General features: G+C 37.6%; 4 protein-coding genes and 1 long non-coding RNA gene across 9 annotated transcripts; 3 read left to right on the plus strand and 2 right to left on the minus strand.

Moving 5' to 3' along the window:
* The first annotated feature begins 4,508 nt into the window (after positions 1-4,508).
* Positions 4,509-6,797, plus strand: LOC105040442 (zinc transporter 4, chloroplastic). 3 transcript variants are annotated; one of them, XM_010916963.4, is made up of 5 exons: positions 4,509-4,709; positions 4,816-4,873; positions 5,028-5,728; positions 5,815-5,964; positions 6,122-6,797. In XM_010916963.4, exons 1-5 carry the CDS (start codon positions 4,695-4,697, stop codon positions 6,425-6,427), a joined length of 1,230 nt encoding a protein of 409 aa, XP_010915265.1. In that variant the 5' UTR covers positions 4,509-4,694; the 3' UTR covers positions 6,428-6,797. The 3 variants fall into 3 exon arrangements, with proteins under 3 accessions (XP_010915265.1, XP_073110833.1, XP_073110832.1); XM_073254731.1 differs by having other exon boundaries at positions 4,519-4,661; XM_073254732.1 differs by lacking the exon at positions 4,816-4,873 and having other exon boundaries at positions 4,515-4,661.
* Positions 6,798-15,674: 8,877 nt separating this feature from the next.
* On the plus strand, positions 15,675-17,840 carry LOC105040441 (zinc transporter 4, chloroplastic-like). Its single transcript, XM_010916962.3, has 3 exons — positions 15,675-16,288; positions 17,059-17,208; positions 17,333-17,840. Exons 1-3 carry the CDS (start codon positions 15,752-15,754, stop codon positions 17,636-17,638), a joined length of 993 nt encoding a protein of 330 aa, XP_010915264.1. The 5' UTR covers positions 15,675-15,751; the 3' UTR covers positions 17,639-17,840.
* A 213-nt stretch (positions 17,841-18,053) lies between these two features.
* Positions 18,054-21,839, minus strand: LOC105040440 (probable mitochondrial adenine nucleotide transporter BTL3). Of its 3 annotated transcripts, none has more exons than XM_010916960.4 (5): positions 20,894-21,839; positions 20,153-20,200; positions 19,764-20,067; positions 18,905-19,327; positions 18,054-18,254 (listed from the first exon to the last, which is right to left on the minus strand). In XM_010916960.4, the coding sequence occupies exons 1-5, from the start codon at positions 21,322-21,324 to the stop codon at positions 18,186-18,188; spliced, it is 1,275 nt and encodes a 424-aa protein (XP_010915262.1). In that variant the 5' UTR covers positions 21,325-21,839; the 3' UTR covers positions 18,054-18,185. The 3 variants fall into 3 exon arrangements, with proteins under 3 accessions (XP_010915262.1, XP_073110834.1, XP_010915263.1); XM_073254733.1 differs by having other exon boundaries at positions 20,153-20,216; positions 20,894-21,174; XM_010916961.4 differs by lacking the exon at positions 20,153-20,200 and having other exon boundaries at positions 20,894-21,831.
* A 17,572-nt stretch (positions 21,840-39,411) lies between these two features.
* Positions 39,412-44,814, plus strand: LOC105040439 (uncharacterized). Its single transcript, XR_831119.3, has 3 exons — positions 39,412-39,626; positions 44,274-44,336; positions 44,435-44,814. It is a non-coding gene; the product is annotated as an uncharacterized lncRNA (long non-coding RNA).
* A 512-nt stretch (positions 44,815-45,326) lies between these two features.
* LOC105040438 (probable sugar phosphate/phosphate translocator At3g17430) lies at positions 45,327-59,857 on the minus strand. Its single transcript, XM_010916956.4, has 11 exons — positions 59,625-59,857; positions 59,316-59,526; positions 57,730-58,053; positions 56,258-56,365; positions 52,036-52,067; positions 51,916-51,966; positions 51,206-51,267; positions 50,849-51,110; positions 48,235-48,500; positions 48,032-48,129; positions 45,327-45,849 (listed from the first exon to the last, which is right to left on the minus strand). The coding sequence occupies exons 3-11, from the start codon at positions 57,811-57,813 to the stop codon at positions 45,664-45,666; spliced, it is 1,149 nt and encodes a 382-aa protein (XP_010915258.1). The 5' UTR covers positions 57,814-58,053; positions 59,316-59,526; positions 59,625-59,857; the 3' UTR covers positions 45,327-45,663.
* Positions 59,858-60,948: the final 1,091 nt, after the last annotated feature.

Consider the following 60,948-nt stretch of genomic DNA (forward strand, 5'->3'; position numbering starts at 1 on the left):
GAGAGAGATTCGAGGGTTGGTCGGCAAGAGCTGACACAATAGTGCGAAGCTGATTATTAACCAAACCGAGTTCGGCGCCAGTTGCGCCGGACAAAGTCCGTAATAATCTAGAAGATTCTGAACAAACTCTGAAATCGGAAGTTGAAGACCAGCCCGGAGGTCCTCGACATACAGAGCCACCTGGCCAGCGGGCGGGTTGTTGACCCGTCCTCCGACCCCAGGGGCGAAGAGTCGGAACTGCTCTGGGATACAATACTGATCCCGAAGCCGATCGACATTCGGCCCCGAAAGTGAGAAAACCTCCACTTTCGGGGTCGACCGAAGATCATCGGTCGGGTTCTCCGACCGAGCCTCCCGAGGAGAAGTCCTGGCCATGATACAAGAACGAAGAAGAAGGAAAAGACAGAGAAGAAGAAGAAGAAAGGATTTCAAAAGAAGCAAGAACAAGGCAAAAGGAAACACAAGATTCGGAGGGACCTTCCAAAGAAGGAAGGCGAAAGCAGCTACCTGAGATGGAGAGGGGATCGTTTGGACAGAGTCTCCGCAGCAAAAATGTGAAAGGTGAGATTTGGGAAACAGGTAACCTCATATATATAGGGCCTTTCGACGGCCGGGATGTGGGCGCGCCGATGAGAACCTCTCGGATGATTGACACGTGGCGGCATCCGGGCCCTCCTCCGGCCCGATGGTTCGGCGCACCCATCCCAGATCGGGCCACATCGCCTTCATTTGCACGAATGACGTTGGCCCAACGACCTCCCGACACATGGCAGAAAGACCGCGCCTCGAAATTAATTCGCTGATGACGATCCGCGCCCCCGATGGGACGCCTGACAGCGGTCTGCTCTCCCAAGGGAGCGCCAGGCGGCGGTTTGCGTTCCCCAGAAGGCGCCTGACACCGGATCGTCTGACACCAGATCGTCCGACATTGAGTCGTCTGACATCAGATCGTCCGACACTGGATCGTCTGACACCAGATCGTTCGACATTGGATCGTCTGACATCGGATCATCTGACGTCGAATCATCAAACATCAGGATGCCTGACATCGATTTGTCCGGATCGTCCGCTGGTGAGATCAGCAGAATCAAGGCATGACGTAATGAAGAATCCACTCTTTTCACCCGACGCCCCACCTGTGTGGAAACACGGGACGATGTGACATCCGGCTCAGGAGTGGGGGGGCAACTGTTGGGATATACCGACCGACTCTGATGCCGACTCACCAACACCGACTCACCGACGGGTCACGATGCCGACCCATCCTCGACGCCGACTCACCGACGGGTCACGATGCTGACCCATCACCAACGCCGACTCACCGACGGATCCTGATGTCGACCCATCCACGAGGATGGACCGACCGACTTTGCCCGTCTGACGACGGGCAACACCAACGGTAACTACCGATCATGCCCGACCGGAACGTGTCGGCCTAACAGGCCGACACTGCCTCCGATCGCCTGAAAGTAGATCTCCCATCACCGACCCCATGTCGGGTGGGACATCACCGACTCACTGTCGGTTTGGACAATTGACGTCCGACCTCTACAGGCCCTTCTAGACGTCGAACAAGCAGCATGGGCTGCAGTCCTATCAAGGGCATGCCGTGCAACCACCAGGGGGCGTTGTCCTGCCAGGAGCCTGGGGCGCTGTCCTGCCAAGGATGCGAATTAATTCCTAGGACCTGTCAGCTCGTCAATGACGTGACAACCCCGGCAATTTGACAACTTTTCAGTTGTCTACATCACCGACGGCGGGACCATACCATCTTTTGCTATAAATCGGGGAAGGCAACAATGCTGAGGAGGTCTTTTCGAAACCTTTGAACCCTTCCTCTCTAGCTCTCATTCTCATCCTCTCTCGTTGAGCTCCTTGATTCTTGTCTACTGTTGCTTAGTCTCCTCTCTGACTTGACCGTCAGAGGGTCCCCGCCGGAGTCATCTTCGGTCAGTGCGGACTTCTTTTGCAGACACTCGTTCCCGACGACCAGGCGATGAGGGGATTGGCCGCAACATAGAGATACTTTGATTTACATATAAGCATGATTTTGCAAGTAAATAGTATGGAATATAATATTCTCTAGTGTTTTTAGTTGTCTAACAAACATGTTATAAGTTCCATTTTGCAAACATTGACACAAAAGATGAATTAGGACTTCCCCCAATCATCACATCCCTTTTCTAAGTGATGGGAGGTTCTAGATTTGAAACTTGGATGGTGCATTGCCCAATATTTATACCCGAACAATTAAAGTATAGGTGAGTTATCTTTTCCAAAAAAACCAAATATGTTATAAAAATGATGTAAAAGAATAAGTGTCGTTCCAATATTTCCTTTCAGGTAAGCTAGAACACAATAATGGTTGGTGAAGAGAAAAGGATAACTGGATTAATTTCTTAAATATATTTATATGCTTGATTAGAGAGTAGGATCCTGCTTGAGCATGTCACCTTGTCAAATTAAATCATAATGTTATGAAAAGCTCGTCCATAATTGACAGCAGCAAATTCTCAATCACATTTGCAATGCTTGAAAATTTATCATATTCAACACATAGGAAAGCCATCTTAAGGTAGTTTCACTTGTGGTCATTTTTAGATCTGTTCAGATACATGCGTTGTTGCATGGATGGCTAAGATAATATCCTTTCTAAGTAGTATAATACATGCACTAAAAGTTCATTGAGAGTATTTTTCCATATATCCCTGATGCAGATCAGCTCTCAATACTAAAATATATCGTACGGTGCTAGTGCGAAAGCGTAGGATACACTTTAGATCAAAGAGGGGCTAAAAAAAAAAAAAAAGTCAGGAACCATAGTGTAGCTAAATAGTTGTGCCCTTAGTTTTGACCATTTTACCCTTTATTTTCTAAAAGGATATGTGTGGCCCTAGCTCATTACATCCGTCGTTGCCATCTTTGCAACAACTAACGTCTTCAGCATACCACTATTGTCATTAATAACATCATCTTCACCATATCTTGAATACAACTACCACTACCATCATTATTATCTTTATCATTATTATCTATCATTATTTTATTATATTACCACTATCATCACTCCCTCCACTACACTATAATATCATTATCATCGTCTCTTGTCATATCGTTAATATTACCACTACTTTTACCATCAACACTACCATCACCATCCATATTATTGTTATTATTGTAGCCTTTGCTATGTCACTATTATCTATACTATTTTTATTTGTATAATTTTCTTGACTACTATTTCAATATTTATTTTTTTAAAAAATTTAATTATATTATTTTTATTTATATTTTTTAAAGTTAGAAATAAATATCTTAGTATTCCCACCAAACAAATTGGTTGTGGTTAACTCAATTTTGACTTATTCAGTTAAAAATCAAGCTGAGTTAGAATTGGACTGAGTTATATTGAGCTTAGCTCGAGCTAACCTAAATACCAACACATAAATAATTTATATAAAATATATTATTTTATTTATTATAAATAATAATATAATTATCCAATAATTATTTATTATGAATTAAAAAATAAATTTATATAAAATAGAATTATATCACATAAAATATAACCAAAAATATTACTTCAAAACTATATCCCTTAATTGATCTGTTCAACAAAGTGTCAGTAAATAGCACGAATTTGACTTTGACATTGAACAAGCTTCGCGTTTCGTTTGAATATAAAACCGGTCGAAAAGCCTAAAAGACATCATCGACATTCGTTCTCGACGGTCTTTGAGAGTTGTGTTCTGGCTCATTTTGGTGTGGGGGCCCATGAATCGCGGACGTTGTATCTTGATCCCAGGCTCCAAGAGCGGAGCGCCATCACAAGAGGGGAAAGATTATTTTTCCTTCTTTTTTTTTTTGGCAACATGATTATTTTTTTCAAAAAACTCTATACCATTCCGGTTATTCATTTATTTTTGAAAAACATGGTGTTTATTATCAACGAGTTAGGTTGCGTAAAGGCGTGTCACACTCTGGGGACACAGAAATTATTGTATAGGCTAAGTCTACAGTAAATACTGTAGACTAAGCCCGTAGAAATAATAAAAAAAAGAAAACCAGATACCAAACCAATGAATAAATGCTGTAGACTTACTCTGGGAGCGGGGTCCACCAGGGACCCAACCGGCATGAACGGGCCCGTTACCATTATGTCGACATCCTTACGACACCTCCCACCGCCCCACCACGATCCGACGATCCAAACGCACGGTTAACCTTGTGATGCCCAATTTCGGGCCTACTAATAGTAGTGGGGCCGTAGGTCGTGGGTCGCAGTGGATCCAACCCCTCGCTGACGTAAGCTGAGGAGGTATGTTTAGTGGTTTAAATCGCCCCGTACAACGAAGTTATAGAAAGCATGCGTTTGTGGTTGGCTTGGAGCCGTCCGACCCAATAACGGAAGCGTCCAGATATTTATCACGTGAGCCGCACCTGACATAGGCGATATCCTCACTCCCTCGGGGTTTCCTTCGCCCGTTTCCTCCCAGCTTATATTTTGGAGACTGGATGACGACATTCGCTTCGAATACGGTATCGTCCACCGGTCCCCGTCTCTCTCTCATCTGCGGCCCGGCATCGCGCCCTGCTTGGACGTCCAGGAGCAAGAAGTAGGGCAAAAGGGAGAACTTTCGGAATTCCCACGACTTCGATAGGTAGATTATAGATAGCCATCTAGAGATCTTGAGATGTCTTTAATCGAGGTAGGGTACCACAATTCCCCCAGACATGGAGCTCGTAGCATCCCTAATTCGAAGACAAAATCGAAGCTTGTCCAATTTTTAAATATCGCTTATTTTTAATTGTTAGGATCTCGAGCCCTGGTTCTACTTTACTCGCTTCCGCGACCAACTGAGCGTTTTCTCTAGTAAAGATCTCGACTTTTTCTTTTTGTTTCCCCGCCTTCCTTCTTTTTTTTTTTTTTTGGTGGGTCTTGATCTGGTTGGATCTTCTGTTCTCCCTCCCCCCCCTCTTTTTTTTTGGTGGGTCTTGATCTGGTTGGATCTTCTGTGGTGGGGAAGGAACGATGTTGGCATCGGTGGCAACGGCGAGCTGCACCAACGACGAGGCGGACGAGTGCCGGGACGACGCCGCGGCGCTGCGGCTGAAGATGGTGGCGATGGTGGTGATCCTGATGGCGGGGGTGAGCGGCGTGGCGATCCCCCTGGTGGGGCGCAAGCGGCGATTCCTGCGCACCGACGGCAGCTTCTTCGTCTTCGCCAAGGCCTTCGCGGCCGGCGTCATCCTCGCTACTGGGTTCGTCCACATGCTCCACGACGCCCAGTCGGCGCTGGCTGACCCCTGCCTCCCGGAGTCGCCGTGGCGGCGATTCCCCTTCTCGGGCTTCGTAGCGATGACGGCGGCTCTCGGGACTCTTGTGGTAGACTTCGTCGGCACCCAGTTTTACGAGCGGAAGCACCGCGAGGAGGCCATCGGGGTAAAGACAGCTGCGGCGGCAGCGGTGGCGGCGACGACGTCGACGTCGGCCGAGGAGGATATCACCGTCATCTCCATCGTGTCGGAGCCGGAGGAGAAGGCAGACAATGTCAAGAGCCCGATGCACATTGTCGGGATGCACGCCCACGCGGCGGCGCATCGGCACAGCCATCCACACGAGCACGGGTCGTGCGATCGCCCCGCACCGCGGGAGCGCGGCCCTGGCCACGCCCACGAGGAGGAGGGCGAGGTCTCTTCTCACGTGCGCCACGTGGTCGTCTCCCAGGTTCGATGGACTCCAATCTTAGATCGGTTGCTTCATCTAAATCTTAACTTTTTGGGGGGCCTTATTTGATTCTTGGATGTGGTCAGATACTGGAACTAGGAATCGTGTCCCACTCGGTGATCATTGGGTTGTCGCTTGGTGTATCGCAGAGTCCATGCACCATAAGGCCGCTCATTGCTGCTCTATGCTTCCACCAATTCTTTGAAGGCTTCGCACTGGGAGGATGCATCTCCCAGGTCGGTAATTATTAAGTAGTTGGTCTCGCACTTGCGACGAGGATCTCATTTGCGCTCTTCTTCGATTAGTTAGTATTACTGTGTGTAATTATTACGGTGCACTGATTTGGGGACGCTGAGGAGAGCTGTTGGTTTGGTGGTGTGGCAATGATTTCAGGCACAATTCAGGAACTTGTCGGCGGTGCTGATGGCATGCTTCTTTGCGATCACGGCGCCGTCCGGCATCGGCGTTGGAGCGGGTGCGGCGTCGTTCTACAATGCGAATAGCCGGAGGGCGCTGGTGGTGGAGGGGATACTGGACTCGATCTCGGCCGGCATTCTCATCTACATGGCATTGGTTGATCTAATTGCAGCGGATTTTCTGAGCAGGAGGATGAGCTGCGATATTAGGCTTCAGGTGGCGTCTTACATGGCGCTTTTTCTTGGCGCTGGCTCCATGTCGGCCCTTGCAATCTGGGCTTGACTCGTAGTGCTGGTGGCTGAAGGTTTGTTGACTGACGCACAAAGCTGGGACGACCAGGTCTCTGTACAAATGTAACCGTCTGCATCAGTTTGTTTTGATTTTGGAAGACGGCTCTGGTCGTCTCGGTATTTCGTTGGACAAGCCCCTGTTCTTCAAAGCGGAAATACATGCATGCATATTTTAGAGCTTGCTCTCAATCGACGGCTGTTTTTAAATCTTTGGTTGTTTTGTGGGAAGAAATAGGCTATACAGGCCCAATGACCCCAGTCCCGCAAAGCTGTCGTTGCGAATCATTATAATGGCTGCCGGTGGATTGTATAGATGGTTTTCTCTAGCAAAATTAAATTGCAGTGCTTTCGATGCATGGAAATGGAATGTTGTGGGATTATCTGTCCTGTCACCAATGAAATGGTCCCAAGTACTATGTCTTCTCTCAAAGTACTATGTGAATCTAAGGATGTAGTTAGCAAAGCATCGCAGTTGGGAGGCAGATCTGAAAAAGAGAGTTTTTTTATTTGAGTTTTCTTTTTGCTGGAGATTCTCTGAATTTCAAGTCAACCATAGTTTAAGAAACAATAGAGAAGAAAGAGTGACTGTTGTGAGGAGGGGAGTGGCTCAATCTCTCATCTTCTGTTTTTTTTTTTTTATTTATAGAAAAAATTTGATGATTATTATCGAGGTATTTGAGACGTGCATTAAATATATCCAAGGACTCTCAATATATTTTAATTATACAGTAACGATCTCCCATGCCAATTTTTTAAGTCACTGCTGCTTGAACCATGCAATCATTGTTGAGGGAGCGTAACTTTCACGCATGTTTACGCGTCCACGGGTCTTTCAGTTTGTCATTGTCCGAGACGGATGAGAGAATGGATTTTGTCGGAGCGTCACCACAGTCATTATCCAGTCCCATTGTTGTTTTTCTCCATCTTAAGACTGGTATGGCACGTTGATCCATCATCCGACCCGGCCCCTTGCGTTGCTTGAATCTGAACTAAAAATCAAAATTGCTCTGCTAATATGAGTTTGTAGATATTCTTTTCATGGTCGTCCCTTTTGATCCGTGGTGCTGCTCCTCCTCCTTTTTTTTCTTTTTGGATACAAACGAACGGTCACATCAATCTAATGTAAGTACAATCCAATAAATTAAGATACAAAAAATCTCATAAGACTAGTGGGCAATCCTTATCCTATATCTAGAGCCAGTCGTCAGAGTGGTCAACCACAAAAATTGCTATCCAGTTTGCTGCAGAGTTTGGCCTCCCGATAAATATGGTGAACTCTAATTACAACAACATGATAAAGAGAGATCTAGATATCCCGAATGAGAAGGTAGCCTTCGGACCACCTAGTATCATCCTGAAGCCAAGCGATGATGGTGGCAGAGTCCCCTTTAAGAAAGATCCTCTTCGCATGAAGCTGCTACCTGGCAAAAATGACCTCTGCATAGACAACATGAAACTCCACATCTAGAATAGAAGGCTCAAATAGGTGGAAGCCTCCAACTGTCAGAAGTCTATCATCAGAGCTGCGGATAACAAAGCCCCCTCCGCCTCTCCCTTCCCTGATGCTACCATCATAATTAACCTTGACAAATCCCAAGGGTGGGGGCTTCTAAGCAATGGAAAGAACCCTACGGATAGCTGTCGGGGCAGCTAGGGAGCTCCAGAGACCGGAGATGTTAAGGAACAGAGTGGCAGCATCAAATCGGTAATACTCCTGGATAAGATAGACAGCAATATCCAAAATGCGATGAGCACAAATCACCTCACCATCGAAGACAAGACTGTTCAAGATAGACAGCAATATCCAAAATGCGATGAGTATAAATCACCTCACCATCGAAGACGAGGCTGTTCTTGAACAGCCAAATCTGATATGCAATGTAAGCGATCCGCCCAGCAATAGTAGCCGACCCATCAGTCATACTCGAATGAATCAGGCCAAGGAAGGATTCTAATCAGGAACCAGTGCTTGTCTCCCAAAAGTGACTGCCAGCCTATCTCCAAATGATCCTCGCCCTTGGACAATGCAGAATAGCATGCTCCACAGACTCATCCTCCACCCCACAAATTGAACAGAAGGTCTGAATCTCCATGCCCCTATCCTTAAGAAGAGCTCAAGTAGGAAGTCGGTTCCAGGCCAGCTTCCAAAAAAAAATCCTCATCCGAGGATGGGTGGCAACCATTTAGATCCAGGCAACGTCAATCGTCTTAGTAGACGTCGGGCTATACAACCTGGATAGGTCCCTCAAAGGAACCATAAGGCAGTAGGAATGCTCCCAAACCCTCGTATCTTGAGTAGAGGATATAAGAACCGGGATGGCAAGGATCCGCTCCGCTAGGGGGCTTTTGAAAAGCCAAATGATCTTCTCTTGTCTCCAGTCGGAGCCATTAGCAGCAACGAGGTCTGAAATCCTCATGTGGTCGTCTATTTCAGTGTTAATAAGGGTCGGCCAGTAGGAGAGAGAAACATCCGAAATCCGAACATCCCAGATCACCTCCATCGATTGTCCATCACCAATCAAGCATCTGATATGATCCATGACATCGGATCCATGGATGCAAATCTCCTTCCAGATGAAAGAGCAACCCCGACAAGCGTGGATGGGGGATCCAAGACTCCAGTCACTGTAGCGGGCCCTCATCACCCTGCTCCATAAACAATTCAACTGTATCAAGAATCTGGTCGCATGCCTCGCAATCAAGGCCTCCCTTCTTCTTAATAATGAGTAGATCCCCAAACCACCATCCTGAACAAGCTAGCAAACAACCTCCCAGGAAAGAAGGTGAATGTGGTGACGATCACAATCGGACCCCCACAAAAAGTGGCAAAACTACTGCTCCAGCCCTTGAATACAAGCAATCGGAACAATAGTATGAGCCAAGAGGTAAGTCGGAATAGAGCTCAGCATCGATCTCATCAAAGTTATCCTATCCATGAAGGATAGGACATTAGCCTGCCAACCTTGAAGATGCTCTATGGCCCGCTGCTCCAGGGGTCTACACTCAGCCTGCCGAAGGCGATGACCCGTAATCGAAACTCCAAGATAGGACAGCATCCCAATTTGCTCCTGAATCCCTAGAATTTTTAGTATCACCGATTTGACCTAGGGCCTCATTCTTGGGCTGAAGAGGACCATAAATTTTTAAGTGTTGACCAATTGGCCTGACGAGCGACAATAGGCCCTGACAATGGAGGCAAAGCGCTCTGCATTTCGGGTCGAGGCACGTCCGATGAGGAGGCAGTCATCTGCAAAGAGAAGGTATGAGAGGGCTTGGGTATGAGGGGCAGGCCAATACGGCTCTAGGGCCTACTCTTGGACCGCCGCTCTCAAAGCCCTAAACAATGCATCAGCACATAAAATGAACAGGTATAGAGAGAGGAGGTAACCTTGATGGAGACCAATAGAGAAGAGAAAAAACTCCGTCACGTGGATAAGAATGATGAAACTGGGGCTCTTAGTGCAATCCATGATCCAGTCAATCGATCTGTCTCCAAACCCCAACTCTTGGAGCGTCTGTCGGAGGAAGGTCCAACACATCCGATCATAAGCCCGCTCCACATCCAACTTGATTGCTATGAGGCTGGGGCGACATGGCGCTGCTCTTTGGAGCTCATGCATAAACTCGTGGGCCAGCATAATATTGTCGGTAATAGACTGACCAGCAACAAAAACACCCTGCTCCGAGCTAATTAGATGAGGCATCAGCAGTTGCATCCATCCCACTAGAATCCTCGCACACACCTTGTAGAGGGTGGTATAGAGATTGATCGGTCTGAAATGCTCCGATAGTGAAGCATCGAGCTGCTTCGGAATGAGGGCGATCAAAGTCCGCTTCCACGTCGCAGGAATGCCTCTAGACTCGAAGGTCGCCTGCACTGCCTCCACCACCTCCTCCTGAATGATTGGTCAGTACCGATGAAAGAACAACGAAAAAAAACCATCAGACCCTAAGGCCTTATCCTCATCAAGAGACCAAAGGGCCTCACGCACCTTCTTAGGAAAGACCGAGTGGGTCAATAAAGTATTCTCCTGCACAGAGATAGAAAATACTTGCCAAGCACCTGGGATGGGACGGTCGTCACCAAATGTCATCGTCCATCGATCCCTGAAAAAAATGGAGAAGCTCAGCTCGGATCCCTTCACCATCATCCACAACACTGCCATCACTCCTCTGCAGTTGCCTGATCCAGTTGGCAAACCTCCAGATCATAGTGGTTTGATGAAAGATCTAGCATTTCAATTTTTCTCCTGAATTTACTGGACTCTAGACTTCTGCCTCTCGTGGTACTTTTTTCGCAGTACAAATTTTGGGCCCGTACCATTGAATTTTTAATCCTTTCAGGGAGCAACCTGTTTGCCTTATAGTAACCTTTTCTTTGTATTTAAGCCTTGCTTAATCTCGTTAAGGCTGCTTGGGTGTCGTAGCTAGCTAGCCTCCTCCCAGATATGACTCTCAGGGACCGGTCAGATCAGATTTTTCTAGAGGCTCTGAGTATAGAGTAAAAGATTATGAGATCTATTGGCATTAAAGCGGCATATATTGCTCATCATATCTGGTTGATCAGGAACATAAGTCTCTTCAAGGTGTGATAGCTATCGGTAAGGTTCATGCTCGAGAGGATTTGCTCATGGGCTAATGAGTTTCTGGAGGCATCATTATCTTGGTTGACATTGAGGAGATGGGACATATGGGATTCCTCTTTGACTCTTGGAGTGTCCTGCAAGATTTATATTTCTTAGGAGCCTCCATCTCTGATCTTCTTCAATATCAATTTTGATAGCAGTATGATGGGTGGTAGTGGTGGTGCTAGTTTTGCGATTAAGAGCCCTGACTCTTTGTTTATTGTGGCTGGCGGGGCCGTATTTTTGGGCCGATGGTCCCTGCTGCGAAGTTCCGAGTTGCGTGGAAGAATTTCCTATGCGAGGCACTGCCTTAGAGCTGACCGGCTGGTGGTGGAGGGTGACTCGACTTCAGTGATTAGTTGGCTTCGTAAACAAGGGGTATTTCCAACCCACTTGTTTGTAATATTAGGTTCTTGTTAGTAGGTTGCACCTTTGTGGACATCAGATATATCTATCGCGGTACTGGATGGCAAGTTATGTAGCCGATCACTTCAGTGGTGGTATGTAAACTGATGTGTCTATCTTGCTGATGTCCTTTCGAGATTTTTTTTTTTTTTGATGTTTTGGGTGGTGTTTATGTACACACTATATGAATCTTTCATCTTCCCAAAAAAGCCATTACGCTTGTTTATGATAGTATTTTCTTTATATTTAAGACGAGCTGTCTAAATATTGCTCCAATGATCGCCTAGCTAGACCCCTTCTATATGCTTCCTGACTTAATCTCAGGTTTATTCGTTTACGTATATTAAAGTTTGGGATATGAAATACGTATACGAGATACTAATTAGAAAAGCCGTGACCTGTCCATCAGGTTAAATGTTTTTTTATGGCAAACTCTGATTAAATGTTTTTCACGACATATAATTTGATAAATACTGTTCCAACTTTAGGAGATGCATTTTTTAAAAAATTTTTTTGGTTCATTTCCATTAAAGGACTGAAGTATGCGGGGTGCTGTACTCTGAGATAGTAGTTATATCAGTGTGAAGACAGACGAGCACACCATGCAAACTCATGGGTCAAACTAGTACTCTGGTGTTTTCTTACCAAAAAAAACTGGTACTCTGGTGTTTGGGTTATTACTAAAATAGATGATGCACGGAATGTATATGTGGCTTTGCCTTTCACGCATGATCCGTTCTCATCAGTGCTAAACAACGTTAGACCTTATATGGTTAGACACATATATCTAGGAGCACTAAAATAATATTAAGATCATAATATTTCTTATCGACCTAAATCGATTGATACATCTCATACCATAACATACTAATAAAAATTAAATCAGTCTGGCTCAAATTAAATTTTCAAAAAATAATTTGAATCTAATCAAATTGATTAGTTTGGTATGGTATTGATCTGAACCATCTGCAATCAGATGGTTTGATCCAATTCAAAAGGGTATGGTACCAGTTCAACCTAATTTGGTTTTTTTTTTTTTTTTCATTCACGAGAATCAGTGTTTTGTGAAATGGAGTAGAAAGTGCCTTTTGGAATAGGATAGAAATCCCAGCTTTGACTTATTCAAATGTTTTATATGACAATAAGTTTAAGAATCACATTCTTAACCCCCACCCCTCCGTCACAAAAGAAGAAGAAGAAGGAGGAGAAGAAGAAAGAATCACACACCTTTCAAAATCATAATACCTTCAATTGTAAAGATGGTAATCCCACTCTCACATGAAAATTTTTATGAGGATGAAAATCAGTATTATTTTTGAAAATAAATCAATTAGCAATATTTATTATATAAAAAGCAACAAATAATATAGTCTAATATAAGTTAATTATCAATAATTGTGTTATAAAATAAAAATTAAATAATATAATTAATATTCAAATAAAGTTGTTATTTTACTAAAAAGTATATGAGATATGTATATGTATGTATGTATATATATCTATCTATCTATCATAACATTATATCACTTATAATTTAAAGGTTTACTATGTAATATACTGATAAATGAGCAATATATAATGCATGTTAAATGCAGCATTCTATAAAAAAAAATAAATCATTAAATAGTAGTGATGAATATAAAAATAAAAATGTATTAGATAAATATTAGAAAAACAACCAAAATAATATATAAATTAATAAAATAAAAATAAAAAACAAAGAGTATAGTGCATCTAATTTTTAAAGTATATAAATAAAAATAATTTATGTTAATTAACAATACAAAAATATAAAATAGAAATGTGATATAGATAACAAACTTGTAATTAAATAAATATAATATTAATTACAAAGAAAAACAAAACATTAAGTATTAAAAATACAAAACTAAAAACAAATAGTGTAAGAAAAATATAAGTCATAATAACCAAAAAAATTTTAAATAAAAATTTTAAAAAATGCTAATTAATAACATAAATATAAATAAAATAATATTAGATGGTGTATTCTAATACTTAAGCAACTAAATTAAAAATCAGAATAGAATTGATATTTCTTTTTCTTTTCACCCCTCTCATTGGCATTCAAGCGATAAAATACGAATGGTGATCCTCTTTTTTTTTATCCTACTCCGACTCTCTTTTATTCTAAAAATAGAAAAGTATATTTGCACATTCTATGCGTGCGGAAGCTAAAATGATGGCAGAAGTGCAATTCAGAGAGTGATAGCTCATCAAGGCATAACTTGTGTCTCTCAGTTCTCGAATATCATAATTAAGTTTAAAATTTTCCCACATTTCTAGCAGGATAGAAAATAAAAAAAAAGATAAAATTTGATACCTAAAACGTCGTTTAGCAACCTTCTCTAAAAGACTTCAGTAGTACAAACTACTGAATTCTTTTAGATTGCATTTGGTAGCTGGCAATCTATCCAGATTACTGACAATTTAAAGTAGACCCATCAGATCACTCTGTTTGGTATACTTTTTGGATGGCAATCCAGATTGCCTCTCAGAAGATAATTTAGATTGTCTTGGAGAGAAGTGGCTATCTAGATTATCACTTATTTGATAATATTATAAAAAAAAATTTGGATAAAATTATCTCTTAAAACAAAAATCATACAAAACTCATCCCTTCACTCCCCTCCCCTGACGTCTCTCACCCACCCCTTATTATATATAATAATATGATATAATATATTATAATATAATATACTATTATTATATCATTATTATATTTTTATAGTAATTATATTATATTACAATAATATAGTATATGATATATAAATCCTATTATATATAATAATAAATTAAAAAATTATATTATATTATTATATTATTATTATAATATATTATAATAATATATCTTATATTATATTAAAATCTTATATTCATATAATATACTATATAATATAATATTATTATATATAATAATATAGTATATTATATTACATTATAATAATTTATTATTATATTATCATGTAATATTATATATTATATTAATATATTGTAATATATATTATATAAATATTATTCTATATAACAATATATTAATTATATTATTATAATATTATATTATAATATATTGTAATATATTAATATATGAATTTTATAATAATATATTTTATTAATATAACAAAATATATGATATAATATTATTATATATAATAATATTTTATAATATATTATATTAGTATATTATATTATATTACAATAATTTATTATAATATCATAATATAATGTTATAATATACTACATTAAAATATATTATATTATCTTAATTATATAAACAACATTAATATTATATTACTATATATTATTATATTATTATAATATATTATAATAATATATATTATATTATATTAATATCTTATATTAATATAATATAATATTATTATATATAATAATATATTATATTATATTGTATAATAATAATTTATTATCATATAATATTATATATCATATTAATATATTGTAATATATATATTATATAAATATTATTCTATATAGCAATATATTAATTATATTATTATACTATTATATTATAATATATTGTAATATATGAATATTATAATATATTATAATAACATCTTTTATTAATATGACATAATATATAATATAATATTATTATATATAATAATATAATATAATATAATATATTATAATAATTTATTATAATATTATAATATAATATTATAATATATTATATTAAAATATATTATATTATATTATTATTATTATAAAATTAATGAGATATTTTAAAATTTTGGTTTTATATTACTGATAATTTGATTGTCATATCAAATATATAAATTAAAATTTTTAATAATTTTATTATAATATTATAATATTATTGATAATATCAAATATGATAATCAATGTTATTAATAATTTAATGATGACAATCTAGAAGTTAATCAAAATTATCGGGAGATACATGAAGCGCCGGAGCTGCCAAATTAAAACGATCGTCCACGGCCCAGCAGTACACATAAAGGCGACCCAACTCAAAATAAGTGGGGTCCACCTGTGCTCCGCGAACCAGCGAGTTGAGTCACTTCTTCCACAAGAGTTCCTGGTGCCCGAAATAATTTGTTCGAGAAGTCACAGAGAGCGGCGGCGAGGTGTCGACATTCTCAGAGCTCACCTTGTTTCGGTGATCAAAATGACGACATCCTCTTCTTTTTATTTTGATAATTGACATCCTTTTCTTGCCTCTACCCCTTATTGTATTTCTCCATATTCTCCTCTCAAGGAGAAAGGAAGAAGCTCTGGAAGTCCCCATGGTGGCGGGAGATGGAGAATGCCGTGACGACGAGGCGGCGATGCCACTGAAACTGGCTGCGATCGCCGCGATCCTCGTCTCCAGCATCGCCGGCGTGGCGATCCCACTGGCCGGGAGACGGCGGCGGTTCCTCCGCCCCGACGGTGGCGGGTTCGCCTTCGTCAAGTCCTTTGGAGCGGGCGTGATCCTGGCGACGGGATTCGTCCACATGCTCCCCGAGGCGACAGAGTCGCTGGCGGACGCCGCCATGCCGGTGCGGGCGTTGCCTGAGTTCCCATTCGCGGGCTTTGCGGCGATGATCGCCACGCTCGGGACGCTCGTGCTGGACTTCGTCGGAACGACGTTCTACGAGCGGGAGCACGGGGCGGAGAAGGGGAAGCAGAAGGAGCCGAGGGTTGGGGTCTGGTCCCAGGGGAACGGCGAGGTCGACGGCAACGCAATGCGCACCATCGGGGTGCCCGCACGCGCCGCGGCGCATGGGGAGATGGGCTGGGGAGCGGTGCCTTCGCACGTGCGGCACGTCGTCGTATCACAGGTGCGGTGAATTTCTTTTCAGGCTTGATGATAAACGTACTCCTTTATACTCTGCGGACCACGCATCGCCTCTGTCTTATTGTCTCTGAATCTCAGCTATCTGCAGAGGTGTGCAGTGTGCTTATATCACAAAGGGCTCCAGACGATGTTCGCAGCATGGATGAATATTTCATTGATGAAGGGCTGTTTTGTTTCTCTATATATTTGTAAAATATTATATTGAAAATAGTATCTGCACAAAATTTCTACTATTCTTTATTCTTAATTTTTTTGGGTGCAATAAATCTTTGCATCAAATTTTCGATTTTTTTAAAAATAAAAACATTTCATCATAAATATTTGTAGTTCAATCTAGTCCACCTTTTCTTCTTGGGTTCTTGAAAACAACAACAGGAAATAAACGGAATAATAAATAGGCCATTGCTTATTACTTTGCTCGGCAGATATTATAAATTTATAATGTTAAGTGGATTCAACAGGTCACAGTAATCCCATTCCTTAAATTATTAACATTTTCAGTCTTCAAAGAATTAACAGTTCTTCTTAAGTGCTCTGTTTGTTTCTACTCTGTAAAGTTTGGAAGAAGTTATTATATAATTACACATCATTTTAAAATGATTGAAGCTGATTCAACTTTTGAGCATCACTAAGACCCCAATCTGCCTAAATTGTCCGAGCCAACAGTAATTATCATAAATGACGAACTAACATCCTCAATCTAAGTTAGTTGCCATTTTTATATTCACAATCCGAATTTTTAATGTTAGCCAGATCCTGGAGCTTGGGATTGTTTCACACTCAGTGATTATAGGCTTGTCCTTGGGGGTGTCACGAAACCCATGCACTATCAGACCCCTAATAGCTGCCTTGTCCTTCCACCAGTTCTTCGAGGGATTTGCGCTGGGAGGATACATCTCTCAGGTAAGACTTAAGTGTTATTGCCATGTTAAGATTCTGTATCATCTACTTGTATACAGTGTTATGTGGTCCTCTGTTTCTGGGAGGCATCTAACAAGAAATTATTTTCGTTGCGCTGTGACTGCAGGCTCAATTCAGCAGTCTCAAGGAAACGGTAATGGCGTGCTTCTTTGCCTTGACAACACCTGGAGGGATCGGCCTGGGCCTCTCAGTGGCATCATTTTATGATCCTGATAGCCCGGCAGCCATGGTGGCGGAGGGACTTCTGGACTCCATCTCTGCAGGCATCCTGATCTACATGGCGCTGGTGGATTTGATCGCTGCCGACGTCCTCGACCGCCTCAAGAACAGCAGCATATCTCTCCAGGTTGGCACCTGTGTCGCCCTTTTCTCTGGTGCTGGACTCATGTCTCTGCTGGCCTTATGGGCCTGAAGTATACGCGATGCTGCAGTCTTTGGAAGACCCAGGCTAGTTAATCGAGAGGCCATCTTTTGTGCTATGCATCCTCCCACTCTCGATCCCATGTAAAAGTTCCTACTGTACAAACTCTGTAAGTTCCTCTATTAATAAAAGCAGGGTGGTAGATCCTCATGTTCGGTAAAAAAATACTGCAGAATTTGGTGGGGAAAGTAAACACTGTTGTTATATGGCATGTTAGTTTGTGTACCAACCATCATTTTTGCTTAGTATGGGTCATTATTGAATATGGATTTTGCTGTATGATTGTAGTGTTAATCTATTTTTAAATATTGAGCTCAGTTACACAAGCATAAATGGAATAGAAATTCCGCCTGCAAGTATGCTACATTGGCGTCGAATAATTAAGCATACTTTTAACATCATCTAGTTTCACTGCAACGTGGGGCAGGTTACCGCCTCCCTTATTATCAGGGGGAAAAAATTCACTGCAATGTTTCGTAAACAATCAATCGATGGAACAAGGTAAACAGACAAATATTATACATGAAGTTGTTGGAAGTTAGTTGATTTTCAGAATTGACTTCATCGTCTCGTAGAAGAAATAGCTGAAAGCTGCTGATGGCAATACCTGATAATGCGTGCAAAAGATTACTAATTTGTAGAAACATGACTAAAATTTAAATGATTATCTAACGTTAAATGGCTAAAATATAAAGAGATCATGAGACAAGTCTCTAATCCATAGAATTCCTCCATGGATTGCGTTGTGTGAAGAATCCAGATCTAGAGATAGCAAAGCAAATAGAGAGAGAGAGTATAGAGATCTATGTGGCTTCTTCTAAAGCCTGCGTCCACTGGAATAGACTTTACTAATGGCGGAGAAAGTTGAAAGAGGGGAAAATCTGAATTAGTATAAGCCTCAATCTCACAAGCTCCTGAAAGCCTCAAAAATAAAGGTGTAATCCAAACAGCTCTAGGACAGGTGAAACCCAAACATGTATGCAAAAATAAAAAAATCAAAAAAAAAAAATCAAAAATTCGTTCCCTACAATTGGTTTCAGCCTTCAGGCCCGGGGCTCGAGCAGAGAGGCCCCTTTAGTAACTTATTATGTAAATAGATTAATACACAGGAACGGGTTGACATATCTAATTTGGCTAATGGGTAGCAACTTTCGTCCTACAGTACAAAATGTTTCATTGAAGAATCATGAGTCATCTAGCCAAAAAAAAAAAAAAAAAATAGAGAAAGAATTATGAGAGAGTTTGAAGGATCAGAACCTGAAGTGTGCTAGGAAACAGGCCTGAAAAAAGTGATCCAACTCCATCGCTTTCTATCTGCAGAATGAAGGCTGAAGCCAGACCAAAATTGGCAGCCTGTTGGAGCTGGAGCTTCCTCCTAATGACTTCCAAGGGGTATGTTACTGTCTCTGCACAGGCCCCAGCGATGGCACCGTATATTAAGGTCCTTATGGGTCCCAGTTCAGTCTCACCTCCACTCATCTTCTTCTTGTGAGAGAGAGAAGAACTCTTGAGCATGTCATAGGCTGCATAAAAGACGGCACTGGCCGGAGCCATGCTTATAAGTGCTGGAGTAAGTCCCTTGTAGAGGGAAAGGAAGCCCTCCTTCTGTACCATGTGACAGAAGCAACCTGCCACGCCTCCAAGAGCTTTGCCACCTGGAGCTACCAGTCTTGTTCGGATCTATCAAAGCCTAAGAATCTCAGTATGAATTCACAAGAAAAGCAAGAAAAACAAATAGCTATTCAGTTTTGGATAGTATGTTCATGACTAGACCAATTTGCTTGGAAGCTGTCATCGAGGTTAATTTTCCTGCCCAACCATCATTAAGTTTTTATTTGAACATAAAAACATCGGTCATCCATAAATTCCAATACATAAAATAACTGTAATTGCATGTCCAATATCATTCGAAGGGTATCTAACCATAGTTTACCGTTAGAAGTTGGAACAATAATTTATGAAGCAGTCTCATGGCAGTGGTACAACTCATAATCAATGCCGTCAGCCCCAAACGGTACTTGAAATGGAAGCCTTCTTGCATACCAGAAAATAAATGACATGGCAATAGATACGTACTGTCGTATTTTAATTTTTTTGGATAGTAATAGATACGTACTGTGTCAAGAGGAATGCAGAGCACGGTTGCAACAATACCCGATATGCCACCACCAATGAGTCTATCACGATTTGTGATCCCTTCTTTTCCAGGAACGCTGAGGAGATTAGCCAGGTACAGGTCATAGCATATGAAGTTGATTGATTTGAAGGGAACCATGCGGAAGAGATTTAGAGCATTGCCCTTCCAAAACCCTCTTAATCCTTCAGTAACCCAGATGCATCTAAGTATATTCACCCATGAATACTTTGATCCTTGGACAATGCACTCTAGCTTTAACCTCTCCAAGGGTGCAATGCATGTCCTGAATACATCAACGAGCTTGTAGATGTCAATATGGATCTGTTTAAAGCGTCGGCTAAGAAGAACATTATTTGATTAATTCTAACCAGAAAATCTTTCTGATTTTCTTGTGCTTCAGGTCTTTTTCCTGAATTCTGTGGATAAAAAGAGCTGAGGCAACAATAAGAGTCAAGGTACATTGGCCCCACCACATCCTCTTGATAATAATGGTGATAATGATAAGAGTAATAATAATAGCCGCAACAATAATGCCAGAAGAATCGTGTCTTCCAAAGGCCCCCCACCTACACTAATGCTGATGTTGCAAAGTCGAGTTCTATTATGTGCCCTTAAAATTGCATTTCAATATGGATGTGGGGTCCATGAAAAACCTATTAAACTGCAAACCTGATCCAAATCGATCTCTTCGATTCGATTTATATTTATTTTTTTTTTTTAAATTCAGTTTGATATCAATTTAAGAAAGTCTTGAATAAAAAAAAAAAAAAATTTAGTTTCGATTTGAGATTTTCACACATATATGTATTTCAATTTTTTTATTTTCTAAATATATTCAGACAATTCAGTCCATTTAGTCTAGCACATTAAACATTCATTCTATAAAAAATATAACTAGTTAGAAACCAGTTTAAGTGGATTCGGTTCCAAAAATACAACTCTAAAATGATCTGACGCAAATAGTGCACACCCCTAATATGATTGATTAGCAAGGATTTCAAACTTATCACTATAATTTACAATTGATGGATTCAAACATCCCTAAGGTTTCATTAACTTTTATAAATACTGACAACCTTAAAATATAGTGTAAGAACTAGAAGATGAACCTGGAAATGATGGTGGACACTGCACCTGCCAGGAGGAATTTGGGCAAATCATTCCAAGAATTCTTCCTTTTATCTTTCCCTTCCGCCGAAGCCAATTTTTCACTGCAACACTTCTCCTCTTCCTTCTCTTCACCAGCATCTGCAAAGTGAGTTCGTATGCTCCCAATTCTCGGGATACAAGCAAATTGCAGAGTCGTGGGAATTGATGCTCTACTAGCAAGGGTCCTAAAATAGACCAAACAATTCGTTTCCACCAAACAACTGGCGGTTTTGGAAACATCGGGTCGAAGAATCTCAGAAACCAAGAGGCAGATGGAGAAGTTCGGGGAGAAGAGGTCATGTGGGGGTTCTATCAGGAGCGGAGCATCTTTTCCCAGGCCAAGTCCTGGAAAATATTTGTCGAACGTGTTTGAGGATTGAAAACAATGCATGATATCCTCCAACGGGAAGAAAAGGAGAGTAGCAGATCTGCACAAAGCTAAGAAAAAGGAAAATGAAAGATTGGTACTTCCGCAATCGTTTAGCTCTTTCACTTGACGCAAAGGGATTCCAGATAAGAGTAAATGACAGAGGGAGCCCAGGAAAGAATGAGATGTCACCCGCTCTTCAACTTGTGTGAGGGAGTCCACAACTTAGACTCTGTCAATAGCTTAGTGGTAGCCAGGCAATATGACCGAGGGAAGCCTGGTTCTGTGGCTGAGGATGGTGGCTCGTTCAGAGGGAATAATGGCCTCGAATTCTCTTGCGGGAAAAAAAAAAATTAGGAAACGGAAGGAGGAGGAGTTCTCACGGGATGTTGATTGGGGCCGAACAGCTAGTAGTCGCTGCCGGAGGCACACCCCTATCGCCCTCCCGCCGGCTGCAGGGAGGGTGTGGACAGCAACAACCAGCGACACCCGATCAAGTTTGGAAAGCCACCTACGCTGACCGGAATTAATTCTTTGACTACAAAGCGAGAATCACGTACGTGCTTAGCTTTAAAAGATGTGGAGTGGCTGCAATGAAAGAAAGTTGGACGCGGACATGCATCCAAGTTCTCTCTTTCAAGTCACGAAGAAATTAATTAATTAGAAGCATCGAACTAGGTAAGCTCGGGAGAAGAATCGGATCGCCATGCATCAAAATGCAGTTTTATACTGTGTGAGTTAAAAATCTTGCATCTTTGTGACTTGCCTTTGTCCCATGTGATGGTGTGATTCCTGCAACCTTTTCTGTCCGTTTTATGGTCCATGTCACGCATCAACGTCTTTATATCCAACCTCTCGTTCGGATCTGTAATTGTGTATGCCACCGATTGGTACATTTTATTATTAAAATATAAATATTTTTAATAAATTTTGAGATGGGCTGGGGAAGTGAATGGATGGGAATTTCTTATTTTCATACTATTGCTCATGTGTATGGCAGTTTAATGTATCAATTTTATTATTTATGTGCTAATAAGATCAAATATTTCTATTGTTTTTGACATCGGGCCTTTACTTTACTCTCCCACTATTCTCTTCTCATGTGTTAAAGGTCTAATTGTTGACTCATTGTCGCGCGGTCTTGTGAAAGCGAAATTGACAGAAGAGTTCTCATGGAAGTGGATTAGAGCTAAACGAGTGGTAGTTGTGGCAATGTATGTTTCGACTGCTTTAGATTATTAAAAAAAACTTAGCATATATTAATAAGAACAGTCAGCTCCTCTCATAATATGACAGCAAGAAAATTTGTTGAGGATTTTTCTCTTTTTTGATTGATTCTGTCCTCTAGAATACTCAACTATAATTAGAATTCACTCCATTGATTTTAGGTATTAGTCTCTCCTTGTGTTGTATATATATTTGAACCAATATCAAATGCAATGTGTGTCCTTCATTGATATACGTGTTCTCTTCTTTATGGTATCAAAGCCATCTTGGTCTAACAACCAAATTTAATTCTCATTTTTTGTTTCCATGGCCGACGAAACCTTTAACATTGTAAACCATACACCTATTTCCTTAGATACTCCATCTCTCACCGTTGCTTCCAAACCCCTCATTTCAATCAACACAGATGCTCAATTTCCCTAGAAGCTCACCAAAACCAACTATCCATCATGGCGAGCACGAATCCAAGCTCTCTTTATTGGGTATGATCTTATGTCGTGATCGACCCTGCTATTTCTCCACCCTCTAAAACTATCACTACTGATGGTAACACCAACCAAACTAAATACTACTTGGGTTGATATCATCAAGATCAACTTTTACTTCATACTATTATTGCATCTGTTCATGAGCTTGCTGTCACCCTCATCTCATCCTCCAGCACTGCATGTGAGGTCTGGACAAAAGTTGCTCATCTTTTTGTTAATCGAACTAGGTGCGACCTTAAAAAGCATCTCACCACCACTATCAAAGGTGATCGAACTGTTGGTGATTACTTGCACACAATAAAATCCATCATTGATGAACTTGCACTAATCAACTATTCCATTGATGAAGATGACTTAGTGCTACATATCTTAAATGATTTGGGATCTGAGTCCAAAGAAATTTCAGCTGCTATCTGTGCTCGCGACTCTCCTATTTCTTTTAAAGAACTCCATGATAAGCTAATTGAGTTTGAAGTCTTTCTCAAGCACATGTCACCATCTTCTGATATTGTTGTGCCTATGGCAAACTACACCAAGCGAGGAAATAATAAAGGTTCATCCAATCGTCCATCTTAATGCAATCATCCTCTGCAGCAGCAACTTTCTCCTCAAAAAAATCAAGGTTCTATTAAAACTATTCCTCTTCATCCAAACCTAAAAACATCTGCCAAATCTGTGAAATTTTAGGCCATAGTGCAAAAATATACAGACGAGGGAAGAGGTATTTTGAAACTCAGCCTATGGTTAATTACACTACTGCCCAGCCTTCTTCTCCAACTTGGTACATGGACTCTTGTGCCTCTAACCATGTCACTTCTGATCTCAAAAACTTAAGCATTCATTCGGACTATGAAGGGCCTGATGAAATTATTATTAACGATGGTACAGGTTTGCCAATCACATACGCTGGCTCTGCCTCTCTCACTACACCCACCACCTCTTTCTCCCTTCAAAATATCTTGTGTGTTCCTACAATTCAAAAAATCTTATCTCTATTTCTCATCTCTGTAAAACTAATGTGGTCTTTGTTGAATTCTTTTCCTCTTATTTTATTGTGAAGGATCTTTGCACAGGGGGGATCTTTGCTCGTAAATAGAACAAAAATGACATATATGAACTCCCTACAAGTTTCAGCATGCCACCTTCTTCCCATGTTGCTTTTTCCAGTACTTGGGCTTCTCTTGTAAACTAGCACAAGCGATTAGGCTACCCTTCCCACCAGATACTCACTCATGCTCTTCATTCAGTCTCTTTACATTCTGGGTTCTTTTCTTCTAGTTTCTTTTATAATTCATGCTCATGCAATAAAAGTCACAAATAATCTTTTGGGACTTCTACTTATCCGGCCGCTATCCTTTGAATCTTATTTATAGTGATGTTTGGAGACCAACTCCCATTTCTTCTCTTGATGGTTTTCATTACTATGTTATTTTCATTGATCATTTTACTAAGTATGTTTGGTTCTATCTTATGAAAAAGAAATTTGATGTGTTTTTCATTTTCTTACAATTTGAATAGCTTGTGGAGAACTACTTTAACTGCAAAATCGCTTCTCTATACTATGATGGTGGCGGGGAGTATGAAAAAATGCATAATTTTTTAAGCCTTTATGGCATCTCACACCTAAAGACACCTCCGCATACACCCCAACACAATGGCATGTCTGAATGCCGTCATAGACACATCCATGAAACTGGATTCATACTTCTTCACCAAGCTTCCTTACCTCTAAATCTCTGGACCTATGCTTTTCAAACTGCTGTCTACCTCATCAACCGTCTTCCTACTCCTGCACTTAGCCTTCAATCTCCCTACCAAACCTTAGTTTCACCGATCCCCAAATTATGCCAAACTAAGGACCTTTGGCTGTGTGTGCTACCCATGGCTCCATCCTTATAACAAACACAAGCTTAGTTTTAAGTCTAAACTGTGCATTTTTGTAGGATATTCTATCAACCAAGGTGTGTACTTATGTTATAACCCCTCTACCAATAAACTATATATGTCACGTCATGTTGTCTTCCATGAACATATTTGTTCAGGTTCAAGTCTTGCTGTGCTACTTCCTAAGGAGATGAACCTCCGTGTGTTGCAGCCTTCACATAACTCATATACTCAACCATCCCACTTTCTTGTTCCTCCACCAGCAAGGTATATCTCTCATCCTTCTAGCTACTCCTTCTTGTCACCTACACCCACCACCACTTCAGTCTCTACCCCATCTCCACAAAATACCTTAAGCACTCCCCTTACGTACTCCCTCACAACTTGCTTCTTCACCAGTCCAACCTCCCTCAACTCACATCCCATGGTTACTCACTCAAAAAATAATATTTTTAAATCTAAACAGCTCCATCTTACCACCAAACACCCACCACCCTCTCCCATTGAGGCTATGTGTGTGACACAAGCCCTCAAAGATGAACATTGGCATGCTGCCATGGATGAGGAGTTCAATGCATTAGTCCAAAATGGCACTTGGATACTTGTTTCCCCTAGCCCTCAACAGAATGTGTTTGGTTGTCAATGTGTATTTCAGATTAAACGACATCCCGATGGTAGAATCTCTCACTACAAGATAAGACTTGTTACCAAAGGATATTACCAACGATCTGATCTTGATTATCATGACACTTTTTGCCCGCTTGTTAAGCCTATCACCATCCGAATTATGCTTTGTATTGCTTTAACTATGCAATGGTAGATTTATCAATTGGATGTGAATAATGCATTATCACATGGTGTCTTAGATATTTCTGTCTACATGCATCAACTTGCTGGTTATGTAGATGCAACCCGCCCCTCTCATGTATGTCAACTCAAGAAAGTACTTTATAGTCTCAAACAAGCTCCACGCGCTTGGTATTCAGCTCTCAGTAATTTCTACTTAGCTATGGGTTCTCATAGTCAAAATCTGATCCTTTTCTTTTTATTCTTCAACGCCAATTGATCATTATCTACTTTCTTGTATACGTTGATGATTACTTATTCACAGAAAATAACATTGCAGCATTACATGATTTGGTCAAAGCCCTTGGAGCCAAATTTTCTCTCAAAGATCCCTCACAACTTGACTACTTTTTAGGGATCGAAGTCCTTTCAATGTCAACAGGTTTATTTTTATCTCAGTAGAAACATGTTCAAGATCTCCTAGAGAAAACTAACATGATCGGTGCCAAGGGTGTCTCCGCTCCACTCTCTTCCTCTGAGTCTCTCATTTTATATGATGGTTCTGAGAACATAGACGTCATACCTTATAGACAATTGATTGACAGCCTCCAATATCTTCCTATCACTCATTTGGATATTGTTTATGCTGTCAACAAACTTGCTCAATTTATGCACAAGCCAATTGCACTTTATTAGAAAGCTACCAAACTAGGGTGCGGCTCAGCTGCTTCGCTCGGGCAGGCAAAACATCGGGCTGCCCTTGTACCTCTCACTTTTGGCAGTACTAACGATTAGATCATGCTGCGCACAGATCTCCAAGCATTCGAACCCCTTCGTTCATTTCGATCCAACAGTGGACTCGCATGAAGAAAGATGAATCCTTTCTTGGCTGGATTTAGGTTCAACACGATTTGCATGTTGTTTGGCACGCTCCATTTCAATCTACCCTGTTCCAACGTAGTTTAGCTAGCACTCGTTCATGCCAAGAATCTTGCCAAAACAAAATAGTTGCATGACCAGCCTATTTGACCCCCGCGGTGGTTGAAATGTGAAAGGATACAAGAGGCTAAACTCCAGGATCCCTTAGGAAAACAATTGGGTGAATGGCTTTAAATGATTGTTAGGCTGATATGACAACGTTAAAAAGTCTTTCTCATCATTGTTTATTAAATAGCACTTCATTAGAAAGCTACCAAATAGATACTCCGCTACCTCAAACACACCTTAACCTATAGTCTCCATCTCAAACGCACTTCTGATAGATGACTCCTTACCTTTTTTGATGTTATTGGGCTGATGATCATGATGATCGTTGTTCAACCACTGCTTACATTTTCTACTTTAGTGGCAATCTTATTTCTTGGCAATCTTGCAAATAAAAATCTATTGCTCAATCATTCACTGAGACTGAATACAGAGCTATTGCATCTACTATAACAGAAGTAACGTGGGTTTAATTCTTACTTGGCATACATCTGTCACATTCACCTACCATTTTCTGTGATAATGTTGGTGCAACATGTGTCTGTCAATCCAGCTTTCTATTCCAAGATGAAGCACGTTGCTATTGTTTATTATTTTTTGTGAAACAAAGTCACCTCCAATCTTCTTTATATGAAGCATATCTCCTCGAAAGATCAACTTACTGATCTCTTGACCAAATCTCCTTCACGTCATGGTTTCATCATCTTTTGTCCAAGATAGGTATCTCTGATAGAGATACCATCTTGCGGGGGCGTATTAAAGGAAACTTTAGCATCTATTAAGAACAGTAATCAACCCCTCTCATAATATGACAGTAAAAAATCTGCAGAGGATTTTTTTCTTTATTAAAGAAAATTTAGAATATATTGGGAAGAGCAATCACCCCCTTTCATAATATGGCAGCGAAAAATTTATAAATTTTTTTTTTATTAAAAAAAATTTAGCATATATTAAGAAGAGCAATCAACCACTCTCATAATATGGCAACAAAAAAATCTTTAGAAAATTATTCTCTCTTTTAATTAATTTTATTTTTTATAATAATTAACTATAATTAAAATTTAATTCATTAATTTTAGATATTAATTTTTTTTTTATATTGTATATATATTTAAATCAATATCAAACGCAATGTGTGCGCTGCTGTACGTATATTCTCTTCTTTATGGATAACAAAACGCGTGATGTGGACACGAACATTGCACCAGAGAGCAAAAAAAAAAAAGGACACAAACAAGATGTCATGTCAGATATTTTTTTTTTTTGGTTTTTGATAAGATGTCAGGTATCTCTTTCAAAGCAAGAAGAATTAGAAGCAACAAACTACGTAGCTCGTGCAAGGAATCATTTTTTACCTTGCAATAACTCGTGGCCCTGAGGTAGAACCTACTGGCCGAGAGGTGTGCGATTGTGGAAGCTTCTGTATCCATCTGCACCATTCTCCTTGCCCTTATAGCTATTTGTAGTTTTATTTTGCCCCAAAAGAATGAACAAGAAGCGTACTTTACTTTCTGGACATAAAAAAGAGAAAAAGGTTTTAATCAAATGAGAATGCATTTGCCCTTGCATGGTTTGCGTGTGTGTGACATTATTGGATCAATGTTAATTCAAGAAATGTTGATACCCCAATATAATTTAGGCTTTACAATTTATTATGTGCAATTATGATAGAGAAAATTGTTGCTATCAACTTATCTCATCCCTTGTTTAGGTGGGGTTCACCCCTATTATGATCCTCATATCAATGTGCCATGCTGGCGAGCATGGATCCACATCTATATTGATATAACACCTACCCGGCTGCTGCCGTGCTAGAATATCTATGCATTTGTAGGGAGGTTAAAGGTCTTCCATCCCAACAACAATTGACTTGTATTGTATCCAATTGTTCAATTATAAGGAACGGAAAGATAGCTACTACTACTGGTACAATTGCTGTTGGTACTACTAATGATGATAATAACTGTGATGCGACAAGTGAAGTCCTTCTCATATATAAATATCTGGACCGGACAGAGAATGGTATCTCAGAATTTCATTTGAGGGAATTATTGCTCTTATTTGAAGTGAATCTTGGATGATCATACCAATCAAGACTCGAACCTTAGATTACAAGAGAGATGTGGTAACCGAGCTAATATTCAGGTGAAAAATTATAGTTACAGTGAAAGAGTGATATAGCAATTCATCATTTTCACTTAAATAAAAATATTTTTAAGTTTATTATCGATAAATTTACTGTCAACAAGTTACATGGTAGGTTAAATATGATCATGATGGAATATGTTGATTGGGTTTTAGTAAAATTAAAAACAAAGATGAAGGTGGAATGAAAATTGAGAATCATGAAACTCTTGTAGACCTATTGGGATTATTGGGCTAAAAATTATATATGATTCATTGGTTGAGCCGGTGCAAACAGCAAAATTATCGGATTATTGATTGAGCTAAGTCTATATATATAATTATCCAAAAGTACTTTGGAAGTGGGCTTTGTACCGGTCAATTTTAAAGGTACTCTTGAGTAATTATGAATATAGGCTTAGCTTAGTCTGTAATTTAATAATTTTATTAGTTGTGCTGATCCAATCAAAAAATCATATATATTTTGAATCCAATCATTTAAATAGACTCTTGCAGTGAAACGAGGAGTGAAGCCTTCCTCATAAATATCTGGATTGGATAGAGACTCATATCTCATAATTTCATTTGAGGGAATTATTGCTCTTATTGGAAGTGAACCTTGGATGATAATACCAATCAAGACTTGAACTTTATATTGCAAGAGAGAGATGGTAATCGAGCTAATATTAAGGTGAAAAATTATAGTTATTGTGAAAGAGTGACACAACAATTCATCATTTTTCACTTAAATAAAAATATTTTTAAGTTTATTATCAATAAATTTACTATCAACAAGTTACATAGTAGGTTAAATATGATCATGATAGAATACGTTGACTGAGGTTTTAGTAAAATAAAAATATAGATGAAGGTGGAATAAAAATTGAGGATTATGAAACTCTTACGGACTTGTTGGGATGATTGCGCTAAAAATTATATGTAATTCATAGGTTGAGCCAGCGCAACCAGCAAATTGGATTATTGATTGGGCTAGATTTATTTTTATAATTACCCAAAAGTACTTTTAGAGTGGGCCTTGTATCAGTCAATATGAATATAAGCTTAGCTTAACCTATAATCCAATGATTTTGTTAGTTGTGCTGGTCCAATTAAAAAATCACATAATATTTTTTAATCCAATCATTCAAATAGACTCTTACAGTGATTATTTTCAATATTTAGAATCAATAATCATAAGAAAAGAAAAATTGAAAATTATATTTTTTATAGGATTAAAGCATGTCAGATAAAATAAAGAAATGCAACTGAGATGTTATATGATCGTACGGTACCTATCAAGTTGACAGGAGAATTTAAAAAAGACACATGACCGATGATACTTTATGGTATGAAATCTTTTGTAGTTGAAAAATAATATATACACAAGATGAGTACGGTCAAAATAAAAATGTTGAGATGAATATTATAATATAAGAAAAAATGGAATAGAGAATGAAATCACCCAAAGAAAGTTAGAGGTATACCAATTAAGGATAAACTGTGTGAAGAATTACTTAGATAATTTAGGCATAAACAGTATGAACAAGAGATGTACTGATATAAAGAAGTAATTTGATATATACGGAAGGAACATGATAATTACTTAGATAATTTGGACATAAACAGTATGATCAAGAGATGTATGGATATGAAGAAGTAATTTGATATATACGGAAGGAATTTGATATATACGGAAGGAACATGGTAGAGGCAAGCAAAAAATCATATAAAATGAATTGGTAAGAAAAAAACTTGATATTGCTACATATTTCAAAAAGTCCTAAATATAGTGAAATGGCAGAGAAAATTACTTATGGCCAACCATAATTAATTTAGGATTAAGATTTAGTTAAAAACATGGTATACTATAATAATGTATGTTAGGTATTGTATCACATCGTTCGAACCAGTGCATGGTTTGAAGGATGTATCAAGTATCGATACACCAATCTTCGTATTGGACGTAGCACTGTGGTTGCAAATCTTGTTTTTTTAGACATAACTATATGTAGATAAATAGTACAATTACAAAATAGTTTGTTATGTCTCTTAGATGTGTTTTGCATGTTTAAAGCAACACTGCTTAGATGACGGCCATCATTAAATTCATCAAAGTTATGTGGGCCGGTGATGTAATGGGAGGCCTCCGGAATCATTATAACGTTATTATTTAATAATTTAAATTTTTATTATTTTTTAAACGATAGCATGTTAGAATATAAGAGAATATTTGATTAAGAAGAATAGATGTCTGAAATCAAAATTGGAATAGATGATTTTCATTCTAATCATTTGGTTAGAAGAAATCCGTTCTGATTCCGATTTCGATTTCAAGATAAAATAGGAATTGCTCAATCTATATAGAACTCAATCCCTACTCTCTTTTATGGATTCAAATTTTCATTCCAATTTCGATTCTGATTCCGATTACAAACCAAATGCTTTGAAGGATTTGGCCATTTCGATTTTCATTTCCATTCTGATTTCGATTGCGAACCAAACATTCTCTAAATGTAAATGTAGTGCAGCGAATGAAGCAGTCTCAGATAAATAATAGGTGTAGCTATTTTTTACTACATCAAGGAGGTATTTGGTTCTCAATCGAAATCAGAATGAAAATGAAAATCAGAATGATTTGGAGTCGGAGTCGAAATGATCAAATTTTTCGAAATATTTGATTGATGACCGAAATCAGAATCAAAATCAGAATTGAAATAAAAATTTAAATTTATAAAAAAAATAAAAATTAAATTTTATATAAATTAAATTATTTTTATTTTATTTTAAAATTAAAATTAAAATATTTTTTTTTTAACTAAATGATTGAAATAAGGATCATCTATTCCTCCCAATCAAACACTCTCCAGAAACTTTACACGCTGATCCATTTTAATTTTAATTCTTGCTCGTATATGGCAATTCTACCCGCATTAAAGTTAGTGTCCCGTTTGACTTGTTTAAGGTGCATTAAACACTCTGCCCGCTGCATGCCTTTCGTTTCTCCGTTCCTTTTTTTTTAATAGATGATTTATTATTAATTTATCAAAAAAATATAATCATCATAACTAAGAGATCAAAAACTATGTAAGATAAGATTTCTTCAGTAAAAAAACTAAGATTACGAAAACATAAACAGAGATGTCAAAATGATTTCCATCACCACAAGAAAAACAAACTACAGTCATCGGTTAAAAAAAAACATAAACAAACCACACCCAAGGTACGTTCCGTATTGGAACTTAAAAGACTAATATATGGATCACGGGATAAAGAGCATTCTCTAAAAGGGTTTGGGGCATCTGGGGTTACGGGTGTGACCGTTGTGCTTTAAGAGTCGTGTTGCGGAGCTTTCCTGTGCGATTTTCCAGCTACTGGCGGGATGCAGCGGCCGTCGGCTCCGATGGGGAGGGCGGGCGCCTCTGCGAACAGCCAGGGGGCATCGCGTGGTGGAGATCAATTGGATCCAGCGCGGGGGAGGAGGGGGTTTGGATGCTCGGTGTGGGTCTCTCCGGTACCGTCGCCGGAGGAGGTGGCGGAGTTAATCCAGCGGTTACCGGAGATCGTCAAGCTCCCGGAGGAGGTGCAAGTGGAAACTGTGGAGTGGGCTGCCACAGCGGTGGTGGCCCGTCGCCTGGGCCGGCGCGTTTCGGCGGAGGCGGCGATCACGGAGCTCCGGCAACGGGCGGGAGTCAAGGGGGAGGTGGTCGGCTACAACTTGGAGCTGGGCCACCTCCTCTTCCGGTTTGCGGAGGCCGGAGACAGGGAGATGGCGCTCGGTAGGCCCTGGGTGGTCGCCGGCCAGGTTTTGGTGGCGGAGACCTAGCGGCCGATATTTAAACCGGCGGAGGGCACAATTCAGTTGGCCCTGGTGTGGGTCCGGGTGCCGCGTCTACCGGTGGAACTGTGGGGGGAGGCAGCGATGCAGAGCATCCTGCGGTTGGCTGGCGATCTTGTGGCCGTGGACGACTGCACGGCGGAGCGGAGACGCCTGAGGTTTGCGCGGGCTTGCATCAAGCTGGACCTCGGCCGGCCGTTGAGGCTGGGGGTGTTGATCGACGGACCGGTGGGCCCCCGGTGGCAGAGGTTCGTCTACGAAAATGTGGACGGCGTCTGCTTCCGGTGCGGCCGATTCCACGCGCCGGCGACGTGTCCGTCCGGCGGGGAAGGTGGTGGTTCTCCAGCGGGCCTTCGCGCGGAGAACGTGGTCCGGGATGGTGAGGAGGCGGCGCTCGGGCCGTGGCTGGTGATGGTGCGGCAGTGGCTGCCTGGGCCGGAGACGGGGGGCGGAACGGGGGAAAAGGGGCCGAGTCAACTCGGGCCCCTGCTGCGGAAACTAGGCCGGGTCAATCCGGAAAGGAATCAACTCGGGGTGGCCCGGACCGAGTCAACCCGGCGGAAGGAACCAACGGCTGGATCAAGCCGGTCAAGATCGCACGGCGGCGACCGCCTCTACGATCAACTGGTAGATCAGAGGCGGAGGCTGGCATTGCGATAGGTGCGGATCTGGGCCTAGGCGCAGAGGTTGGGGCCCCAGTTGAAATGGAGGGCCGGTCCATCAACTCCTTTGGGCAATGGGATGTCACATTAACCAACTCTACAACTCTGCAATTTACATTCTACTAATGACGGTCCAAGTTGATTCAATTCTAGATGTGTCTTTGAGAGCTTCAAATGCTTACTCCATGTGTTGCTTCACAGTTATAAAAATAATCCATCCCAAGAGAATCAGCATATCAAACTCCTAATACATGGACTCCAATCTTGTCTTCTTTCTATTTAAACACCTAGCCCTTGAATTGATGATTTAGGAAAATTAAATGTTGTTTCCTATAAATGTGAAGTAATTCGATTGGCTTGATCTCCCATTGTCTTCTAATTTTGTTGCTTGGGCTGTAGAAACCGGTGAACTATAAGATTCACATGATAATGCACTTCTTGACCATTTTTGAGTTTTGTTTACATACAAATATTTGACTACAATGCTCACAACCATGATGGCAAGGTTCTAATACTGCTTTTGGATTTTGTATTGATCACATACCAAGTTATATGTATTTATATGATGCCATAATAACATAATATGTTGCATCATACTTGTCAAAACCGGTACTCTGGCATTTTTTTTCTTTCAATGTTTCGTAGGTTTTAGTATATTTTTTTATTTTTATAATATTTTGGTTTTAGATCTTTAAACTTATAGACAACCCTAGAACTAAGGTTTGCCATGTTGGTATGGAGCCTCTTATCGGTGCCACCCTATTACTGTATCGATAGGCAGTCAGTTTGGCATATATCGAGTGTGAGGCCTGGCCTAAGAGGTCTTTTTCCCATCTATGCCATATGGAACGTGGGACCATAGACCCGTGGCTTCTCGCAGGGGCATCTGTGTGCACCCCACTTGAGAGGGAAAAAAAAATCGAGAAGGATGTGGAACTTCCCTGCTTCCGTGCCCCTCTCTCCCGCTTTCTCTCTCTTTCTATCTTCTCTCCCTCTCTCGCTCGCTCCTCTCATTTTTTTCTCCCGCAACCTCTCTCCCTCTCCCGCCCTCTCTTTCTCTCTCTATCTCCCAAGCTCGATTCCCCACTGTATGCATGTGTGGGTGTGTGTGTGTCTATGTGGGTGAGTGGGTGAGGAAATAAAGAGAAGGAAAGAAGAAGAAGAAAAAAAAGAAGAAATTTCGAAATCCTTTTCCTCTCTTTCTCTCTCCTTCTTTCCCCTTCTTTCTCTTCTTCCTCTTGTTGCTGTCGTGGGTTGTGTCGCTATCGATTATGAGTTAGCCCATTAGCAGATAAGATTAACCATCCTTTGTATTTGCTTGGACTGCTTCCAATTAAAAGTTAATGAGTAGATGTAATATGTAGTTGATTTTTATTATAAATTAGTTAGTAAATAATGGGATGAGTACTTGGATAAAACAAACAGAAATTAAAAAAAAAAAGAGTATTGTAACAAAAAAATCTTGGAAAAAATGATGCTTTGTTGTGTGGACGGTTTGGTTATGCCTTATTATAACCCATAAATTTTATTTTTTATGGGCTAAGTAATTTAAGCTGAAATTTTAATAGGAGCATGTTAACTTATGAATCAACTTGAGGATGAAATTTAAAAAATTTTAGATAAATCTAGGTAGGATAAATAATAAGTGGAAGGGACTGTTATGATGGAAAAAAATTGAAGAAGATGTTGTGGCATCCTCTTTTCATCTTCATTCTTTTTCTCAAAATAGTGAAATTCTGAGAATTAGAAGCTTTGAGAAGGTTGAGAATATTATTAAAAAGTAGTTTAAAATGTTATTATGGTTGGTTATCTTAGCCGTGGTTGATCGGTCGTGGATTATCAGGTTCCATGAAATCATGGTAAAGTGGTTAGTTGTTTGGCTGTTGGCATCTTGCAGTAAGTAACAATTATATTTTATAATCAATCAAAATTAAACAGATCTTTATATCATCTTTTGATATGATATCAATTATTATAAATATTGTTGATATGTTATCATGATCAACTTTAATCAAATGAAAATCATCATATTTAGTTAAAATAATATCAATTATTACAGAGACATTCAATCTCATTATGCATGATATTGTTATATATCATCTTTATGACAGGATGCAAATTATGATAATGACACTTATATTTTACCATGATCCATCTAAATCAAGTGATAATTATTTTATTTATCTGGAATGATACAGTCTGTTATAGATGCAATCAGATCCGATTATGTATGAATTTACTATATATCACCTTCTTGACATGATGTGAATCACTTTAATTGATTTTCGATTTAATTATGCTTCAAATATATATATATATATATATATATATATATACTATGAAATATTGATTAGTGAATTGAGATGTATGAGTTAAACGAAATGGTTTTATATGTTATGATCAGATCATACTTGATAAATTATAATTTTAGTTTGTTAGAATATATGTATCATAGCTGTATCAAGTTATATCAAGTTATATTGAAACTATATAAAAGATGTATCAAAAAAAGAAAAAATTTTGATTTATATGTAGTGATTGATATATGTATCATCTGAATCTCAACCTACTATGCATATTGTCCGAACTTTAGATACCCATCATGACATGTAAGCGTAGATTTGAGATGTCCATCATGGGATGTAAGAGTGGATTTGAGATTCCCACCATGGGAGAAGCGTGGACCTGAGATCCCCACCACAAAAAAAAAGCATGAATTTTTCTTGAGATCCCTTACTATAGGGGCAATCATGGTACCACAATAAAGATTGAGAGGAAACAAAAAAGGTATCCATGCTTAAGTATAGTATTATGGAAGTGGATATATATATATTTGACTTTTGTACTATTTACTGATTTTCATATTATAGCAAAGCTGACATGAGACTGTATCTTGGATATTTTTAATTTCATAATTTTGATCTTAATCAAATTGGTATTGCATCCTTATGATGTATTTGAATTATAGATCATTATGATTTAGATCTATTTTATAGATGTGTCTGTTACTTACCGAGCTGTGAAGCTCATAAACTTTCATTTGTGATTTTCAGATTCAGAAACTATTTTTTGATATCAAACCTTGGCATTTTGGGATTTATGTATAAAGGCAAGGTCGGGCAATAAAAGATGATTATTTTTGGGATAGTTAGACTTAATGATGTATAAAACTGATATAAGTTACTGTAAAGTTAAAATTAACATTGAGATAGAAAATGATTAGTTGTTCTATTATTATCACTGTCTGGAGTATACTATTTTGTATATTATATTAAAATTTTATCAGGTTGGAAGCCTTGCATGCCTATAGGGACAGTACTCTGTAGGTATGTGGTAACTATTCGCATCTTCAAATTTTATTTTAATTTATATTCTGGGTCGGAGGTATGACAGTTAAAGTGGTATCAGAATATAGGTTTAGTTTGTAGGAATGTATTAGAATTAAGGCATGCATTGAGCGTCAATGGGGTAGTTCCTAAACAATAAGATGTGCAAACTTATCTTTGTCATTTTAGGTATAGTTGTTGATCTTGTATTTCGATCTATTTAGAATTTTGAAATAAGTTCTTGATGATGTTTTAATAATGTATTGAAGATGGTATTAGCAGTGTTATGAATCTTGGTAGTATAATAGTAATACTTGCCGCATTGAAAAATTTTCTTATGATCAGAGTTTATCATTATACTAGAGGTGGTTTGTTGATTACCATTTAAGTAATTTTGATGATTATGAATTATGGACATTTTGCCAAGTAGCATAAGCTAGGAGTGTACATTTATATCGTTAATAATTCTCCTGAAGAATGAAATATGTGAGTATTGTTATTTCTTATTATGTAGAATGTTAAGGTTGATCGCTGGAATTTGGGTAATATTTATAAGAGAAAAAGAACTTATGTACTACAATCCTGGAGAATAGAGAACTAAAATTAAAGAGTACAATAGGATTTAGATATTTTAGAGTATGATTTAGGATTATAATAAAGAGAATCGGATGAATTCAAATATCCATAGTAATCCGAATAGGTGCAACTAAAGTATTCAAGAATTGGAATGGACTAGAATAAGATAGTAAGTGGTGGGTGGGTAGTAACTCATAGGTCGGGTGAACATTTTTTGTGTATGATTATATAAGAAACAATCTAAAAAAAAATAGTTAATTGTATGGTTATCCTTTAGTAGATTTTATTTTTGATAAGAATTATTTCATATAAGCAATTAATTTTGTGATATTATTTGCAGATCATGGAAATAATTGACATATCCCCAAAGATTATTTTGGCTGAGGTTATAAGAAAGTTGGGACTCCCAGTTCCGATTTATGATATCGAGATGAATGAGGAGCGGTATGTTAGATCTTTTGTTGAGGTGATAGTGAATAGGGGAGATCCACCCCATGAAGCAATAAGAACTATGGATCTTTCTAGGGTAAAGCAACTAAAGTCAAAAGAACAGACAGCAATCTATGCTTTTAATATTCTAAAGTATTGATTTTACTTCAAAGTGTGAGATATTAACTTTTCAGACAAAGAGTATTATAAATATTTTTTTTAAAAGATAAAAGCTAAATATATTGGTATTAGAGCAGAACTACAATAGTTGAGGTGGGACTATGATAGACTGAGGGATATAAATCAAAAACATATCGATGAATATTCTGCTCTTCAGCATCAGAGAAATGGACTGAGACAAGGGCTCCCTCCTGATTCTGAATCATCATCTGGAGAGAGGTGATATAGGGAGAAAAGAGGAAAGAGTAAAGAAAGGTATGATTTACTACTGTATAGGATGAGTTTATACTATACTTGATATTCCGATCTATATTTATTCAAATTTTGCTTTATATTGAAGGATTTTGTAGTCATTATATTATTAAAAAAAAATATAATTAGCTATATATCTTGATGTGTTTTAATTATATTATTGATAGATGATTAAAATTCTTAAGGGATTTAGAAAGGGATCTAAGATTTGGAATGAACATTGGCATAAGTCTTTGCATAAGTTATAGTATAAATATGCTGGTAGTTATAAAAGATTAAATATTTTGATAATTTTGGCAATTGTGATACGAGCAAGAGGACTGAAGGTCTACTGAGCATTAACATATATGGTGACAAAATTTAGAAGTTGATTAAATCAATATTATTACTTGTTTGGGAATTTGAAAATCAGTAGCTAGTGGATCATGAAAGAGGTATGTAGTGAGTAAGAACCAAGTCCTTATTTCTGGAAGGAGCTAAGTATATGTTGATTACACTGGTGTTGGAAAAATAAAAGATATGATTCTAGTCAAGGTTGCAAGCATGTCAATAGAGAGGTATTCTAATCTAGTGAAATAAATATTGATACAGATTATTAAAGAAAAGGAAAGAAAGAATCAGTAGGTTCTAGAAAATTTGATATTAGAATGGAGCATTATAATTGGAATTAAGATAGTAAAGGGAAGAATACTACGGTGGTATAAGTGCTAAAAGGATCCAGATGATCAAGGTTTATACATTAGAGTGATTGCTGTCTAGCACCCAAATTATAAGAAATTTGAAAAATACCTAAGGCTATGTAATAGCAAGACTCCATATAAATATTTAATGATTCTCGATATTAAGTCTCGAGTGTTTAATAATTCATATTCTTTAAGGATTAATGTGAAGTTTGGTAAAGCCAGTTATCTATATGTATATTTGAAAATTTGTAAGGATTATAATAAACTTAAAAATTAAAAATCTTAAAAATATCCTTACGATTAAGATTTTAGTTATAGACTAGTATGTGAACAATATTGATGAAATTTATCGATAAAGCATGTGATCAGTAATGTGAATTTAGCGATAATCAATTGAGGATGTGATTCAAGTTTGAACATACAAATTTTAAGGACAATTTATTTAAGAGGGGAGGAATGTGAGGCCCAGCCAAGAGGCCTTTTTTCCACCTGTGCCACATGAAATGCGGGGCCGCAGACCCGTGGCTTCTCACGGGGGCATCCGCATGCATCTTACTAGAAAGAAAAAAAATCGAGAAGGATGTGGAACCTTCCTTGCTCCTGCACCCCTCTCTCCTATTTTCTCTCTTTCTCTCTCTCTTCTCTTCCTCTCACGCTCACTCTCTCTCTCTTTTTTCTCCCTCCCGCAACCTCCCTCTCTCTATCTCCTAAGCTGTCCCCCACTATGTGCGTGTGTGGGTGAGGAAATACAGAGAAGGAAAGAAGAAGGAAAAAAAGAAAGAAATATCGGAACCCTTTTCCTCTTTCTCTCTCTCCTTTCCCCTTCTTTCTCTTCTTCCTCTTATCACTGCCATAGGTTGTGTTGATGCCATGGGTCGACCTATTTGCAGGTAAGATTAACCATCTTTTGTATTTGTTTAGGTGCTTCCAATTAGAAGTTAATGAGTAAATATAGTATGTAGTTGATTTCTATTATAAATTAGTTAGTAGATGATGAGATGACTAGTTGGATAATGAAAATAGAAATTTTGAAAAAAGGGATGCTTTGTTGTGTAGGCGGATTGGTTCTATCTTATTTTAATCTGTGAATTTTATCTTTTTATTGGCTAAGTAATTTAAGCTGAAATTTTAATAGGAGCATGTTAACTTATGATCAATTTGAGGATGAAATTTGAAAAATTTTGGATAAGTCTAGGTAGGAAAAATAATTAGTGGAAGGTGCTGTTGTGATGGAAAAAGATTGAAGGAAAGGTTGTAACATCCTCTTTTCATCTTTTTCTCAAAATAGTGAAATTCTAAGGATTAGAAGCTTTGAAAAGGTTGAGAATGTTGTTAGAAAATAGTTTAAAATATTGTTATAGTTGGTTATCTTAGTCGTTGTTGTGGATTATCAGGTTTCGAGAAATCGTGGTAGAGTGGTTAGTTGTTTGGCTGTTGGCATCTTATGATAAGTAACAGTTATATTTTATAATCAATCAAAATTAAATAGATTTTTATGTCATCTTTTAAGATACCCACCACAGGACGTAAGTATGAATTTGAGATGCCCACCACGAGATGTAAACGTAGATTTGAGATTCCCACCATAAGAGAAAGCGTGGATTTGAGATCCCATCATGGGGGAAAGCATAGATCTTTTCTGAGATCCCTTGCTACGGGAGCAATCGTGGCACCACAGTAAAGGTTGAGAGCTAAAAAAAATGAATATCCATGCTTAAGTATAGTATTATGAAGCTGGAGATATATATTTGACTTTTATCCTATTTATTGATTTTCATATTAAAGCAAAGCTGATATGAGACTATATCTCGAATACGTTTAATTTCATAACTTTGATCTTGATCAAATTGATATTGTATCCTTATGATGTATTTGAATTATATATTATTATGATTTAGATCTGTTTTATAGATATATCTGTTACTTACTGAGCCGTGAAGCTTATAAACTTTTACTCGTGGTTTTCAGATTCAGAGACTTTTTTAAGATCAAACCCTGACGCTTTGGGATTTATGTATAGTGGCAAGATCGGTCTATAAAAGATGGTTATTTTTAGGATAGTTGGGCTTAATGATATATAAAACTAATATAAATTATTGTAAAGTTAAAATAAAATTGAAATAGAAAATGGTTAGTTGTTCTGTTATGACCACTGCCTAGAGTATATCATTTTGCATATTATATTAAAATTTTGTTAGATTGAAAGCCTTGCATGCTTATAGAGATAGTACTCTGTAAGTATACGATGGCTGTTCACATCCCCAAATTTTATTTTAATTTATATTATGGGTCGGAGGCATGACATCGAGTGTCGATACAGGATCAGTTCAGCATATACTGAGTGTCGGTATGCCCTCATACCACATGCTAGTATCAAACTGATATGTTACGGTACATCCCATACCATCCGGTTTAAAATAATATGGCAAACCATACCTAGAATGTATGGTTGGTGAGATAAGACTCGATTGTAGCTTGTGCACATGCATATCTTCAACATCAATAAGCCACTTTTTTAGCAAATATTTTTATTTTTATGTTTAATTATTTTTAATCAAAAATTAATATATTTCAAAAGATAATGTTTTAAAAAGAATTATATGAACCTCCAGATGTATGCTAGATCTACAATGTGCTCAGAAATCATGCCCAAAAATGAGGAGTTTGGTATGATGTTTCCTTTTTTTTGTTTTGGTTTATTTTAAAAATAGATTGACAGGGTAAGGGATAGTGGAATACTTTAATAGACATGATTCGAGACTATTAATGCACAAATGGAAGTAGAGTTGGAGGAAATGGAGCTTTTCTACTTTTATCTCCCCCTATTCTGAACAAGAGTGGCGGAAGAATAAAAGAAGAGATCACTTTTTCTTTTAATGCTTATAGTACCAATGTAGAACTGGTAAGTGCCAGGCTATATTGTTCAACACTGGTCGATCAGGAACCTGGTAGCAAACCCAACTTTCCATGTCAGTTTTCCCATCTTGCTATGGTATGTCCTATATCATCTGGTTCAGACTGGTATTAAAACATTGCTGGATAATGGATTAACATTGCAAAATCTAGTTCCGAACAATTAAAATGTTGTTTTTCTTGTTTTTTTTGTTGGGGTGGGGGGGGGGTGTGTAGCTGATCCATCTTCTTAGAGATAGTTTTGGTTGTCCTTTACCTATTAAATTATATGTTTGAATTCCTGACTAAGAAACTGGACACCTCACATGTTGAACTGTATCTATGCTGGAGAGCCCTCACATTGAACCGGAAAGTTCTAAATATATAGTTTTTGGAAACTTATTATTCCATGTATGCTCTTAAGATCCTATATTTTTGCAGCCAAAGCAATTGATAGTCTATATCAGAACCATATTGCAAGATTTAATTCAAATAGCTCAATTTGAATGATATCTAATTGCAATGTCTTCCTCCACCTTATCATACCAACAAAATGGAAAATGTGAAAATGCAGCATGTGGTGATATTTGCTACGCACTGAACTGATTGGTTTGGGACTCGTTCTGTTTGTGCAAAATCAACCATGTGTTTTTAATTTAGAGATTCACATTGTTAATCAGCATCTATAATGTTTAAAATACCTAGAAGCCGAAAATTGTGCTTTCGAGCAAGTGGAGTCAAAATGAATGGTATTGTTGTGTAGAATGGACGATAGGGTATATAAATTTTTCATTAATTCCATTGATAATTGTCTATTTTGGGATCAACTTCATGGGTTTTTGTGCTTCTAATCGATATTTTGTGTAGAAAACTTATATTCACAAATTTTTCTTAGTTTCTTGGCCTTTGATGAGTCGTCGATCATGATTGGTGGTACAGACCTACATTCTATACAGCCACATCGGTTTTGCATTTTTTTGTGTTGATATTTAATTCCACATAATCCAGTGCCTCAAAAATGCATGTTCACATGTGCTTGTTTGGTATAAAACTAATGTTGCAGATCTAGTTTTCAAATTGATTTTGCTCTCTAGGTCAAGCTCTTAGTAATGCCTTTAAAGGAATCATCTTTCCTTTCCGTTGCTTCAATTAAATAACTGATGATATTTGATCAAGAATTCGAACAAGGTACAAGGACATCTTGATGCCTGGCTGGTATGTTACGTGCTGTATTATGTACTTGTACCAGAAAAGGTGCCATCCTTTAATTGAGACATCAATTTGGTATAGTTGAGACATCAATTTGCAATATAAACTTCTTTGGCCTCCATTTTGTTTTTGGTTCTTTGCTCTATAATTTCGATACTAATTTTTTGCATATTCATGCTGTGTTACTTAGAATTTCCCAGTCATCATCTTTGATCTGTACTTAAATTATTTTGTTGCCGGTTTAATGCTATGGTTCTTAGGATTTGCAACTAAAAATGCATTATAAAACTGGGTGCAAGCAAGCCCTATTTCATCGCACTTCACCAATACGGCCGCTCATCAAACTTGTTTAAACTGACCAGTTTGACCTCTACCAAGTTTTGTCAATGTGATCACTTTGGAGCTAATTGACTGATTAACCGCTCTGACCGCCCATACCAGCTTGCCTAGTCTGGCCAATTGTCGATGGATCAAACGTTAGATGTTGATTTTGATGGCAATTGGCATTTCATAAGATTTTTTTAGCTTGCAACGGTGCAGCTAGACCAAACAAAAAAAAAAAAAAAAAAGAATAAGCATGCAAATTTGTGATAATCAAAGAAGCCATAAATGGAATTCATAATGCTCGACCAATGGGATTCATAATGCCAATCCATATCGTTTGGACAAGTTTTATTATTCTGCTGATGATTTATCAACTGCATCAACATGTCTTTTTGGAAATTTTTAGTCACAGGCCAATTGGCTCTATGATTTTGATCCAACCCAAAAACATGGACCTTTTTGATTGAAAAGGTTGAATGTTCCTGCCCCCAACCTCCTCTTCTTTTTGTGTACCAGTGTTCTCCCAATTTTCTTCTCTCTTCACTTGTGCTTCCATGATGTAAATTTGTGGTCCATGAGGTCTTCTTGACAGGATGGCATCTTGCTCATCCACCACCACCCACACTCCCACCACGCCAACTCCTTTCCTGGGATAACTATGATAGTAAGAGCCATTGCACGAGAAGCTGGTTTTCATTTCTTCTCATGCAGTGGCAGAAAATTTTCAATTGCTCAACAAAATTATTTCTTTGTCCAAGAGAAATCATTATTCTCACAGACTGCTGAATGTTGTTTTTTATATGCTGTTCAGTTTTATTGCACTGTTATTATGGTGTGTTAAATTAAAACATTCTGCTCAACAAAATTATTTCTTTTGTCCAAGACAACTGTAATATTACATGGATGACCCACCGACCAAAGGTCCCACATTTACTACTACAATAACTATTTCTGCGCGACTAACCATTGTAAAGCTATGGACGCATCTCAGAAAGAACTAAGAAATGTCAATAATGAGGATTTTTTTTCTCAAGATTAAATCATTGAAGGCCCGTTTCATTTTCTAGTAGGCCAGCAACCCTAACGTATTCTGTAACATCGTTCAATTGCAGGTCTTAAGTACATGGCATGGCATGGATCTGACTCATTTCCAGGGCATGCCTCGGAATGAAAAGGTTCATAAAAAATGGAGATCCTTTGTTGAGATGAAAATACGTTCATTTTGATGTAGGCCAGCAGCTCTAATGTTTTCTGCAATATTGTTTAATTGCAGGTCTCCAAGTAGGTGGAATCGGTCTATCATGTCGAGAAGAACATAATGGTAACCCGTTGAACATTCTGTCCTTTCGGCTGCTATGGATTTAATCAAAAAATGGCTGCCAGACACGGTGTCAATCCTGCTGCAAGAACAGCTGATCTTCAAATATGCAAAGCACAAAGTTATCATGGGTAGCAATTGGAACATTGCTGCAACATCAACCCATAGTGAAGCCTTTTTAGCAATACAAAGGTTTCGTTATTCGTAAGATTCAATCATGTACGATACACCTGAGCTGCATAAATAGAATGAAACTAGGAATGCTGATGTCTGACATTACGGTTAAGTAAAACAGTTGTAATCATATTTAAAATTTATCCAAGAATACATGATAAGCTTAAGGAAGTTATTTCATAAAAGTGATTTTTCTGTCAATATTAGAGTTCTGGACAGGCCATGGTGGCTATACATGTATGAAGCTGCCGGCGTACATGATTGGTAAAGTAGTACTCATGTCTGATCAAACATTTATGCATCCATGGTTGCATTCTGATAATTGCAACGTATAATATCGTTGCAACTCTTAGCACCAGTAATTTATCAACATTCTGATTGTAAACCAATTTGCAAGGCAAGAATCGGCTTTGTGAATCTTTGATTTAAATTGAGAAAAAAATGGCAGTCAAATTATGATAAAATTAGAACATTCATTATAATACAAATGAGTTCAAAGAAAATCCAATTGGTTCTATCTTGACAAACTTCTCTGGTTGAGAATCAGACGAACCCGGCAAAGGAACATGACAAAGTAGAATCTTTTATTGAACCGCTTATTCTTGAAACAAAGTTGACATTTTTGAAAAAATTAGCTTATGGGCCTGTGCCTTCGTGATGGAAAAAAGAGAGATGAATCTGAAATGGTAAGTAAAATCATCTAGCGTTCTTATAAAAGGACAACTTTTATAGACGGACGGAAACTCCCTTGTGAACGTGACAAAGCCCGAACCCTCCCAAGCTGTGCACGATAAACTGTATGTTCTCCCACACTGTTTCTATTAATCATAGCCAATTTGGAAGGAAAAAAAAAACCTAAAACTGAAAAAGTGAAAAACTACCTTGAGTTTTTCAATGAATCATTTAGTATCAAGTTTCAGGATGCGATTCTGCTGCTCCAAGAATCAATTTATCTGCAAAAAAATAAATTGTAGGGGAGAGGGGTAACAAGCAAACGACCATGTGTTGGACTACGCAGTGTGGCTGCTCACTTGGCTTCTACTAATGTAGGACAATCTGGATGATGGAAGAAGGGGTGCTTCTTCATCCACCACAATTGACTCTGAAGCAGCAGCACCAGCTTTGTTTCCCACATTGTTGCTGTTGTTACCATCACCAGTATATATATCAGATGACTTCTTATCCAACTTCCACTCCTGCAGAACAGTTGGAAGCCATGAAGCCCAATGCAAGCATTAGAAGACACGCAATATTTTCTTAATCAACAAGACTTGTCCATACACTGTAGACACTAAGAAGTTGTAGTCAGGACCCATCATAGTTTGTGAATATTATGTCAAAAGCTCTCAATTTGCTAGTCCCTATGAATTGGTCCCAAAAATAAATTTAGATGATCAATTCATAACCAAACTTTATTGGTTACATTAGTTCAAGTGCATGCAACAAGAGGGTGTCCTGCCAAAAATCATTTGTTCTTGAAAGTGTATATATGAAGAAAGAAGCAGTTGAAGTTTGAAAGAGCAATATTTAACTCAATGGCACAATCATAAGCCAACTAGCTGATTGATAATTACCAATATGATATTCTGTTCTACACCCCCCCCCCCCAACAAAAAAAGGTTTTTGGTGTATTGTAACTCATCATTTCATGCAGGTATGAATATTTTCATTGATGTATCGAATTATGTTTTCACTCTTCATTTTATTTATGCTTTGAGATGAAGCCTACTCTCTATATCAAAACTTACCATCGTACCCTTCATCTGATGCAACACTAAAAACAATTGAATAGAATCAACTGCCATGTATAAGTTTCATGGTTGGCACAATTTTAGTACATTAACTAGGAATTAGAAGGCATTCAGCATAGATTTGATGACAGCAAGCAACACAGGCACCAAGATAATAACGAAATAATCTCTCTGATATCATATGGCTGGTAAGCTTTTTGACTGCTTGATGGTACACTTCTTTATAACATTTACACTAAAGAAGGCAAAAAGGCTACCAAGTATATGATCAAGATATCGGGCAATCAATGCAATGGGGACACAAAGAATGCGGCTTGCCTAAATAAGCAAGTTTAAGGTATAGATTTGACAAAAGGTAAAAGAACAACAGTGTACAAAGTAATGGATGACCTATTATTATAATGGTACACTTCCGTAACAAAAGATTTAGAGAAGGCCTTCACAGAAAGAAGGCCTTGGATTGTGTTGAATGATCAGGAAACAGTGCTTAGAATGATGTTTAGTTAGTTACTACTAGGACATGATTTTGAAAACAATGGAATCAGGACAAGGCTTTCCTTTCCTTGTTATCTTTCTAGGCAATCAATTAATGAGTTCCTCTAGTTCTTTTGTTTATACGTTGTTTGTGCTGCTTTCTAGTCAAACAACTACAAAAGAAGTAAATGGTAAGCAACCAAATTAAGCAAATAGGTGAACAGGATCAATAAAATTCTTATAAAATCTATGAAGGGAAAAAATGTGAAACTTGGTGATTTTACTAATGGATAATCTTGGCAGAAAACTATGATAATGATGCACATATAGGGACAGAAAATGTAATATATGAGGGGAAAATCTCTATGATCAACCATATCTGAGGATATAACAATTACAAGCATATTAAACTGGAGTATTACAATGGGATTTGGTGACCACACTAATTCAAAAGATGGTAGTCAGACAGAAATATGTGAAACTTTCACACAAAGTCAAAACAAAATGAATGTGAAGTAAAAGAGATTGGGTACACCCACAATACTGAAGATATGATCAAAAATCAAGCATACCCATCCAAGCCTTATTTTCAAGCAAGACTTAAATGTCCAAAGGAGTCCGTCAGCCTTTCTATTGATATTCTATAGTACTCCAAAAATATTCTTTGCATGCCCAACCATTTCCATGTTACCAGTTATTAATCTTTTTTATCAAAACAGAAAGTTTTTTCTTTGGAAAACTTACATTTAAAAAACTCACTTCTGCGAAAATCCACAGTTTCCATAGGACCTCCACTAAACCAAAATGTAAGGATCTAAAAGCCTCATGCTGATCAGTCAGCACTGCAGCACATATATCCCTAAGTAATGGTAACTCCAATTTGTGGTATCCTTGAAGATTTCAACTTTAACCAAGTGAAATTTGAAAACATTCTCCTTCTCGATAATACATCTGCTTAGCAATGAGATTAGATAATACACAGTTTTTTTCTTTGGGAAGGGGGGGCACATGATTATATCCTATTGGCAGAGTGTAGTATAGACAAATAAAATAAAGGAAAGTTTCCAGATAAAGTTGACACTTTTAGGCAAATTAATTTGTTCTTCTGAAAGCAATAGAAAGATTAAAATCAATGGGATTTAGTTATTTTCACCTTTGTAGCTCTTTCAGGGATGCTATCTGCAGGAAGTTGATTTGATGCTCGGACATCCTTAACCTTCAAATAGTTATACATGACGACACCACAAAGAGCTGAAGCAAAGCATACTCGTAAATGGACAATTAAAGCTTACGAGAATATTTTTATAAACAATGTGGTTGTAGACTAAGATTGCTCTAAAACATTGAAAAAATTACCAATTGCATAGCCAAGTATATTAAGACCAGTAATAGTAGATTCAGGAAATACAATTGTTGATAAAGCAATTAATATCCAGTCCTTGAGTACCCCAGCAACACGGATGGTGACTGCCCCAGTTCTACCAATTACCAAAAATATAGAGAAATTCAAGGCTAAAGCACATAGTGCATTTGAGAAAAATATCGAGATGTTTAACTGAATCTGCGAAATCTCCATCCCTGGTTTCTCCAATAAATACCAAGGTACAAATAGAAAGAGGAAGCTGCATAAGGCAAAATTCCAAGATAAGAATCTTACTGAAATAGAACCAGAATACTTGCAGAAAGAAAAAGACTAGTATCAGAAACAGGGGAACAAAAAAACAATGGTATAAAAAATGCCCAAGCATAAACACAGATCTGCAAGCAAAGGCATTGAAGATGAATGAAATCAGTCTTTGGAAAGATATGTATGACTCCTAGCTAGGATAGAGTAACGTGCGACTGCACCATATAAATATAGAGGTTCAGAGATGATGCACGAAGAGCATACAAAAATATTTTTCAAAAAAAGGAACATATATTAAACTGATTCTATGAGACCATTATAGTATTTCGACCTTGTATGGGAGCGGATCTACTATAAGGCCACTAACTATGAAATTGCTTGGATTCTCATCGAGTTTGAAGGTTTTCAAGTCATTTTCAGAAATTTGACTTCTACGATCAATGAATTGTGGAAGAGAAGCATCACCTTGAATCTTCCCTTGGCTTCTCATTTCCCTATTCCCTACACTTTACAATAGAGAGTAACATCTTAGAATAGTAAAGCAGGACCCCTCTCCTTGAATTCCCCTCCTCTGATTCCCCTATACAAGCAGGCATCAAACCACTTTGTCCCTCTTTGCTTTAAGAGACTCTCAACTAAAGCCTTTTCCACCATTGCATTCTAGGAATGACTATGAAAAACCCACCATGGCCTCTCCCACTCCAGATTGAATGTTCTGTACAAAACTTTGACCTGATCCCACTTGGACGTGTTCCAGTTTTATAGACATCCTTTCCACAAACTTGAGAGTACATTCAAACATTGGGCACTTCAACCTTCAGCTCTCAAAAGTAATGCAGATCCAATCCAAAAGGTCAAGTTTGCTATACGTGGAGATCTGACATAAATTTCGGATAAAAAAAATACGAAATCTGGAATATCTTTAAATTTTGTGCACAGAAAACCTGAACAAGGAACAATCATCTGCTCCCCAAGGCAATTGTTTGTGTGATCTGGGGCTCATGCAAAAAAGAAAACAGACGAGAAGAGAGGAAAAAATAGGGGAAGAAAGTTTGGTTCATTCATTCATTATCAAAACATAATCAGCTACTGTCTCCTTTCCTTCTATAGCTAAAGATGGTAACTAAATCCAACTCTAGACTTTCACCCTAATAAAGAAGAAGAAATTAAAGAAAGCAAATAAGATCCTTATAAACAATAGCAAAACTTCTGTCTTCCTAAAACTCAACCTAGAAAGCCATCAAATCAAGTTATATCACAACCCCAAAATCAAAACCTTATCATAACTTCACCTACGCCTAACATAATGCTAATTATTCCTAAAATAAGACCTCCAAAACCTGACAGATAAGTAGTCCTAAAATCAAAAATCACAATGAAATAGAAAATACTAACCCTTTCTCTCCTAAGTCTCATGTAAAAGACTCCCAAGACTCAATAAAACAGCAACTTATCTAAAAATAAAATCCAAAATATCACAAATAACCAAGACCAAATAACATTCAAACCTAAACCACTTCAAAATGCATCCAAATCCACACTCTAAATCCCATCCTCCCCTGCACAAAGATAACCTGGATTGCATAAAACTCCTCGATCTTTCTAGATTCCTTTCGACAAACTAGAGATTATCTACAAGTTGGATAATCTACAAATCCCAACCTCTCCTAAAATCAGGCCCTAATTGCCTAGCCAAAGCCCCCGCTTATTATCAGCAATGACTTTAATTTCCAAAGCTGATGTCCCCAGTAAAGCCAACTGAAATCTCAAAGTATCTTGAACCTTACCCTGCCTCTGTTTTTACTCAAAAAACCCCATTCCACTTGACAGAGCGGTAGCCTCTATTCAACTCCTTTACCGTTCCAATAAAAATCCCTCCACATCTTTTCTTACCAAAACTAAGCTAAATAGGTAAACAGAAAAAAAATGTAGCATGCAACTTATAAGTTTCTGCTGAGTAAAGTGGCTAGGAAAAGCTAAAACAATCATGTGAACAAAAATGTAGTTCTATAGAAAGTTAACAGTCACAAAGACTCAATCTTAGAGCCAAGAAATGCCAGCTGGTTGCGTTATAACTTTAAAAGAAAAAAACTTTAACCACTGTAACCACTGTTTTCACAATCAAATATATGGATGTTCCAATAATTAGTTGTGCAACGAAGAAGAACTTGAAACTGCATTGAGCTGCATCTTATGTCTTTTCGCTGCATTGAAGTGTGATAACTTTACAATATAAGATGAGCTGACAGTTTTTGTTATAAATTTAAGGAGAAATTAAAAAGAGAACTCAAGTTGATTTTTCTTACAAAGAAACATAGTGACAGAGTCTTCTATATAAAATACCTGCAAGGGGCTATGTAATAGAGACTGGTGACAGGATTTAGACTCAAGCCCTTTTTCTGAAGGAGGACTTGAGTTAAGACCAGCCTTAAAGCTTCTGCAAATATACCAGTTACCTGGTAAACTGTTCCAATAACATTAAAGTGAATCTCTCCATATGACGAAATTACAACTCCAACACTGACTAGCACCATGTTCAGGAAGAGATCACACCTTAATTTATCAGTGCCACATATAACAGCCATGAGGAACGTTGCCACAGGCACTGTTACAGATCATGAGCATAAAAATATAGAGAATTAGTAGCTTTTAAGCAGATTAGCAAAAAACTGGTGCAGGACCATGTACAAGATGACTCACTTAAGGCCTTGAGCATCTGAATAAAAGCAACTGATATATGCAAATAAGCTGTGTTGCCAAACCTGCAATAGTGAACCATACTTTATTAGCAACTCTAAAGATATAAAACCAAAGATTTACTTGCCTGCAATACAAATATGCTAAGTTTACATCATCGATCATCATAAAAGAAAGTCTGCACTTGAACTTTACAACAACTAAATAGGTGAATTGTAGATGTCAGCTCAATAAAAAAAAAAAAAAGCTAGACATTTCATTAGAAATCCAATGGCAAAGTGCTTTTCTAATTATAAGTACATGTATTGTAACCATAAAGTTTGTCAGAAAGGGTAGATTTTTCCAAAATTCCATTTTGCCATCCAGCTTTTGCATACTCTAGAAGCAAAAAAGGCATCTGGCAGGATAAAGTGGATTACACTGGAAAAAAGTGGATTGATCCAGTTTATTCAACTTCATCCCTCAACCAAGCAGGACCTTGAGAAATAGAAGATACTTAAGCATTAACTTCTGCCTAATCAACAATGCAAATAAAACAACCTCTAAGAAAGATTTTAAGCGAGGGAAATCATATTGTCAATGAATTCTATTGCATACTTATTGTGTTGAAATATAATTGAGTATACCTAAGAGCAAAGCAACATTATTAGGGATTTAAAACGAACTTATCAATTGACATGAAAATGGTAGATCAATGATGCCAAGGTGCTTACCAAAGACTTGATGCAAAGAACGCACTAATGGGAATCACACATGTTGCATATCTGCAAAAGATACAAATTATACACTGAAGAATAGATGAGAAAAAAAAAACATCAGAATAGACCCCTTACATCTGAAAAGTCATCTTGACAGGTGCAACAACCTGTATGGCCACATCATGTCACCATCAAACAAAAGTCAATTTTATAGTTCTTAGAGGCAGAATGCATTCTATAAGAGTATAAGTGCAGATTTTTTTTCCATGATTCTAGTTACCAGTACAGCAATTGATATCTGGAAAAAGCAACCAGAAAACAACATCGAATCTATGTAGTAAATAAAGAGATATTTATTATCTTAAAAATAAATATTCTACACTGGATGAAAACAATATTTATTTTCTTATTAATGCTAAAATATATGGAACTCCTCTTTTACTATTATAACATCTATATTATATTAGCGGGTGGGGGGGGGATGAATATTAAAGAGAAAACAAAAAAAAAATGGCACTGTTAGTAAAGAAAATGATGCTATTAAAGCTCATATATGTCAAGAATAAATAGTGTAGCATTTGCAATAATACTTGTAAAGCAAATAGCAAAACAAGAAAATCTATCCATGAGAAAGTCTTGACTCATCTTTCATGGATAAATATGCTATACATTATGTGTGGTCTTATAATAATATTGCCTGTAGTTTCATTAAATGGTTCAGTTGGCATCTGCCCTGGGCAACTTTTTCTTATGACTGCATAGTTGCATAGACTTCTTAACTCAACTAGCTGCTTTCATCTATTTAACAAATCATGTTATAATATCCAAAGTTAGATTTCTTAAAACACGGCCAATAAATCCATGTTGGAGACCTAATTAAAGTTGAATTTGAAGCCTTTCTTCCCTTTTCTTGGGTATAATAAGTTGTTGATTTAAGAAAAAAAATATACAGAAGTATTTTTGAGTCTCAATGGAACTGATCCCATAATTCTGAAAAAGAAAGGAGAAAAAAGAAGATATGGATATCAATGATAAGATGATATGATGACAACGATGATGATAGAAGTAAAAGAAAGGGGTGGGAGGAAGGAAGACCGCAATACCACCATGGAAAGGAATCTTGGGGATCCAGCCTTATCATTAGCCATCTTCTCTAGAGGCTTTTTTGCATATTACTCCTTCAAATTTTCTTAGTTTGCATGTTAGTCTCTCAATTATTTAAATTTGCATATTGATCCGTGAATTATATAATTTATTGCATATAAATCTTTCTGGTCTCACGAACCATGGTTGAAACAAGTATTCATGGAATATCTCCTCATGGATGTAATTTGAGGGAAAAGGATCAAAGGCAAATAAAGAAGATTTCAAGAAATAATATGCAAAAAAAAAAAAAAAAACCTTTTCTTTAATATGGAATCAACATGAGGAAAATGGAGAAAGAAGTTTGGCTGGGTCCTTGTGAGAATAAGACGGTATGCTGGCTCAGTTTAGGTGTTTGGCTCCAAATTGGAGAAGTGATTGAATATATTTAATGAAGGTGGTTGAAGTCCTTGGCCCTGACAGGACTTGACTCCTAGTTCCTTTAATTTTTAAATCAATGAGTTTCTTGAAAGAATAGAATTCTGGTTTTAAAAGAGGCTAGACACCTCTAATGACGTTCTTTTAGATTATGACACCTTAAGTGCTGCAACAAGCTCTGTTTTCTGCATTTTCTTTCTTTTCTTTCTTTCTTTTGTATTCAGGAGAAAACACCTGATAAAAATAGGAGTTATGGTAGGGTGGCAGGGTCTATATAATTACCAACTTCATATGTATCATAAGTAACAGGTTGCAGTTATAACAAAAGGATTCTTTGTTTTCTTTTCTGAGGGTGGCAACTTCATCATTGATGGTCCCAACTTCAACTTCTCCTTGATGCCTAGGTTAACCCATAAAAATGACTCTGCTGAAGATATACTTCCAAATTTCTGACGGTGACCTCCCTAAACCATTTGTGCTTCTACCAAAAATTGTCAACGATGAACATCCTTTGCATCCCTATTCCCAAACCACAGTATTACCCTTCCACATGGTCAGTTCTTCATATTTGAGAGATGGTGATTAAGCATATATAAATAACAAGCATGCAGAAAATTTCCAGCTACCTTGTGAATCTGAGTATTAGACTAGTCTTTCAGAATTTCCCAATAATTCTCAAAACCTTGAATCCTTGAAGTGTGGATAACCCTTCCTCCAATCTAACAACAGCTTGAATATTTATATTTTTTAGACTCTGTCAAAGATTTCTGTTGGTGTTGGTAGTAGAGCTTTTGGAATTTGGAGCTTTTGGGAAGTAGAGTTTTAAAAAAAACTAACTACATTTCCAAAATGCTGTGGAATTTTAACATGTATTTGGTAACCAAACAAAAAGAATGCATTTTGTACAACAAAATGACAATAAAAAATATTACATAGTATTATATAATAGAGCATAATATAATACAATGTAATATTATATAGTATTACATAGTATAATATTATTATAATGTGATAGAATATTGCAATATAATATTGTATTACTATAATATAGTATAATATAATTTTGTATACTATAGCATAATAATATAGCATAACATGATATGATATATAGTATAGCATAATTTAACACTATTATATAGTATAGTATAATAATATAATATAATAATGTATTGTTATATATTAAAATATTATTACATAGTACAATATTATTATAATGTAATATAAAGTAACATATTATTGTAATATAACATGATGTAATATCATAATGTGATAATATAATATAATATGACGTGATGTGATGTGATATAATATACCATACTATATGTATAGTATAGTATAATATGATATGATATGATAGATGTAATTATGAAATTTATTAATGGGTATCCTGGTCACCATAAAAATTTCATTAAAACCAAAACAATTCCTGACATATGCCAGAAAATACTTCTAGAAAAAGCTCTAGAGAAGCTCCATGCCCAAGTAGACCTTTTCCGCTTTTTTGGCAAAAGCCAAAAGAGCTTCTAGATTTTTGCCAAAAAAACTTCTAGAATTTTTTTATCAAACACTACTATACCATTCAAAAGTGCTTTTGGAGGGCTAGAAAGTGCTTTCTAGCTCCCCAAAAGCTTTGCCAAATGGGGCATTAGTCCTTAGCTACATTTACATTTGGTATCATACTCAAGGTTCCAATGTCAACATGACCATGTAAGGCATTGGAAACTTCCATGAGAGGCTCTCAGAAGCACAAACAGATGAGTTTCTAATGGATGTTTCCTAATCATGACTAGCATATACTTGGAGATCCTTAGGTAATTTAATCCTTGTAGTTCGTTAACCAAGCAAGTAATGAGCCTGTGAATGATGATTATCAACTTTACCATGTGTCATATTCAAGCGGCAGTGATCACAAAGGTGAAGATGATTATTTGATAAATTTTATGCCACCACTAAGCCCCTCTATAAAAGATATATCCTATCAACTAGCCAGAAGGCATTGTTGATATTATCCTGCAGGCACTCTCTCCAAGTAGATCTCACATGTATGGAGGCCATCAGCCAGCTGACCGGCTCTCCAAAAAGTTGTCGAGTGCCACCTCTGGTGCCAGGCAGTGGGTTTACACTCAGCTTCACCGTAATGTGAATGGAACTACTTCGAATTACCTTGGACTGACGTATTATATAGATATATAATGAGAGTCCATTGTTGATTGATATGGTGGATTTTTGGTTGAGGTAGGAAAAGGTGACAAAGGCCTTGAAGCTTAGGAGGTTGAGGAGTGAATGAGAAGAAACCTGGCTAAAACTTAGGCCAGGAGGCAGAGATGGGACTTCTCTTCTATATACAACAAAAATTGCCCCCACTTGCTCATATTATCAGAAGAAAAGAGACCTGTTCATAAAAGTGGAGTATGATGCTCTTTTAGCACCACTACTTTATGATGAGTTCCATCTTGTGTGGCATCTACATTCCCACACAGTGAGCGAGTTAAACTGTCACATCGCTCCTTCCCTATACCACCACCCCTAGAAATTGTTAATTACATCATTCTAAAAGCAATTTACAGGTCACACAAACCTACCTAAGCCTATATTGTGGTCAATATTAATTTTGTAGTATTTTCAACATATCATGCGCCGTTGAGGAAGTCAAAGCTTCAGAATTTTGAGTACTTAAAAAGAAAAAAGTTTAGGAAAAAAATTGTCTAATGCATTTATTCAATTTTTGGTTCAAAGGAGGGTGTAACAACAAGCTAGTAACACAGAAAAATAACATAAGCCGGAAAAGGAAAAAGAAGAAGTTTTCATGACAGCCAAAAGAGTTTTAGAAGCATACCTTAAAAACACGAACAAGCAAGAATGCTACGACACCAGAAAATCCCATGTGAATCATGGTAAGAGTAATAGGAAAGGGAAATTTGAAATATTTTGGAGATAGAACCCACTGCAAAAGGACAAAAATAAGAAACTTCCTCAGAGTTGTTTTACTTAGATATTCATTAGTCTGGATCTTATAAAGTAGACTGTAAAGTAATCATTGTTTCTACAATACATGGTCCAAAATGCATATCAGATTGATGAACCCAAAAACTACCACATCATATAATAACAGGAAACTTCCTCAGAGTTGTTTTACTCACATATCCATTAGTCTGGATTTTATGAAGCAGACTGCAAATAAGGTAATAATCATTGTTTCTACAATACATGGTCCAAAATGCAGGATATCAGATTGAAGGAAGATGAAGATAAGACAAACCCAAAAACCACCATATCATATAATAACCATTCTAAAAAGCATTAGGAAATTATTTTGTAGAGAAGCTCAAAAACATAACCTAGAACATTCACAATGCAATAGGATCTGACAACCATAGCTTTTGTTTATCATATTACAGAGGCAAACATTGCTATCTACCCAACGTGACTTTGCCAGCCAACACCTCAAGTTATAGAAACATAAGAAATTTTATAAACCATTGGCCATCTTCTTCCTTGGCATTCACAAGGACATTGGAGTAAGGCATCTTCAGTGAACTATCACTCTAAAGATGGAATCTTACACCTTATCCTACAGCACCGTTTGTACATAAACTGATCTAAGTCAATCAGAATTTCAATTAGTCAACAACAGCAGTGACTTTTTTAGTTTTATATTTTCATATATTAGTAATTTATTATACATCTGCAGAAGTAGCCTTTTTTGTTACATAATTCTCTCAGGGTCTACAGATCTAACAGTGCTGAGCACCTTACACTCATTCAACTGCTATGAGTAAATTTGGTACAATTGTAAGAAAAATTTGGAAAGTGATAGAACCCAAATTTGCTAAGAAAAATTCAGATTGTGAAACCTCGAGACTCCTCTAGAGTTGTTCCCATTTCAGTAAATGTGCTTGAGGCAAATTATATTGATTAGCTCTTTCTTTTTTCCCTTCCTCCATGGGTGGGCATGTGTGTGGGCGTGCATGACCTCTAAAGCAGATATTTGAAGAAAATTTATAAAAAAAAAAATTACAGGTGGACTCAGAGTACTGAAAAAATGGCAGTATATCACATTTCAAATGCATCTAATCAGCACATGGGACAAAATATTTTTTATAAAATAGAATACCAGTCAACCAGGCAATGAATATGAAGACATTTCAAAAAAAAAAAAAGGGGAAAGAAACAAAGAAAGTATCATCCAGATTACACCAGAAAGTAAATAACTATAAGTAATCCATATGCTTATGAAAATGAAATGCTAAAATACTTGCTGCAGCAAGGAAATAAAAAGACTGATGAGACGGCATTAAGATGCATTACCTTGTTATACAAGATAACTCCCGATGAGAGGCAAATATAAATAAGTAGATAAAAGTAAATCAGCAAAAGTTGTTTGTTGATCATTGTGCCTGCTTATGATTACACAAATAATGTTGTTCCAGATCTCTGAGACGTGACTAATCAACCTTCTGAACAGATGAAGTTATCCATTTTGATATAAAAAGCATTAAAATAATACAAATTCTCTTCCCACAACAAAGCAAGTTCATCTCGTTTATCTGAAAGCCTCAGCATCCACAACAATTCATGTCAATTCTTGAACTTGATTAGTTGCATTTTCAAATCCAGAATGTGATTGCATACCTGAAAAATATTAATAGAGTAAGAGAGAATAGCACAGCATGCTGTACATGATTTAGGGGGGAAAAAGTATCTCACAGCTTAGAATACAGCATCAACTATCATGTGATAGCATGATGTACAGGAACCTTTTGAAACAATATGGAAGGTTTGCATGGAAGGCTACTGAATTGTCAGCAAAGGAAAGATTATTGGTCCATGCATTTCCTTCTTTAATTGTATTTGTTCATCATTAATATCTTCACTTGTTATTTTGCTTACCAGTATCTTGTTATTTATCCACAAATCTAATATTAATCCTCTAGCATGACTTGTTGGTTTGCATATATAACTCCTTCTCGGTTCCATGGTTGTGCTAAACCAATCAAATATAGCTTTGAACCCCGAAACTAATGATGGCAGAAGGTGGCCTAAGATAGACAATTATCACTTGGTGGAACATATACAATTAAAACCCAAAGTTAAATCAACCACGTAAAATAAAATTTTGTGAAAACGGTCCTGTTTCACTACTCACCCTCAAAAAATTTGACAGGACACCAACCAAATCAACAACGAAGGAGCTAAATAGATAAGTCAAATCCAAAATCTAGAACCCAATAAGGAATAACTTAGCACCAGGGTGCCAAGCAAGAAGAACATTCTAACCACTCGCTCGCCGGCCGCTCGGGCTCCGCGTTTCAAGTTCGTTATCCTAACCGTCTCCCGTTACATGAATCAAATGTTTCATTTCATCCGGGAAAAGCCATCTCTTTCTCAACAGGCTTTTTTCTTTATATCCATGTGGCCAAAACTAGATATATAGCTGGGATACACTAGGCGCGGTCTTAGCTCGGTGCCTTGGCGTTGAAGAAGCAGCAAAGAGACTAAACCTTTCAAACATCTGCCTCGTCCGCTTGACCATTTGAACAGCTTGAAAACAAAGGCGTTGGTTGAGATCACTATGGCAAGCAAATTATCAGCCAAAGAAATTGAAACAAGGTGATGGGCTAAAGAGGGGATTGAACCCATACTCTGGTGTCTTCAAATACCATACTTGCGCCCAGTCCAGTTTAACATCTTGACTTTGATTAAGCCTTAATAATTTACTTTTCGCCTATGCTGTCTTTCAGAAAAAGAAGGGTTCTTGAACGGCTACAGGTTCCAAAACTTCTCCTAATCCATGAAACTGCTTTCAACTATGAAATGTCGGTTCAAAATTCGTATTTTCCAAGAATATTTGCGTTTCGTCCCCCTAAGAAAATACTGATCTAGGGCTTACTTACCTTCCGAATTTGGGTAAAAATATCTTCGTAACCCTCTTGCACGTCCTCTTTCTTCGCCTCCTTGCCCCTGCGAAGAGCTGTAGCATAGAGAGGGCTCCACGAAGAAAGACAATAAAAAAAAAAAAAAACACTTTTTTCTCAAAATGTGCAGCTTCTTCAGGAAGGATAAAGAAGATTGGCGAGGCCGCAAGAAGAGGAGAGAAGATGGGATCTGTCAACGAAGTCCATGTCAAGAAAATCACAGATCTTGGATTAGAGTTCGGGGCACCAAGAAACCACTCACAGAACTGAGATGAGCGAGAGATGGACCTGCAACGGAGAAGATGAGGGTCTGGTTGCCGTTGGAAGATGGAGAAAAGGGTTGATCTGTGGCGGCGCCGGCGGGGAGCGGAGTAGAAGGGAAGGCCCGTGTGTTTGCCCGTGCCGAACAGCCGAAGCCCGAAACCCGCAGCAGAGTGCCGCCCTGTGATCGAGGGAGAGAACTTTGCAATGGTAGGGAGGGGCGACGGAGTCCGGACTCCGGAGAGAGATTGGTTAGATGGATTTGCTGCCTAGGATCCGTGCCCAAAGTGATCCAACTCATCCGCGTCGAGGGGGCGGGGGGGAGGGGCCGCGTAAAGAATTAGAGTTATAGTTAGTATAATTATAATTCCCTTCCCCGTTAGTCGCCAGATCACCGCGCAAGTTAAGAAAATAATTTGCCCTTTTTAGCTAAAATGCATGTTTCCAAGAATTTTCAACAAAGTGAATTAAGTAGATTCAATATGTTTTATACAATTTCCATAGCCTAGGGGTTCGGCTTATTTGGCAGAAGGCAATGATGCCAATCACTAATTTTCCATAACTTATCATCTATAGATATTTTCTACCAACTATCAATATTAAAAGATGCTTGGTCGAAGAGAATTGGATTCTGAAACCGAAATAAAAATTAGAAATCTCATTTTAATTTTGATTTGAGATGAGTTTTATTTTCATTTCGATTTTACTAGAAAATGAGAATACCACAATCCTCTAAAATCCAATTTCTTCTCTTCTAATATTCAGATCTTATTCCAATTATAGCCACAAGTTAATTATGTTGGAGAATATAATCATTCTGATTACTGTTTCAACTCATTCTGTTCTCAATTTTGATGATGACCCGAATGCATAATTTCTCAACTAGATATCAATAAAAAGAAAAGAATAAAAATATGTTAAATTTTCACATAAACCGAAGATGATAATATTGATCTAAGCACTATTTGTGCTTGTATGTGTCTTTTAGAGGATACACTTGATGTCAACAAGAGTACGTCAATTATGTATATATTCATGCAAAAGAAAAATAGGTGAATTTGTGTTGCAATAAATTATTGGTTGAGTGTTACGATAGAGCAGAGATGACTGTAAACCCATGAAGAGACAACCAAGTCCAAAAGAGACAGAGGCTTCAAGGATGCCGGTGATAAATATAGCGATATATGCTCTATCTTGCATGATTTCTTCAAAGATGTTTCTTGCATGCTCTATTTCTTAACATTTACATGTATGCATAAAGTCACACGGAGAGAATGTCCCAAGAAGGAAGAGAATTAAACATTAGACAATTTTAGAACCACAAATCTTTTGGGTGAGGTTTGGGATGGTT

Source organism: Elaeis guineensis, chromosome 3 (assembly GCF_000442705.2).
Source record: "Elaeis guineensis isolate ETL-2024a chromosome 3, EG11, whole genome shotgun sequence".
NCBI classification, from domain to species: domain Eukaryota; kingdom Viridiplantae; phylum Streptophyta; class Magnoliopsida; order Arecales; family Arecaceae; genus Elaeis; species Elaeis guineensis.

Coding starts and splice junctions, on each gene's coding strand:
- LOC105040442 (XM_010916963.4), top strand. Junction 4,874..5,027: donor CCAACTGAGCGTTTTCTCTA/GTAAAGATCTCG, acceptor GTGGTGGGGAAG/GAACGATGTTGGCATCGGTG. Junction 5,965..6,121: donor TGGGAGGATGCATCTCCCAG/GTCGGTAATTAT, acceptor CAATGATTTCAG/GCACAATTCAGGAACTTGTC.
- LOC105040441 (XM_010916962.3), top strand. CDS start 15,752: ATGGTGGCGGGAGATGGAGAATGCCGTGACGACGAGGCGGCGATGCCA. Junction 16,289..17,058: donor GGCACGTCGTCGTATCACAG/GTGCGGTGAATT, acceptor AATGTTAGCCAG/ATCCTGGAGCTTGGGATTGT. Junction 17,209..17,332: donor TGGGAGGATACATCTCTCAG/GTAAGACTTAAG, acceptor CTGTGACTGCAG/GCTCAATTCAGCAGTCTCAA.
- LOC105040440 (XM_010916960.4), bottom strand. CDS start 21,324: ATGCATTGTTTTCAATCCTCAAACACGTTCGACAAATATTTTCCAGGA. Junction 20,068..20,152: donor AAAATCAGAAAGATTTTCTG/GTTAGAATTAAT, acceptor TGATGTATTCAG/GACATGCATTGCACCCTTGG. Junction 19,328..19,763: donor TCTGCATTCCTCTTGACACA/GTACGTATCTAT, acceptor AGGCTTTGATAG/ATCCGAACAAGACTGGTAGC.
- LOC105040438 (XM_010916956.4), bottom strand. CDS start 57,813: ATGATCAACAAACAACTTTTGCTGATTTACTTTTATCTACTTATTTAT. Junction 51,967..52,035: donor GTCAAGATGACTTTTCAGAT/GTAAGGGGTCTA, acceptor TATCTTTTGCAG/ATATGCAACATGTGTGATTC. Junction 45,850..48,031: donor TCCCTGAAAGAGCTACAAAG/GTGAAAATAACT, acceptor ACTGTTCTGCAG/GAGTGGAAGTTGGATAAGAA.